Source organism: Eschscholzia californica, unplaced genomic scaffold, assembly GCF_041429995.1.
Source record: "Eschscholzia californica isolate CP2 unplaced genomic scaffold, dmEscCali1.0.p SCAF_6, whole genome shotgun sequence".
NCBI lineage: Eukaryota > Viridiplantae > Streptophyta > Magnoliopsida > Ranunculales > Papaveraceae > Eschscholzia > Eschscholzia californica.
In genome coordinates, this window is record NW_028238483.1 from 7,526,690 (window position 1) to 7,597,296 (window position 70,607).

At 37.9% G+C, this 70,607-nt stretch overlaps 5 protein-coding genes and 1 long non-coding RNA gene across 7 annotated transcripts; 5 read left to right on the top strand and 1 right to left on the bottom strand.

Moving 5' to 3' along the window:
• The first annotated feature begins 16,456 nt into the window (after nucleotides 1-16,456).
• Nucleotides 16,457-23,586, top strand: LOC147531522 (ubiquitin receptor RAD23b-like). 2 transcript variants are annotated; one of them, XM_086646037.1, is made up of 15 exons: nucleotides 16,457-16,618; nucleotides 16,684-16,929; nucleotides 17,030-17,113; nucleotides 17,664-17,825; nucleotides 18,059-18,097; nucleotides 18,196-18,257; nucleotides 18,346-18,393; nucleotides 19,420-19,597; nucleotides 19,675-19,818; nucleotides 19,903-19,968; nucleotides 21,639-21,686; nucleotides 21,781-21,890; nucleotides 22,543-22,621; nucleotides 22,711-22,830; nucleotides 23,256-23,586. In XM_086646037.1, the coding sequence occupies exons 3-14, from the start codon at nucleotides 17,048-17,050 to the stop codon at nucleotides 22,825-22,827; spliced, it is 1,119 nt and encodes a 372-aa protein (XP_086502163.1). In that variant the 5' UTR covers nucleotides 16,457-16,618; nucleotides 16,684-16,929; nucleotides 17,030-17,047; the 3' UTR covers nucleotides 22,828-22,830; nucleotides 23,256-23,586. The 2 variants fall into 2 exon arrangements, with proteins under 2 accessions (XP_086502163.1, XP_086502162.1); XM_086646036.1 differs by having other exon boundaries at nucleotides 16,457-17,113.
• A 1,802-nt stretch (nucleotides 23,587-25,388) lies between these two features.
• Nucleotides 25,389-28,077, top strand: LOC147531523 (uncharacterized). The gene is made up of 4 exons (XM_086649732.1): nucleotides 25,389-25,535; nucleotides 26,541-27,035; nucleotides 27,165-27,402; nucleotides 27,485-28,077. Exons 1-4 carry the CDS (start codon nucleotides 25,389-25,391, stop codon nucleotides 28,075-28,077), a joined length of 1,473 nt encoding a protein of 490 aa, XP_086505858.1.
• Nucleotides 28,078-35,992: 7,915 nt separating this feature from the next.
• On the top strand, nucleotides 35,993-38,371 carry LOC147531524 (uncharacterized). The gene is made up of 5 exons (XM_086649607.1): nucleotides 35,993-36,158; nucleotides 36,445-37,157; nucleotides 37,388-37,547; nucleotides 37,632-37,987; nucleotides 38,069-38,371. Exons 1-5 carry the CDS (start codon nucleotides 36,015-36,017, stop codon nucleotides 38,256-38,258), a joined length of 1,563 nt encoding a protein of 520 aa, XP_086505733.1. The 5' UTR covers nucleotides 35,993-36,014; the 3' UTR covers nucleotides 38,259-38,371.
• A 613-nt stretch (nucleotides 38,372-38,984) lies between these two features.
• LOC147531525 (uncharacterized) lies at nucleotides 38,985-41,641 on the bottom strand. The gene is made up of 3 exons (XM_086650322.1): nucleotides 41,356-41,641; nucleotides 40,235-41,015; nucleotides 38,985-40,145 (listed from the first exon to the last, which is right to left on the bottom strand). The coding sequence occupies exons 2-3, from the start codon at nucleotides 41,010-41,012 to the stop codon at nucleotides 39,097-39,099; spliced, it is 1,827 nt and encodes a 608-aa protein (XP_086506448.1). The 5' UTR covers nucleotides 41,013-41,015; nucleotides 41,356-41,641; the 3' UTR covers nucleotides 38,985-39,096.
• A 164-nt stretch (nucleotides 41,642-41,805) lies between these two features.
• Nucleotides 41,806-45,380, top strand: LOC147531526 (uncharacterized). The gene is made up of 3 exons (XR_015228263.1): nucleotides 41,806-41,912; nucleotides 42,822-42,891; nucleotides 44,772-45,380. It is a non-coding gene; the product is annotated as an uncharacterized LOC147531526 (long non-coding RNA).
• Nucleotides 45,381-54,887: 9,507 nt separating this feature from the next.
• Nucleotides 54,888-58,745, top strand: LOC147531527 (uncharacterized). The gene is made up of 6 exons (XM_086648382.1): nucleotides 54,888-55,256; nucleotides 55,469-55,753; nucleotides 55,860-56,033; nucleotides 56,119-56,225; nucleotides 57,117-57,451; nucleotides 57,880-58,745. The coding sequence occupies exons 1-6, from the start codon at nucleotides 55,104-55,106 to the stop codon at nucleotides 58,425-58,427; spliced, it is 1,602 nt and encodes a 533-aa protein (XP_086504508.1). The 5' UTR covers nucleotides 54,888-55,103; the 3' UTR covers nucleotides 58,428-58,745.
• The last annotated feature ends 11,862 nt before the right edge of the window (nucleotides 58,746-70,607 follow it).

The following is a 70,607-nucleotide window of genomic DNA, read 5'->3' on the forward strand; positions in this document are numbered from 1 at the left end:
GTGAGCTTCCCCATTCCATTTTAGTGGTTATTTCCATTCTTTAGAGATCATTTCGTTCTAAAACTTGTTATCCTCATTTGTTTTGTATGTGTTGAGTTTCTCTTTATTCCATGCTCACACATTAGAGTGAACCGTATTATCTATTTTTGAGTGATTTCATGTTTAAGAGTGTATAACCGTGAGGCTAAAGTCGAGGCGAAATGTACTAAGATAGGAATCGAGGTTTTGCAACTTTAGACTTAGATGATGCTCATTATGATTGGACGCTTACATTTTAGGATGAGATTACTAGTGAGGAGACTTTTAACATTTATATGCGTTTATCGATTTTGATTCGCTTGTTTAGCATGCTTGAGTGTGTCATTAATTGTCATTATCTTATTTACATCGATGTTGAACTCTTTTATGTCTTTGAAATCTTGAATTTTGTGGGTATATTCACTGGAAACCCTCACGAGACGACACTCGTCCACTAGGGGTAACCTAGGGGTTTAACGGCTTGTTGCATACGCTAAATGCAACCGGGATTCCTCCGAAAGTGAGTTAGGATTTTACTTTATTGTTTTGTTTTGTTTATTTGCTCGAGGACTAGCAAATTCTAAGTTTGGGGATGTTTGATGTGGCGTTAAAATGCCACATTTGGATCACTTAACTTCGATGAGTTAGTTCTTTTCGGGTTTCATTTCTAAATATTTATGTGTTTCTCTTGTTAGGTACCTTATTTGGAGTTTGGCATTACATTCGGAATAAAACGGAACAATTCGTCACATTTTCGTCTCATGTGGAAGAGATCGGAAGGAGAGGGAACCAGGGGTTTTTTTGTCATTTTGAGAAAATCAGAGGTTAGATGGAAAGTGAAGTCAATGGTGAATCCGACGGCGAAAACGGAAGTTGAATCGGAGTTCGGACGGAAAAGTTACGGAGGAAAGAAGTCGAAGGACATTTTTATCTTTTCTGAAAATTAGAAGAAGTAGAAACTTGAAGGCACCCCTTGGTTACATAATGGAGCACATATCCAAGGCCCAAGAGTTCAAATAAAATAGAGAAATGAAGAAACTTGTAGGCACCCCCATCTAATGACTTAATATTTTGGAGAGTTAGGCTTTGGCTGCTTTTAGAAAAGGAGAGGGGAAAAAGAGGTCATCTTCTACATTCAAGTTTTTAGGGTTTGGAGAGTTAAGAGGGGAGAGAGAAGGAAGCCGGCCAGCAGCTCGGCCGGCACGGCAGAGAGAGCACCATTAACACCAGCTCGGGTTCTCCATTGGAGTAGCTCGGGACAGCCATTGACGGCACGGGCCGAAGCTCGACAACAGCTGCAACTCGGGTCTAGGGGTTTTCACCATTGTAGCAGCTCGGGTTTCATTGTGGACAGCAGCAACAACTCGGTTACTTGAAGGACAACTCGGCACGGCAGCAGCAAGAGCTCGACAGGAACAGCAGCTTCACTCGCCATTCTTGGCTGCAATAAAGAACAACTCGGGACAGAACAGTAACTATTTGGCCGGGCTTTTGATCTCTTGGCCGAGATCTTCAAGGGTTATTCCGGCCATTCCTTTGGTCGGAAAACCTAGGGTTTTACTTGGGAATTTGTTGTCTCCATCTCTTTGTGTTTGCCTTGTGTTTGGTTGTGATTTATTTGAGATTTGATTGTTGAAATTCTAGAGAGAGAAAGCTTAAGTAAAGCTTTCATGGTGGATTTTTAGTTTGGAGGAAGAAGATGGTACTGTTACTAAGGGGAACCCTAGTTTTCACTGAGGGGACACCTAATCTGCTCTGTTAAGGGGAAATCAGGATATTGCTGGGGGGAGATTGGCAGCACATACATATTCATATTTTCCAACTATCCTAGCCTCGCGCCATCATCGAAAAAGGGGGATTTCAATCTTAATTTTGTCTTACTTTATCTTCTTACTTTTATTATTTGTATCGCCATGTCTAGCTAGCTTTTGTAGTCGGATACTCGTGAAACATGTTATGATGTGACACAAGAGTTTTATTGCTTTTAATGATAAAATCTTCCGGGTTTTTAGACCGTTCATGGACTGGAATCTGAGTTAAACCAAGAGTTCGTTGACCCATCCAAGTAAATGGGTGAAGTTAACTAACTTTTTATGCTTACAGATCATTAGTACTAGTCACTATCGACTTTGTGGATCGAAGTATCCCTCTCATTCGATTTTTGTTCGACTCTTCCCGAATCTCTCACCTTTAGTTTAGTTAGCCTTATTTGTTTATTTATTTGAAATCAATCCAAAATTATCTTTTCGTTTTTAGTCTGAGTTAGTGACTGACACTTAAACCGGTGGGTTAGACTCTTTCGGTATTCGTATTACCTTCCTATCTTCGTGGATCGATCCCGGTCTTACCGGGTTATTACTTGACGCCCGTATACTTGCGGGTGGAGACCTTTTAGGGTAACCTTTTAGGCCCATCAAGTTTTTGGCGCCGCTGCCGGGGATAGGTTTAGTAGTTTGGATATTGTTTGCTTGTTTTGTTCATTAGTTTAGTGTTATTTGTTAACTTAGACGTTTTTGTTTATTTTCGTAGTTTCTGACTCTCTCTTGTTTTCAGGAACTACTTTAAGAAAAAAAGCCAAAAAGAGAAATAGGAGCGAAGGAAAAGAAAGAAATCGAAGGAAAAACGAAACGAGAGGAGCATCTGCTAGTATCGTATTCTATCTCTTTCTTTCTTACTTGTGTGTGATTGGTTGGATAAGTTTTGATTTGCATTGATAGCTTGTTTGTTAGTTCATTGAGCATTGTAAGATCATGGCACGTTATTCTAACGGTTGGCCATTCCATGTTGATGATGATGATGACCTTGATCTGGTGAGTTCCATCACTACCCGAACTGGTATGACCTTCGGAGAATACCAGCAGATGAGTAGAAACGAGCCTGACCGACCTGGTATGATATTTGGGGATTATCAACGAATGTCTAGAAACGGTCCGATTAGTGAGTGGAGTAGACCGGAACCTGATCGATCTCGTATGACATTAAGAGAATACCGACAAATGTATAGAGATGGTCAAATTAGTGACGGATATGGTCTGACACCGAATATGTATGACAGACCTTATAGTCCACACTATTTAGAGACCAATGATTTTAGAAGCAAGTATTATCCTAATATGTACGATGAGAGTTATGATCAAGAGTCTTCATTGAACAACACTAGTGAGCCTTATTATGAGGAGACTCTTGAAGAGTCCACGAGTCGTCTTAGAGAGATGATGTTACAATTTGCGACTCAAACGACGCAGGAGATTGAGTCATTGACTCAACAGGTAAAGATGCTTAAGTCACAGTTATTCGTCGACGAGGAAGGGGTTTCACCACCCCAAACTCAAGAGGGTACTAGGTACGATGACGAGGGTAATACGTCTAACCCTAGTACTAAGTTAAATGTCGATGAATTTACTGATAGTACCTTAGAGCCTGAACAGTCTGATGACCTTGTTGTCTTGTTTCCTCCACCAGTGTCGTCTCACCATGATAGGACTCCACCAGACTTTGATGTTCAAGGTGATGGCTCTACGAGCAAGTTTGAGGATGACACGATTATGAACTATCCGATTTTTGACACTTGTAAGGAGTCAGTCTTAGATGCAATGCTAGGAAGGCCTGATATTATAACTGTCTGCGAGGCTCCAGATGCCTTTGAGGATGTTGATCACATAGTAGTTAGAGACATGTTGGATAGTTTGTCAGATTATTTACCTAAGGAAACCATGGACCTTGACTTGGTCCCCGAGCATACTGCCTTACCCTTAGAGTCTAGTTCGACTTTCCACATGATCTCAAACTCGGTTGTTGATCCCTTTTGGGACATTTCAGACGTCTTTCCAAAGACGTCTATGGACATAGTGGATATTCTGTCCACTAAGCTTCCAGATGATTTTTTGCCTTCGACTGATATTTTGACCCTTCACGTGTACGTCGATCCTTTTGATGATTTCTCTGTTGTCGTTCCTTCTATTTATGCCTACTTAGTGGACTGTGCACCCACTAAGTTTGGGGATGGCTTGTTTTCTTTTATCGTCTCATGTGCACTTTACATTTCTGATCTTTTTGTGAGACGATTAGCACCAGCATATAGCTTTCTTTGGGTTGACCCCCAAAATTTCCGTCTCTTATTGTATGATCTTTGACTGATTGAGATGGGTCTTGATGTTTGTGGGTATCATATCTGGAAACCCTCCACGACACAGAACTCGTGCTCTTGCGAAAGCAAGAGAATCAACGGCTAATTGCATAGCTCAATGCAATCGTGTTTACCCGCGTTAGTGGTCATTTTTATGGTCATGATCTTATGTGTTTCATTCTAATATTGCTTGTTGATCATAGGAGCATTTCTTACTTGTTTAGCTTCTGAGGCATAGTTTGTTCCAAGTTTGGGGATGGCGACGAGCTTGACATCAACTTGGAACCTGTTCATACACGAGTCTCGGTAGTAATATCTTTTATCTCCTCCGGCTATGGTAATATCTTTCCATTCTTCTCTTTAAATTAATATGTCTTATCTTTTGGTGAGTATACGGTTGAAACATTGAGGACAATGTTAGTTTTAAGTTTGGGGATGGGGTATGACTTTCAGCTATGACCATGGGGTTTCAAAAGACAAGAGGGTTCAATAATTCGACCAAATTTGAAATTTTTTGGGTAGATTTGATATGACTTTAGTGGTATGCTTAAGTATGTTGATGCATGTGTTTCAGTTTTGGTGAATGTTATGCATGTTCTTAGTCTTTTTCATAAATGTTAAGTCCTTTAGTGTTTGTTTTCTGATCATATGAGTAGCATCCTAAGGAAAAAGAAACATTTCTAAGGGACCTAGAAGAGTCATTAGTGGAGACTTAAACCCATGTGAGATATCTGAGCCTTTATATTGTTTTCGAGTGTACTCTTCTGCGTTAACTCTGAGTAGATTGAAGAGCTACTCAACCTCGCAACTTTTAAAAGAGCTTAGACGATCTCATGAGCTCAACTTTCTTAGCCACTAGGAGTGACATCAGGATAGCGACCTTACTCTTGTAGTCCATGAAACCCGATAATAGTGTCAACTTTAGGGAAACGGATACTCCACCACCTATTCATCATCTTACTCCCGAGAATGAAGGTATGATAGTTATGGAAAGAAGAATGTGAAAGCAAAGTGTGAATGAAGAAAAAAAGTTGTTTGTTGAGAATACTAGTGTTAGTATTTGTTTTGTTACGAAAAAAAAAAAAGTGAAAAAAAAAGAAATAAAGATTGAGTTTACTTGTTATTTTGTTTGTGTTGTGAATAATGAAGTGTTCAAAGCAAAAGCTAAATTTAGTAGTTGTTTGAGCGTTCTTTTTATTGAAGACGTCGACATTCTCGGGTTGTCATCACTTCCATTTCATTACTTGTATCCGTTGACCTTTAGGAAGCATTGTTAGAGGGTATAGTGGGTGAGAAGGGTGAGTGAGCTTCCCCATTCCATTTTAGTGGTTATTTCCATTCTTTAGAGATCATTTCGTTCTAAAACTTGTTATCCTCATTTGTTTTGTATGTGTTGAGTTTCTCTTTATTCCATGCTCACACATTAGAGTGAACCGTATTATCTATTTTTGAGTGATTTCATGTTTAAGAGTGTATAACCGTGAGGCTAAAGTCGAGGCGAAATGTACTAAGATAGGAATCGAGGTTTTGCAACTTTAGACTTAGATGATGCTCATTATGATTGGACGCTTACATTTTAGGATGAGATTACTAGTGAGGAGACTTTTAACATTTATATGCGTTTATCGATTTTGATTCGCTTGTTTAGCATGCTTGAGTGTGTCATTAATTGTCATTATCTTATTTACATCGATGTTGAACTCTTTTATGTCTTTGAAATCTTGAATTTTGTGGGTATATTCACTGGAAACCCTCACGAGACGACACTCGTCCACTAGGGGTAACCTAGGGGTTTAACGGCTTGTTGCATACGCTAAATGCAACCGGGATTCCTCCGAAAGTGAGTTAGGATTTTACTTTATTGTTTTGTTTTGTTTATTTGCTCGAGGATTAGCAAATTCTAAGTTTGGGGATGTTTGATGTGGCGTTAAAACGCCACATTTGGATCACTTAACTTCGATGAGTTAGTTCTTTTCGGGTTTCATTTCTAACTATTTATGTGTTTCTCTTGTTAGGTACCTTATTTGGAGTTTGGCATTACATTCGGAATAAAACGGAACAATTCGTCTCATGTGGAAGAGATCGGAAGGAGAGGGAACCAGGGGTTTTTTGTCATTTTGAGAAAATCAGAGGTTAGATGGAAAGTGAAGTCAATGGTGAATCCGACGGCGAAAACGGAAGTTGAATCGGAGTTCGGACGGAAAAGTTACGGAGGAAAGAAGTCGAAGGACATTTTTATCTTTTCTGAAAATTAGAAGAAGTAGAAACTTGAAGGCACCCCTTGGTTACATAATGGAGCACATATCCAAGGCCCAAGAGTTCAAATAAAATAGAGAAATGAAGAAACTTGTAGGCACCCCCATCTAATGACTTAATATTTTGGAGAGTTAGGCTTTGGCTGCTTTTAGAAAAGGAGAGGGGAAAAAGAGGTCATCTTCTACATTCAAGTTTTTAGGGTTTGGAGAGTTAAGAGGGGAGAGAGAAGGAAGCCGGCCAGCAGCTCGGCCGGCACGGCAGAGAGAGCACCATTAACACCAGCTCGGGTTCTCCATTGGAGTAGTTCGGGACAGCCATTGACGGCACGGGCCGAAGCTCGACAGCAGCTGCAACTCGGGTCTAGGGGTTTTCACCATTGAAGCAGCTCGGGTTTCATTGTGGACAGCAGCAACAACTCGGTTACTTGAAGGACAACTCGGCACGGCAGCAGCAAGAGCTCGACAGGAACAACAGCTTCACTCGCCATTCTTGGCTGCAATAAAGAACAACTCGGGGCAGAACAGTAACTATTTGGCCGGGCTTTTGATCTCTTGGCCGAGATCTTCAAGGGTTATTCCGGCCATTCCTTTGGTCGGAAAACCTAGGGTTTTACTTGGGAATTTGTTGTCTCCATCTCTTTGTGTTTGCCTTGTGTTTGGTTGTGATTTATTTGAGATTTGATTGTTGAAATTCTAGAGAGAGAAAGCTTAAGTAAAGCTTTCATGGTGGATTTTTAGTTTGGAGGAAGAAGAAGGTACTGTTACTAAGGGGAACCCTAGTTTTCACTGAGGGGACACCTAATCTGCTCTGTTAAGGGGAAATCAGGATATTGCTGGGGGGAGATTGGCAGCACATACATATTCATATTTTCCAACTATCCTAGCCTCGCGCCATCATCGAAAAAGGGGGATTTCAATCTTAATTTTGTCTTACTTTATCTTCTTACTTTTATTATTTGTATCGCCATGTCTAGCTAGCTTTTGTAGTCGGATACTCGTGAAACATGTTTTGATGTGACACAAGAGTTTTATTGCTTTTAATGATAAAATCTTCCGGGTTTTTAGACCGTTCATGGACTGGAATCTGAGTTAAACCAAGAGTTCGTTGACCCATCCAAGTAAATGGGTGAAGTTAACTAACTTTTTATGCTTACAGATCATTAGTACTAGTCACTATCGACTTTGTGGATCGAAGTATCCCTCTCATTCGATTTTTGTTCGACTCTTCCCGAATCTCTCACCTTTAGTTTAGTTAGCCTTATTTGTTTATTTATTTGAAATCAATCCAAAATTATCTTTTCGTTTTTAGTCTGAGTTAGTGACTGACACTTAAACCGGTGGGTTAGACTCTTTCGGTATTCGTATTACCTTCCTATCTTCGTGGATCGATCCCGGTCTTACCGGGTTATTACTTGACGCCCGTATACTTGCGGGTGGAGACCTTTTAGGGTAACCTTTTAGGCCCATCAAGTTTTTGGCGCCGCTGCCGGGGATAGGTTTAGTAGTTTGGATATTGTTTGCTTGTTTTGTTCATTAGGTTAGTGTTATTTGTTAACTTAGACGTTTTTGTTTATTTTCGTAGTTTCTGACTCTCTCTTGTTTTCAGGAACTACTTTAAGAAAAAAAGCCAAAAAGAGAAATAGGAGCGAAGGAAAAGAAAGAAATCGAAGGAAAAACGAAACGAGAGGAGCATCTGCTAGTATCGTATTCTATCTCTTTCTTTCTTACTTGTGTGTGATTGGTTGGATAAGTTTTGATTTGCATTGATAGCTTGTTTGTTAGTTCCTTGAGCATTGTAAGATCATGGCACGTTATTCTAACGGTTGGCCATTCCATGTTGATGATGATGATGACCTTGATCTGAGGAGTTCCATCACTACCCGAACTGGTATGACCTTCGGAGAATACCAGCAGATGAGTAGAAACGAGCCTGACCGACCTGGTATGATATTTGGGGATTATCAACGAATGTCTAGAAACGGTCCGATTAGTGAGTGGAGTAGACCGGAACCTGATCGATCTCGTATGACATTAGGAGAATACCGACAAATGTATAGAGATGGTCAAATTAGTGACGGATATGGTCTGACACCGAATATGTATGACAGACCTTATAGTCCACACTATTTAGAGACCAATGATTTTAGAAGCAAGTATTATCCTAATATGTACGATGAGAGTTATGATCAAGAGTCTTCATTGAACTACACTAGTGAGCCTTATTATGAGGAGACTCTTGAAGAGTCCACGAGTCGTCTTAGAGAGATGATGTTACAATTTGCGACTCAAACGACGCAGGAGATTGAGTCATTGACTCAACAGGTAAAGATGCTTAAGTCACAGTTATTCGTCGACGAGGAAGGGGTTTCACCACCCCAAACTCAAGAGGGTACTAGGTACGATGACGAGGGTAATACGTCTAACCCTAGTACTAAGTTAAATGTCGATGAATTTACTGATAGTACCTTAGAGCCTGAACAGTCTGATGACCTTGTTGTCTTGTTTCCTCCACCAGTGTCGTCTCACCATGATAGGACTCCACCAGACTTTGATGTTCAAGGTGATGGCTCTACGAGCAAGTTTGAGGATGACACGATTATGAACTATCCGATTTTTGACACTTGTAAGGAGTCAGTCTTAGATGCAATGCTAGGAAGGCCTGATATTATAACTGTCTGCGAGGCTCCAGATGCCTTTGAGGATGTTGATCACATAGTAGTTAGAGACATGTCGGATAGTTTGTCAGATTATTTACCTAAGGAAACCATGGACCTTGACTTGGTCCCCGAGCATACTGCCTTACCCTTAGAGTCTAGTTCGACTTTCCACATGATCTCAAACTCGGTTGTTGATCCCTTTTGGGACATTTCAGACGTCTTTCCAAAGACGTCTATGGACATAGTGGATATTCTGTCCACTAAGCTTCCAGATGATTTTTTGCCTTCGACTGATATTTTGACCCTTCACGTGTACGTCGATCCTTTTGATGATTTCTCTGTTGTCGTTCCTTCTATTTATGCCTACTTAGTGGACTGTGCACCCACTAAGTTTGGGGATGGCTTGTTTTCTTTTATCGTCTCATGTGCACTTTACATTTCTGATCTTTTTGTGAGACGATTAGCACCAGCATATAGCTTTCTTTGGGTTGACCCCCAAAATTTCCGTCTCTTATTGTATGATCTTTGACTGATTGAGATGGGTCTTGATGTTTGTGGGTATCATATCTGGAAACCCTCCACGACACAGAACTCGTGCTCTTGCGAAAGCAAGAGAATCAACGGCTAATTGCATAGCTCAATGCAATCGTGTTTACCCGCGTTAGTGGTCATTTTTATGGTCATGATCTTATGTGTTTCATTCTAATATTGCTTGTTGATCATAGGAGCATTTCTTACTTGTTTAGCTTCTGAGGCATAGTTTGTTCCAAGTTTGGGGATGGCGACGAGCTTGACATCAACTTGGAACCTGTTCATACACGAGTCTCGGTAGTAGTATCTTTTATCTCCTCCGGCTATGGTAATATCTTTCCATTCTTCTCTTTAAATTAATATGTCTTATCTTTTGGTGAGTATACGGTTGAAACATTGAGGACAATGTTAGTTTTAAGTTTGGGGATGGGGTATGACTTTCAGCTATGACCATGGGGTTTCAAAAGACAAGAGGGTTCAATAATTCGACCAAATTTGAAATTTTTTGGGTAGATTTGATATGACTTTAGTGGTATGCTTAAGTATGTTGATGCATGTGTTTCAGTTTTGGTGAATGTTATGCATGTTCTTAGTCTTTTTCATAAATGTTAAGTCCTTTAGTGTTTGTTTTCTGATCATATGAGTAGCATCCTAAGGAAAAAGAAACATTTCTAAGGGACCTAGAAGAGTCATTAGTGGAGACTTAAACCCATGTGAGATATCTGAGCCTTTATATTGTTTTCGAGTTTACTCTTCTGCGTTAACTCTGAGTAGAATGAAGAGCTACTCAACCTCGCAACTTTTAAAAGAGCTTAGACGATCTCATGAGCTCAACTTTCTTAGCCACTAGGAGTGACATCAGGATAGCGACCTTACTCTTGTAGTCCATGAAACCCGATAATAGTGTCAACTTTAGGGAAACGGATACTCCACCACCTATTCATCATCTTACTCCCGAGAATGAAGGTATGATAGTTATGGAAAGAAGAATGTGAAAGCAAAGTGTGCATGAAGAAAAAAAGTTGTTTGTTGAGAATACTAGTGTTAGTATTTGTTTTGTTACGAAAAAAAAAAAGTGAAAAAAAAAAGAAATAAAGATTGAGTTTACTTGTTATTTTGTTTGTGTTGTGAATAATAAAGTGTTCAAAGCAAAAGCTAAATTTAGTAGTTGTTTGAGCGTTCTTTTTATTGAAGACGTCGACATTCTCGGGTTGTCATCACTTCCATTTCATTACTTGTATCCGTTGACCTTTAGGAAGCATTGTTAGAGGGTATAGTGGGTGAGAAGGGTGAGTGAGCTTCCCCATTCCATTTTAGTGGTTATTTCCATTCTTTAGAGATCATTTCGTTCTAAAACTTGTTATCCTCATTTGTTTTGTATGTGTTGAGTTTCTCTTTATTCCATGCTCACACATTAGAGTGAACCGTATTATCTATTTTTGAGTGATTTCATGTTTAAGAGTGTATAACCGTGAGGCTAAAGTCGAGGCGAAATGTACTAAGATAGGAATCGAGGTTTTGCAACTTTAGACTTAGATGATGCTCATTATGATTGGACGCTTACATTTTAGGATGAGATTACTAGTGAGGAGACTTTTAACATTTATATGCGTTTATCGATTTTGATTCGCTTGTTTAGCATGCTTGAGTGTGTCATTAATTGTCATTATCTTATTTACATCGATGTTGAACTCTTTTATGTCTTTAAAATCTTGAATTTTGTGGGTATATTCACTGGAAACCCTCACGAGACGACACTCGTCCACTAGGGGTAACCTAGGGGTTTAACGGCTTGTTGCATACGCTAAATGCAACCGGGATTCCTCCGAAAGTGAGTTAGGATTTTACTTTATTGTTTTGTTTTGTTTATTTGCTCGAGGACTAGCAAATTCTAAGTTTGGGGATGTTTGATGTGGCGTTAAAACGCCACATTTGGATCACTTAACTTCGATGAGTTAGTTCTTTTCGGGTTTCATTTCTAAATATTTATGTGTTTCTCTTGTTAGGTACCTTATTTGGAGTTTGGCATTACATTCGGAATAAAACGGAACAATTCGTCACATTTTCGTCTCATGTGGAAGAGATCGGAAGGAGAGGGAACCAGGGGTTTTTTTGTCATTTTGAGAAAATCAGAGGTTAGATGGAAAGTGAAGTCAATGGTGAATCCGACGGCGAAAACGGAAGTTGAATCGGAGTTCGGACGGAAAAGTTACGGAGGAAAGAAGTCAAGGACATTTTTATCTTTTCTGAAAATTAGAAGAAGTAGAAACTTGAAGGCACCCCTTGGTTACATAATGGAGCACATATCCAAGACCCAAGAGTTCAAATAAAATAGAGAAATGAAGAAACTTGTAGGCACCCCCATCTAATGACTTAATATTTTGGAGAGTTAGGCTTTGGCTGCCTTTAGAAAAGGAGAGGGGAAAAAGAGGTCATCTTCTACATTCAAGTTTTTAGGGTTTGGAGAGTTAAGAGGGGAGAGAGAAGGAAGCCGGCCAGCAGCTCGGCCGGCACGGCAGAGAGAGCACCATTAACACCAGCTCGGGTTCTCCATTGGAGTAGCTCGGGACAGCCATTGACGGCACGGGCCGAAGCTCGACAGCAGCTGCAACTCGGGTCTAGGGGTTTTCACCATTGAAGCAGCTCGGGTTTCATTCTGGACAGCAGCAACAACTCGGTTACTTGAAGGACAACTCGGCACAGCAGCAGTAAGAGCTAGACAGGAACAGCAGCTTCACTCGCCATTCTTGGCTGCAATAAAGAACAACTCGGGACAGAACAGTAACTATTTGGCCCGGCTTTTGATCTCTTGGCCGAGATCTTCAAGGGTTATTCCGGCCATTCCTTTGGTCGGAAAACCTAGGGTTTTACTTGGGAATTTGTTGTCTCCATCTCTTTGTGTTTGCCTTGTGTTTGGTTGTGATTTATTTGAGATTTGATTGTTGAAATTCTAGAGAGAGAAAGCTTAAGTAAAGCTTTCATGGTGGATTTTTAGTTTGGAGGAAGAAGAAGGTACTGTTACTAAGGGGAACCCTAGTTTTCACTGAGGGGACACCTAATCTGCTCTGTTAAGGGGAATCAGGATATTGCTTGGGGGAGATTGGCAGCACATACATATTCATATTTTCCAACTATCCTAGCCTCGCGCCATCATCGAAAAAGGGGGATTTCAATCTTAATTTTGTCTTACTTTATCTTCTTACTTTTATTATTTGTATCGCCATGTCTAGCTAGCTTTTGTAGTCGGATACTCGTGAAACATGTTTTGATGTGACACAAGAGTTTTATTGCTTTTAATGATAAAATCTTCCGGGTTTTTAGACCGTTCATGGACTGGAATCTGAGTTAAACCAAGAGTTCGTTTACCCATCCAAGTAAATGGGTGAAGTTAACTAACTTTTTATGCTTACAGATCATTAGTACTAGTCACTATCGACTTTGTGGATCGAAGTATCCCTCTCATTCGATTTTTGTTCAACTCTTCCCGAATCTCTCACCTTTAGTTTAGTTAGCCTTATTTGTTTATTTATTTGAAATCAATCCAAAATTATCTTTTCGTTTTTAGTCTGAGTTAGTGACTGACACTTAAACCGGTGGGTTAGACTCTTTCGGTATTCGTATTACCTTCCTATCTTCGTGGATCGATCCCGGTCTTACCGGGTTATTACTTGACGCCCGTATACTTGCGGGTGGAGACCTTTTAGGGTAACCTTTTAGGCCCATCAGGCATGGACCTTCTCCTCAAGTCGTCTGGATGGAAGATATAGAGGTCTCCTGTTCTCCCTCAGATTCGAGCGTCTTGGTGGGTATGGGTCCATGTTGCCCCGGTATTCTGGCCTCCGATCAGGTCTCTTGGATCGTCGATCGCTAGGCTCACCGTCGTAGGAGTATCCTTTGCTTCGGTGGGTCTTGTCTTCTTCCCACCTTATCTCCAACCAAGCTCTGGATAGTACGTCATCAAGGGTCGTACAGTTGAACTTGGTCAGCTCTTTGTACAACTCTCTGTCATGTAGGAGCCCCTTCCTAAAGGCATCCACGGCAGTCTCGATGTTGCAGTATGAGATAGACACTTTTTCCCTGTTGAATCTTCCCACGTACTCTCTAAGAGGCTCGCCTCTCCTTTGTTGTATTCGGTATAGGTCGCCAGATAATTTTTCTATCTTCTTGCTACTGGCGAACTGCTCAACAAAGGTATCGGTTAGTTGTGCGAAAGACGAAATACAGTTGTTAGGGAGATTGGTGTACCACTGCAGGGCTGGGCCAACGAGGCTTAAGCCGAAGCTCTTACACATGAAGGTCTCTAGGTATTGCAGCGGTAAACATAAGTTATTTGTAAGAAGCAATGTGGTCAGCCGGGTCGGATGTACCATCATACATCTTCATATTCGGGAGACTAAACTTCCTGGGCATTTCAACAAGAGCGATAGCATCTACAAATGGTGAGTCGGCATAACTTTGGGGCAGACTCTTTTTAAATGGAGCCGGAACCCCAGGTATACGTGTAAGTAAAGCCTCTAGGTCTGCTAGCCTTTTTGCCAAGCTCTGCTCTAGAGAATTGTCTCTAGGGGAGTACGGGTTTGTAGGGATGTAAGTCCCATTAGCCTGTAACATAGGTACAATATATAAAGGAGGAAGAGCAGCCGTGGTCTGCGTTGTTGGATGTTGGTTGTCATCCAAGTGTTGTTGAGTGACTGGTCGGCTTGAGGTACCGCATACTTCCGTCCTGGTTGACTGCTCTAGAGCTGTCGAGTGAAGGATTGGTTGGTTCACCATGTCCCCTGCTGCTTCAGTGGTCCTTTCGGCCCGTTCTTCGGGATTCAGCTCTGTTTGCCTAAGGGCAACTGGCCTTCTACATACAACTCTGTAATTTTTTCCTGGAATAATTTATTCGCGGCTCTGACCAAGATGTTCTCCTCTTCCAAAGCTCTGTATCGTTGCGTCTTCTCTTGCATTTGAGCTGTTAGCACTACAAGTTAGGATGCTACGTCGAGTGGAGTGTTAGTCATCTCTTGTGCCATTGGGGTAAGCTCAGTAATTAGTAGTCGGCGCCCTCCTTCTAGCGCCAAACTGTGAGGGTAAGAAATCGCGGGTCAAGAAGTCAGTTGGACCGGGTCGTTGACCGGATGTCGAACCTCCACCTGTTAATATTTTTTGCGGGCACCGCGACGTCTTTGGGCTCAACCTGTGACAAAAGAGACAACAACACACGTGACCGTGAGGTCTTAGGGGACACCGGGATGGTGCCGGCCTAAGGGGGCTCCGACGGTCAAGTCAGTAAGTTTGCAAGAGAAATAATGTATTCGTGGATATTAACCTTGAAACGTTACAGTTGGTTGGGTAGTGGTCGGAGCTTAGGCACGACTCGTAGAGTGGCCGGAGCTCTCTCTCTACGGATGACTGACTTGGTTGAAGAATGGTTATGACAATCTATGAGGTACGTCCTTAAATAAGGCAGCCCAGGGGTGGTTTGCCCTGTCCAGGGGTGGTTTGCCTTGTCCAGGGGTATGTGTCGTAAATAAATGAGAATCTTTAAGGTCTGACCTTGTAAATATTCACGTGGGTGAGGTAAGGAAAGCCTGACCTTCAAGAGAGATAAAATACTTGCCTACGTTGATCGTTAGGTAGGTCGCCCTTCCTTGGTTGTCAGGTCGACTTCGGTTGTCAGGTCGCCCAAGTAAGAGAATCGTAGGTCGACCTTACTTGGTTGTCAGGTCGCCCAGGAGAGAGAAACGTAGGTAGAACCTTGAGGACGCCTTATACTTGGAAGGGTCTTGCACCTGACAGGGGTCCTCCACTTAGAAGGGTCCTGCACCTGACAGGGTCTGGCACCCGTATATTAGATCGCAATTGGTTTTAGGTGAGAGGAAGGAAACTCGATGGTTACCCAGATGCTCGCTATGTATGGGAGAGAAATTGAATGTTAGTATTGAATCTGTACTCAATGTGTTTGCCCGGAATCAGATGATCTATACCATCTTCTTCTTGGTCCTTTTATAGAGTCTTGGATCGACTGCTACTCGGTGATGAGTTGTCGTTTTAATGGCGGTAACGCATGGGCTGTCACCATTAATACGGATATCGAAACCCATTAACAGGTATATTCGGGATCTTCAATAATCGTAACGTCTCCCAACGAATATGTGAAGAGGGGTCTGCTGGTGAACCTCTTCTTTCAGGGCTAGAAGTGGTTAAGTATTTCAGCATGGTAAGGAGGCGAGGACGGACCTCTTCCTCCAGGGCTGGAAGTGCTTCTTTACTTTGGCGTTGCTTCGGGGTGCCCGAAGATAAATGGTGACGTATAGGCCCATTAATCATGGATTTATAGGGGCGATCCTGGTGACGTATTTTGTCCCATACACACATGCTCGCCTAATTAGTCGGGTGAGACAGGCATCAGGTAACACCAAATGTGCCAAGCCAACAACCCTTGGTTGGAGTGGTAAGATGTTTAGTCTTCCACCTTAGAGGTCAAGGGTTCGAGGCACGCTTACAATTCAAAAAGAAAAAAACCAAATGTGCCAACCCTCAGGCGGAACTACTAGAGGTGCCTTTAGAGTTATTACAATTTACTCAAGCACTTCTAATGGTAACATTAGGCAAAAAGTCCCTTTTATGAACTTCAAAGACTTTTTTTCAGTTTTAAAGGGTCAATATGGGATTATTTGTGTGGGGACTTGTAGAGAATTTGTCACCAAATCTTTTATAAACTTAGTATAGCCTCATTTTCTCCTAAACAAATGATGTGGGACTAACCAAATGATGGAGAGACTTCCAACTCTCTCGAGACTTTTTAGTCCCACATCAAGAAGCCTTCGAGAAAAACGCTGGGAACTTGGGTTATAAGTAGTTAAACTAACTCTTACTTGCACAAGTCTCATGTGCACTTGGTCAATATGAATTGAACCTTTAAAGACAACAAGGGTACTATATATAGAAAGTAACTCAAATCTTGTAGGTAGATGCAGCGGGTGCTCGTCGGGTGCTACCATGCGGGATCGGGTGTGGCGGGAGCACGAAACCTTTTCACCCGAGCCCGCCTACTACATTCCTTCGGGGGGATCGGGTGTGGCGGGAGCACGAAACCTTTTCACCTGAGCCCGCCTACTACATTCCTTCGGGCGGGGCGGATTGCTCCACAGACGAGCCTCAGACGCCCATGGTCAACAACGGGCTCGGGTGCCCGTGGACAGATTCGGGACCACAGGCAGAATTCCCAGCCTTAGCCCCGTGCACTTTGGAGATGCTCTAGGTGGAAACGTGTTTCACGAAGCTGCAGCGCCTCTATACATGCTATCAAACATACCCTTAAATCTCGATTAGAAATTACAGATTCGCGATCCCGGTAACAACTCTCTCTCTCTAGGGTTTCCTTATACATTCTCAATACTTCCTTTCCTTCTTTTCTTTTCATTTTCGTATCTAGAGTTCCGTTAATCGTATAGCTTCTACTAATCGGCGACATGAAGCTGACCGTTAAGACCTTGAAAGGCAGTCATTTTGAAATCCGGGTTCAGCCCGGCGACACGGTAGTCCTCTCCCTCTCTCTTTCTCTCTCTCTCTCTAGATTTTAACCATTTGCAATTTCGTTTAGTTGTTGCCATTTTGTGCCCTAACAATGATTATGAACTGCAATTTTGATTGATTTTGTGTTTTTTCAATTTAAGTCGTTTGAAGGGCATAAACATCTAAAAATCATTAAACAACCCCTTTCTGACTGGTAAAAGTTGTGAATTAGATATGGGTATGAACTATTTAGGTCTTTTTAGAGTGAGACGAAATCTTGTCAAGAGCTGTTTGAAGATTGTGTTCTGAGAAACTCGAACCCAATTACCAAGTGCTCTATTGTTTCTATCTTCTTAGAAAAATGGACTTAATCTTGTTTTGACTAGAAGATTGTGCTTATTGTAGTTCTTCGTTATAATGCATAAGAACGGCAAAATAATGTGTTATTCATTGTTTCACATTCATCTTTTTGGTAACCTTATAATTTTCGTTTAGGTTATTTGGGTGTTCAATTGAGAACTTTGAGACTATATTCTTACTTGTTTCTTGGATTTTAACTTCCTTCTGTACTAGATTATGGCTGTCAAAAAGAACATCGAAGATATTCAAGGGAAGGACAATTACCCATGTGGTCAACAATTACTGATTCATAACGGAAAGGTCTTGAAAGACGAAAGTACACTAGAAGAGAACAAAGTCACTGAAGATGGTTTCCTTGTTGTGATGCTTAGCAAGGTCAGTCATCTTTTTTTTCGGTCATGTACTTTTGACGAGGATTTAGATATATCTCCAATGCCTAGTTCTAAACGCAAATGGGTTGTCATAATGAATTCTGTTCATTGTTTCCTCATTATGAATGAGGATTTTTCTTTTCATATGTCTAACAGAAAATAATTTGTCAAATTAACCTCTTATCTACTTAATCTTTTCCATTTTATTTCTTATTTGTTCTTGTGGTGTACTTGCAGAGTAAGGCATTGTCTTCAGGTGGAACGTCATCTGCTCAGGTATATCACAATTCAAAAACTTCGTTACTGGTTTGCTCGTCTTTCTTTCCCCCTAACCTCCTTATATTTATACTAATGACACAAATATGGTCTAATAGCCTGCTCCACCTGCATCAACTACTGTTCCAACTCCCGCACCCGTTGTTGCGTCGCCGGCCCCGTGAGTTGACAATATCCACCATCTACCTCAAAATTATATTTATATCTATCAATATTAATTATTTTATCTTGGTGGTTGTTGTTAATAGGGCTCCAACTAGCGCCGTATCTGGTACTTCTGACAGAACAACAGCCGAGTATGTTTTTTATAATGATTTCACTCAATTTACAAATCAATCATTTCTCGCAGAAAATTATTCATTGATTTGTTTTCAAATGTAGCCACCTTTCTGGATGTGGTTTCATTATAGAGCTACAGTTCTCTTTCCGTTCTGTCCGGTGATAATTTGTTACCTTGTGACGGAGTGAACTATAAGCTTTAAGACATAAGTATTTGATGTATAATGCTGTTGAGTTAGCTGTAAACCTAGATAATTCTATAGTTTTCACATCTATATAAATATTGCCACAATAGGGTAGTCAGTCATGCAGACATGTAAAAAAATCCATCTTAAAACAAATACTTATATCATCATCTAGGTCCAACTTTTGTCCTTTGATTTCATGATGTAAGAGTTGTATCCCTCTACTTTCTCTTGCTTAAAAAGAAAAGAAAGATAGTATTTTTTTTTTTAACTTTCAATAAATATTTATTGAAAAGGAAATTATATATACAAACGGTAAAGGAAACTGACAAAAGGACTAATACATGATATGTTATTTTCACGTTATCCACCACTCCCAATTGTATACAAATTCATAATACGTAATTCGTATTATTCTTTTATGATGTCTTAGACCAAAGATACATTATTACATTAGCCCTTCATTATCTTCAATCGCCACTGAGGTAGTGAAGTTTTCCTCCCTGAAGAAATATAATGTTAGATTACAACTAAAACTCGACCTCAGTACTCTGGACAACCTTTTGTGATAGAGCTGAACTCATTTATGACCTAGTTCTGCAATTTGGCGAGTGAAATCCTTCTCCCCGAGTTGATTTTGTGTCCACCTGCTTATATGAAATCAATGGCTAATTCTTTCAGGCCCTATAACGCTAACCCTTGATTTCGGCATGTGTAATTGTTTGAACCATAATGGAGAGCACATTTTGGTGTTTACATATTGAATCGTTGAATGAGTGAAACAGCAATTCGTTATCGATGTTGAAAATATTGACAATCTCTGCTTGAAAAAAAGTATATTGACAATCTTAGTTGCAGGTTGCCTACTGATGTCTATGGACAGGCTGCTTCCAACTTGGTTGCTGGGAATACTCTTGAGCAGACTATTCAACAACTAATGGACATGGGTGGTGGAAACTGGGACAAGGAAACTGTAACACGTGCACTACGTGCAGCCTACAACAATCCAGAGAGAGCTGTTGACTACTTATACTCTGTATGCCCCAACTATGCTGTATTCAGTACTATGCTTATATTAGGGTTCTATATCTGATCCTTTTACTGTATCTTCAGGGTATTCCTGCATCAGCAGAAATTGCTGTTCCAGCCCACGAATCTGGCCGTCCAAACCCCACTACTGAAACAGGTCTATCAGGGGCAGCACCTGTATCTGTTTCTGGAGGACCTAATAGTTCCCCTCTCAACATGTTTCCACAGGTTATTTAGTTCTTTAGTCTAGTGACATCTCATTTTTTGCTAATAATTGTGTTTCTACGATCTCTGATATTAAAATTCTTCTAGGAATCACCAAACTCTGCTGCTGCTGCTGGAGATGGATCACTTGAGTTCTTAAGAAACAATCAACAGGTTCTTTTCGCATTATAGCCATAAACTACATAAATCTGTAATTTTTATTTTTGACAACACATTCGAAGTTGAAAATTTTTGGCTGGAAAGGTCGAAATTTTTTGGTTTCTAGAGCCATGGAAACAAATCGCGCTGACCTGATCTTTTTCTTCGCAGTATTTTGACCGACATTAACAAAATCTCGAAGTAGTTTTTGAGAACTGAAAAATCGATGAAACAGATGAGATGAGGAGTTAAAAACCCTAGAAGATGAAAAGTAGAGAGTCTGCAAATAGGACTCTCTAACTTCCAAAATCTAACCATTATAAAACCTTCTCTGTCATCTCCTTCCTCGTGTTCCTTTTTCAACTTGTAACTGCTAAATGAAGAGAGTTAGAGTTGAGAGATATTTGTCAAAAAGAACAAACTCTCTTTAAATCAGACTCCCCCCACAGGCCCACACCCCCTCATTTATTTGAGACAGTTCCCAAGTCATTGTTTTACGACTTTGAGCACGCCTGGGTCCTTCGATTAGATCTCGACGAAAATTCGATTTTTGCGAATAACGTATTAAAAAGCTGCCTTTAAAAAAGCCAAATCTCAGTCTCTTATTCTCAAGAATCCTAGCTGGATAAGGAATAAAGATGGTGTGTGACCATTGACTTTGCGCAAGATGTTTCAGCTCAGATGCGAAAGTGGTAAACTTCTGGGTGTAGATAATAATTTTCTTAACAAATTTATCTTCATTAATCATTTACTACTGTATCGAAGTATATATCTTTCAAATATTATTTCAATAATAAATAATTCAAACAATAGAGAAATAATTTATATTTATAAACACCTTATATCGTAAAAGAATCTTACTATATCAGCTCTTAACATTCTGTAATTGCGCTAACAAACTACTACTAATTTTATTACTATCCTTCATAAATTGTTGTAACTTGATATAGTGAAGTGATGTCTTTTATCCATCTTTATTATTCAATAATCTTACCCCAAATAATCGTATCATTATCGTATTTCCGCCATTTGCTAAACATTTCTATAGATTTGTAGTTATTTCAGCACTGACAAAAATATTTCCATTTCCAAGCCGACCAAAATATAGATCGAAACCGACATTTACTACCTTGGTTTTGGTGTCTTGATTATAAATCATATTGGGTTTGTTATGCGATGTTTATTGAATGGGATCTGTTGAATTTTCAAACTTACTGCTAGATTAGCAGTAAAATAAATGTTTAGGGTGACACCTTAGTCAAGTCAAGCAAGGAAACGAGGTCATAAAATCGATGTTTAAAGATAAAACTTGTATATATACCAGACTAGTAAATTAAAGGTGGAGAATATATAATGATAGATGAAACATCCAGCGGGACCGTGATAAATACCAGGTTAGTGGCATACATTTTAAAACAGGAGTATGTCGTAGTGTTGATAAAGAACTAAAAGAAATGGGTGTTATATCCTTTTTTTTGTAAAGAATAGGCTTTATGTCTTGTTCTCTATTTTTAACTAACAACCTAAAGCAAGGCAGGAATGCTAATTAATGCCAGTGACACACTATAATAGTGAAAAAGGGGAGGAAGCTTACTTGTTAGTACCAATGGCATGTACGGACCATTGCTGTTCTTATTCTTGTGATGGTAGTTGACTTTGACTTGCATTCTTTTGGTGATATGCAGTTCCAGACATTGCGGTCGATGGTACAGGCAAATCCACAGATTCTGCAGGTTGGTTTGTTTTCTTGAAAATCGTAGTTAATATTCTTTACTACTATCTGCATTTGCGCAACAGAGTTGGATACTTAAATTGCTTTTGTTTCAGCCAATGCTTCAGGAGCTTAGCAAGCAAAACCCTCAACTTCTTCGGCTAATTCAGGAGCACCATGCCGAATTTCTTCAGTTAATAAATGAACCTGTGGAAGGTGCTGAAGGGTGAGTTTTCCAGTCCTGGGTAGAAATTACCTAGTTGATTGTGGCATTGTCTGTCCATCTCCAATACGTTCTCTGTCGTCCCTCGACAACACAGAAAATATCCAATATATTCAAATTTTAGTCTATTGCATCGACCATATCTTAAAAGCTCCATGACTTTTAGGTTTGGATGTTACTTAGTCGTTGGGTTCTAAAACAACTAATTAGTTGATGGATAAGTTTTGCATTTTAGACAACTATTTTCGAGCCTTAATTATTTGTACTTTCTCCAATAGTCTTCTTAAGAATTTTCTGATACCTATTCTTTCTGTTAAACTTAGCTTACTCGTCTGCTTAATGGGTTGCTAGATGGGAGATTGATGTACTCATGTACAGTTTGAGCTCAATCTTGTTCTTATCTTTACCCAAATTTCATGTTAGTTAAAGTTTGTTTGTTCAAACTACCTGTTTGAAGAACAATGATGGTTTTAACCTAAAAAATAGCGGAGACCTTTTTGATTGGATAAAGGAAAGAATAAATTATGAAAGTTATTTCTTTTCGTTCTCCAGGAAAGCTTAGCTTATATACATTTAACATAGTATCGAGCAATTCCTATCTCTCCAAAAGTTGTCTACTACTAATGCATATAATTTTTTTGTTGTAACCTTCTAGAGATTTATTTGAGCAAGCTGACCAAGACATGCCCCACGCTATTAGTGTCACACCAGCTGAGCAGGAGGCACTTGAACGGGTATTGTTTCTACTTCATGGTGTTGGAAATATTTTTCGTTCAATATAAGTATATATCATCACCTTACTAGTACTTTTTCATTTCAAAAGCTTGAAGCTATGGGATTTGAGAGATCTCTTGTCATTGAGGCATTTTTAGCTTGTGATCGTAATGAGGAGTTGGCTGCCAACTACTTATTGGAGAACACTGGCGATTTTGAAGATTGAATGGTAACTCCTATTTCCACCTTTTGGTTTTGTACTTCGTATTTATATAATTACGGTTGATTTGTTAAGCGATTTTGTTTTCTTTATTATGGGAGTCTCCCCCTGCTTTTAGTTCCGAAGCTTGCCCTACAAAGAAAAGTTGCTGAATTTGTAGTCGGATAATAATTTTACGATGTGCTTTATGGTTGACAATCTAGCCCCTTTATCCCCATCAAATTAGTATATCATTAATATACGAATTCTGAAGGGGTTAAAAGTTCTAAAATGATGTGAATATGTTAGAAACTGCTCTTGTTAAGAATGTACTGTGTCAGAAGCAAAGATGGAGAAATCATGATTTTTTTCAAGACCTCGAAGTTCTTCAAAATGTTGTCTGTATATCATGTTCCTATTATTGACTGTTGATTTTTTTTCTGTATTCTTATTAGGTACGACAACCACTTCCCATTGACATGACAAATTTGAAGAGGAGTTTTTTATCCCTTTGAAACGGCTCAACTACAGTCGAAAAATATTCATAACCCCTTTGCACATTATGACGAGTTGTGAAGTCTGATTTATATGTTAAGTAGATACTCCTCAGCTGGTTTAAATGGGTATACGTTTTTCCCGAGCAGTCTATCTGGAAAATAAGTAAAAGATTAATGAGGGCTGCTTTAGAACTGTTTGCCACTTGACAAATTTTCTTGTTGTGCTATGTCATACTTATTCGATCTTCTCGGATAAATTTATACAGTTGTGGGTGTTTTTGCTGTCAAAGGCTTCGTTATTATTCTTGGTGAATCATTGTAGTTCCCATTGTGTGCAGGCACAAGTAATATCTGTTTCATATATGATATTTTGGGAAATTGCTAACTGAACTTGATTTTTTCAAACATCCCTCATTTACGTGCTAAAAATCAAAATTGTTTTCAGTTTCTGGTTAGCCTGATTCTGCGAGCAGTACATGTTCATCATGGGTTGATAGTAATACTTATTAACTGCATTATTTCGTAAAATGTTTTTGGTAAGTTTCAGTGATTTCTAAACATCATAGATTCACAAGTCAGCTTTGAGAAAAATCCCTACCATCTTTTTCCCTATGCAAGTTTTACATGAACTCAGTTTGAGGATGATTGAACGAGGATACATGATTGACTTTAGGTTCTCGTGGCAGGATAGAGGGATCAATCATTAATCGATTGTGTTTGTCGATTAATTCAGGATACGTCCTGATATTTTCTTGATTATATGTTTAGTACGAACAGGAAAATAAATGGTTAATATCTGAACGTCTAGATACTTGTGAAAAAATGAGGATGCCCTATAACATGTAACTTCTTTGCACCAAAATGAAAGAAGAGCATTAGATACCACCGGCTGGTGAATCAGCTGGAAGGGACTTCAGTAGAGGATGGCAGGATGCTATGTGGAAGCTGATGGTTGGATATAAATGTCTGTTTGCGAAATTTGATAAAGATAAAGTTATGTCAGGGAAAAAGCCAGTGAATTTTTAATGCCTATTCTAAAGGGGTACGTAAGTTTTGTTAAAAAGTCGAATTACTAGTTTTTTTGTGTTGCACGGTATTACCGTTAATCGCTCAAGACAAATATGGATAGATCTGCATGAGAATTACAGGAACACTTGAGAAACGTGATGGAACTGAAACATTGACGCTCTGACATTCTTTTAGATTTTTTTGATTGTCATTGTAAGTTTCTAAGTCTTCCTTGGAGATTTGTCATGAGATTATGATTGTCTCCCTCTATATTAGGTACTGAGTGTTGTGAAACAACCCAGTCTAGCTTTTGTAAGATTGCTTTTGATTCTCTTTCTTCACTCGTCTTAGCTTTAAGATTTGTAATTTTCGCCGCAGTAAAATAACCACTACAATCACGAAGAATAAGCCTAATCCCAATGTCTCCGGTGAGTAGAGTAAAAGGATGCGTCCAAATTCATCTTGACGTAGGGTTCTTTCGGCGGTTCCGACTATTACCTGTGTCGTGTTAGGGTCAGACAATCTAGGGACTCCGGTCTTGCATCAGATTTGGAAGCCAATATATTTTGGATAGTCTCCTGTGGACAAACTTTCATATGTTGGTAGCAGTCGAGTTTTCCAGATTTGCCATAATAAAACATTGTATTTTGTGCTATGGAGGTTATTTGGGTGATTTCTACCATATTATCCAATCCTGTAGAGAGTCAATATCAGATGACATAATAGTGAAGAAAACCACATATTTTTAACCAACCTACAATGAAGTTGAACATGCTCAGTAATTTCTAACCTACCGCACTTGGTGTAGTTCATGTCACTGCAAATATATTTTCCTATCCTGTTTTTGACAGGGAGGGCCAGTGTGCAACATTTGAAGAAGAAAAGCTTTATACGACGATGATTTCGACACCTCATATGTGGTTCTATTCAATATCAGTATGAGTATCATTAGTGCCTACCATAACCATAGAATTAAACAGAGACGATACAGAAAATTTTGCATGATTTGGTGAGAAACCATAGCATTTTGCCCGTTTCCACCCGAATGAGGTCTATTGTCTGTATTGTATTAACAATGTTAGGATGGGGCAGCAGGAGAACGGTAGAGGGGATCCATTGATCATTCCAAATAAGAATGCTAAATCCGTTGTGGATTTCCCAGGAGATAAAGGAGTTGATGAAATCCATATTTCTTCTGGTATTCTTTCAAATCCAAGAATCCTGGCTTTGGTGGGGCTCGGGATATTACATCTTTTGAAGCATGTAGCTCTCACGAATTGAGCCTAAGCATTAGAAGGTTCAGTCGCGAGTCTCCACGCCAACTTTCCTAAGAAGGCTAGGTTATCCCGGTGAGGATTATGGACGCCTAATCCTCCACTTTTCTCTGGTTTGCAAATGATTTTTAGGCCTTAGTATATAGCCCATTAACTTTTTCCCACTAGAAAGATTTTTGGTCTTTTCTATGTGTTTACAAATTCCTTTAGAGATTGTGAAACATTGCATTTGTTATCAGGAAATGGTCACCAATTTTGAGGTGATAATGATCGTGTGGCCAGCATGAAAATGTGACTTGTTCTTCCAACTAAAAGTCTTAGAATCAATCTCATTTAGGAGGTGAGTGAAGGTTCTTGACTTATAAGTACCAATAAGAAGTTGAGCCCCCAGTAATAGTCAAAAGGCGCAACATGACGAACTTTCGGAGCCTTTACGATCGTTCTCTTGAATTTTGAGGGAGAATTTATGGAGAAGAAGTTATTAGATTTGATATAGTTGATCATCTGCAGAAGAGCCAGAAAAGATATTTTGAAGATCTTTAAGATTGTGAACCTCTTCAAAACTGTTCCTGTTGAGAAGTGATTCAAAATCATATTTAGTTGTTAAGGTCAATTAAGTAATTCAGCTGTGAGTTGAAGAAGTCTTATTCTGTTTTAGTCTAGTCCTATTCTTTTGGTTAAGTACGTAGTTAGTGGATAAGTGGTAGTGTCTTGTGAGTAGTTGAGAGTGGGTGAGTGATTGAGAAGAAAGTGGAGTCTGTAAGCCTATAAAGGCAGTAGTTTTCAATGAAATGAAGTATTCAGATTTACAACAGTGTGGTAATCAGAGCAGGTTCTTTCAGTTGGGTTTGAAATCGTAAGTGTGAGAAAAATAAAACTAAGACAGAGAGTATTAAGCTATGGCATTTGCACAATCTGGATTTGGGTCCTCATCATCTCCACTTATTCCTATTTTCTCTAGGAAGAAGTATCAGTTGCGAAATATATCAAAATGAAAACCTTATTCAAGTCACAAGATTTATGGGATTTGGTTGAGTATGGGTTTCTTGATGTGGAAGATCCAGATCAAGAAGAAGATGAGAGATTGCGAGAAAATAAAAAGGACGCTAAAGCATTGTTTTTCATTCAACAGGCAGTGAATGACACGATCTTTTCTCTCATTGCCTCAGCAAACTCTTCGAAAGAGGCATGGGAGACATTAAAAAAGGAATTTCAAGGCAGTTCAAAGGTGATTATTGTGAAATTGCAAACTCTTCGAAGAGAGTTTGAGACGTTGCTAATGAAAAATAATGAATGGGTGCAAGAGTATCTTTCAAGAGTAACTGGAATTGTATGTCAGATGAAAGCATATGGAGAAGAAGTAAGTGACAAAATCATTGTCGAAAAAGTCTTAAGGAGTTTATCATCTAGGTTTGATTATGTGGTCGCAACAATCGAGGAATCAAAAGACTTATCTGTATTTTCTTTGATGAACTAACGGGCTCACTGCAAGCTCATGAATCAAGAATCAATAAGTCATTGGAGAAAAATGAAGATCAAGATTTTCAAGCGAAAGAAAACTTAACACAACAAGAGCAACCAGTAGAACAAGGAACACAAAGAAGTGGTAGAGAAGGCTTTAGAGGCAGAGGCCGAGGAGGTAGAGGTAAAGGTCGAACAGGTTGGAACAGGGAAGTGCAATGTTTCAAATGTTTACAATTTGGCCATTACGCTGCCAATTGTTGGCATAACAATCAATAAGCTCAGTATGCAGAGCAAGAAGAGGAAGAAGGCATGCTTTTTATGGCTTATTTTTCTTCAACTGAAGAAGAATCAAGTGTGTGGTTTGTGGATAGTGGATGCTCACATCATATGACTGGGAACAAGTCATCTTTTAAAGAGTTAGGTAAGACTAACAAAAAACAGATTTAGCTTGTGACAACAAACAAATACAAGTAGAAGGTAAAGGTAATGTTGTTGTTCACACTAGTCAAGGTAAAACAAAACTAATTCAAAATGTCTTGTTTGCTCCTAGTTTGGCTCATAACTTGTTAACTGTTGGTCAAATGATGGATAGTGGATTCTCTGTATTATTTGATGATGGAATGTTTGTCATTACTTGCAAAAAATATGGTCATGTTTTAGCCAATATTCACATGACAACAAATATGATGTTTCCTCTTAAAACTTCTGATATTAATCATGCTTTAATTGTTAGACAAACACATAAGGATGAATATAAGTTGTGGCATTTGCGATATGGGCAGTTAAACATGTCTGGGTTAAAGTTGTTGTGTCAAAATTTGATGGTTGTTGGTCTGCCAAAATTAGATACAGTTGACAATGTATATGAAGGTTGCATATATGGAAAACAACATAGACGTTCTTTTGTGCTAGGAAAGTCTTGGAGAACCTCTAGCTGTCTTGAACTCATTCATGCAGACTTGTGTGGACCTATGCATACAGAGTCCCTTAGTGGAAGTCGATATTACTATTTACTGATGATTACAGCCGCATGAGTTGGGTATATTTTTTGAAGTTCAAATCAGAAACATTTGAAAGTTTCAAAAAATGTAAGGCTTTGGTTGAAAATCAGAGTGGTAGCAAAATAAAGGTTATTCGTACAGATAGAGGGGGAGATTTCTATCTCAAGAATTTAATGTATTCTGTGAGACTCATGGTATTCAGAGGGAATTGACAACACTCTACACTTCATAACAGAACGAGACTGTGGAGAGGAAGAACCGAACAACAGTAGAGATGGCAAGAAGCATGTTGAAGAGTCAAAATCTTCCAAATCAATTTTTGGCTGAAGCGGTTAGTACTGCTGTCTACTTGCTGAATATTTCTCCTACTAGAGCAATTATGAATCAGACACCATTTCAGGCGTGGAAAGGTAGAAAACCATCGGCGAGTCATCTGAGAATTTTTGGTTCTATAGCTTATGCACTAGTGAATGCTCACTTACGTCATAAGATTGATCGAAAATCTGAAAAATGCATTTTTGTTTGTTATTGCTCGCAATTGAAAGCTTTTCGTTTGTATAATCCCACAACTTGCAAGCTCATTATTAGGAGAGATGTGCAGTTTGACGAAACCTCGTGTTGGTAATGGAAAAGTGACAATAGGTCAGCTGAATTCTTAGAAGAAGAAACTCAAAATGAAGCAGTGAATCAACCATCAATTGCTGCAACAGAGCACTCAAATAACAATAATACCAACGACAGTAGTAGCCCAATAGTACCCGACTCAGAGGATTCGGATGAGACTCCTCCACGAACGTTCAGGTCACTTGCAGAAATCTATGAAACTGGTACTTTTGCTGTATTTGGTGCAGATCCAACTTGCTTTCAGGAGGCAGTAGAGAAAAAGGAACGGAGAGATGCAATGAAAGAGGAGTTGGCAGCTATATAGAAGAATGAAACATGGAACATGGTGGATTTATCAAAAGGCAGGAACATTATTGGCTTGAAATGGGTATTCAAAACAAAGTATGATGCCAATGGTAATGTGCAAAAATATAAAGCCAGATTAGTAGTGAAAGGATACTCACAACAAGAAGGAATTGACTTTGAAGGAACTTTTTCACCGATTGTTCGTTTTGAAACAGTGAGAACTATATTGGCATTGGCTGCACAACTAAAATGGGAGGTGTTGATGTCAAAAATTGGCCTTCCGTTAGATCAGCATGAAAAAGGGAGTTGATGACATCCTCCGTTATGTATGATTCCTCCGTTATGTTGGGGGTTGTTCAGCTTAGTGTTCCTGCTTTCAGCTATGCTTCCTGCTATGTTTCCTACTCTACTTCCTGCTGTGCTTCCTGCTCTGCTTCTCTTTATTCTAGTTCCTCACTCCTAATCCTTACTCCTGCTCCTTGCTCCAGCTGCTTACTCTTACTCCTGTTCGTCTGTTCCCGAGGGGAAAAACCTGCAAAGGGTTCGAAACCGCTCCGACGCTCAAACCAGTCAGGGTATTCTTTGCAGTAAAAGAAAGAATATTGATTGATCCTTATGGGGGCGAGTTATGAGAACTCTGAGTTTCTTGTGATCTTTTTTGGGGTAAAGAGGCTGTGTCCTGTGAAGGACGATATGGGGGGCTTTTATATGCGATGTTAGGCCGACCGTGATTAGTGGCGGTGGTGAGGCGGTTGCCGTCAAACCGAAGAGAAAGTTTCATCTCTTGAGTATATAGGGTTTCTCTCAGAGTCTATCCCGGATCTTTGATGAGTGGAAGTTCCTAAGTTCAAGGATTCTCCGTAGATATCTTGTCGGTGTGATAGACTCTAGAGGAGAAGTTTCCTCATTTAGATACGTGGAGTCCAAACTTGCTTAAACACTTCGAGATGTATAGCCGACTGAGATCTTTCTAGAAGTTTCGGGATTAAGTCGGTAGGTTGCTTGGCGCTGCTGCCTCCCCAGTTCTGGACGTAAGACACTGGCCGAACCTGTGCGGACCCCCCTCACTCCTTTGAAGACCCCAGGGTTGATCCGTCCATGCCAAGGGCGTTTTGTAGGGTTGGTTTCTTCTGGCCGACCTCCCAGTTAAGGGAATATTTGGTGGACCATCAGGGTCTCAGTTGTCCTGCTACCTTAAGCCGGGCTGACCCAGTAGACTTCAGGTCTGATCTTGACTCTTTAGACGTGTGTCAACGTCTGGACATTTTGTGCATCATCGGGAGGTTTATCAGTTCGATGTAAAGTTAGCATTTCTCAATGGCGACTTGGAAGAAGAAGTGTACATAGACCATCCAGATAGTTTCATAGTAAAAGGAGCAAAAAACAAAGTCTATAAGCTAAACAAAGCACTTTATGCGCTCAAACAAGCTCCACGAGCATGGTACAGTAAAATCGACTCATATATAAGAGAAAGTTGGTATAAGAGAAGTAAGAATGAACCTACTTTATATGTGAAGAAACATCAATCTGATTTCTTGGTCGTTTGCCTATATGTTGATGATATGATATATATGGGTTCCTTTAATTCTCCTATAAGTGAGTTTAGATCTTGCATGATGCATAAGTTTGAAATGACAGACTTAGGCCTACTTCACTATTTTCTTGTAATTGAAGTGAAACAGAAAAAAATTGCATTTTCATTTCACAACCGAATTGATAGTTGCATCGTGTTTCTTAGGCTTGACCATGTTCCCATCTTTTCTCTGTTTGATCTGCGTCATGGCGTGTCGTGAAAGCATTAACCAGGGTTGAGAAGAGCTTTCTTAAAACCGAATTGATCTCCTCCTTAGCTTTATAGGGTTTTTCCGAGAGGCTTCGTGTGTTTTCGTCGTCGCGAAGCTTCTCTGGCTTAAGGCGCTCGACCTCGGCCATTAGCTCCTCCAAGTTAGAGCACCCGACTTCGTTGTCAGCATCCTCTTGTGAAGACATCTCTGAAGCAAAGTTTGCACAAAGTACTAAAAAGTAATTCTGTGAAGAACTGAGTAGAGATTCGGGTTATCAAATTGATGATTTTGCTAGAGTAAGCCCTCCTTCTAGCACGAATTGCTGATGTCAATAAACATCAATCTAGTTATCATCTTGGAATAAGAGACTTGATGCAGGATCACGTGTGAATGGATAATTCTGGTTCTTTCATTCCCGTTCCTACTCCTGGAAACATTAAGTGGAAAACCTGCAAAGAGTTCGGAAACCTCTCTGGCGCTCAAGACAATCAGATTGCCCTTTGCAGTTAAAGACTAAGTATTGAATGACCTTAGATTCAATGTAGTGAACTTACCTTCTTCGAGGTGATTTGGTACCGTTTAATAGGCTGCTTTGGACAGACTGTGATAGATCTTGTCATCTCTTGAATATGGGCTTAGGTGGCAGACCTTTTGGGGCTTAGCGGTCATGTTGCCTTGGTATTTTCTTTACTTATTGACGATAGTCAATTGGTGATCAATATCTACTTGAACTACCAAAAAAGTAGGAAAAAAAATTCATCAACATACTTCGGTGTTGTGATTCTCCTCAGTGCTACAACGTAAACAAATAATATTATCAAATCTCTCGTTTCTTGTGTTCCCTTAACAAACACAACATTTTTAAATCTCTTTCTGATTTGTTTTATTTATTTCGAAAAATAAATTTCAACAGTTCATTTTATAGACTTTGAGTCAAGTTATTAAAAAATGTATGTATTATCAATCAACTCTTGAAATACAGAGGAAGAGATACTGGAATTAATTATGTCATGAGACATAAATAGTGTGTGTTTTTTTAATCCAAACTGTTGAGAGAGCCACAAAACTTTAAATCACTTTGGCCACCAAAACCTCAGGACCTGCCCTGAAGAGATAGAATTGCTTAGTGAGAGATATTAGTAAGAACATATGCTTAGTGAGAGATATTAGTAAGAACATAAGAGCTATGATAGGTTAAAACTTGGTTGCCCAAATTGTTGATAGTGTTGACAGAAACCAGGTTCAATTCCCGTAAGAGGTAGAATCATTTGTTATTAGATTTGAGTTGTTAAAGGTAATGTCATGTAATGACTGACCTAGATCTTAGTCCATTTCCTATAAAAATCCATAATATAATTTCAAACTTTTGTTTCCACATCTTAATTTTATTTGGGTTATTTCCCAAGTGGCTCCTAGTTTATGACCAACTTTCGGCGTAACCCCCAGTTTATAAAAAATACCCAGATGACCCCCTTTTGTCGTTATCGTCACATGATCGTTAAAGTCATATTTTCTATTTCAAACTTACACTTCCATGTAAGAGCATGTCTTTTCAAAACATCTTCCCAACGCACAATTAATGATTCATCCTTTTAATACTAAAACCAAATTTAGAGAGAAAATAAATTATTTACCCATTTTTTATATAATCATCTTCTCTCTCACTTTCTGATGGTTTTCATTAAATCTCAAAATCATCTCCTTCTTCATCACCACATAAACCTTAATACAATCATCATGAATGAAGAACCAGATGAACTTTTATACTAAAACTATCTTCTTCTTCGTCAACATGATTAATTATTCATCCTCTTAATACTAAAAACCACAGTTAATCATCCATCCAATTAATATCTTCTTAATTTCTTGATTTATTTTCTCCAAATCTCTCTCTATTTCTCTCTCTAAAACTATAAAAAAAAGAAAATCAAATTTTGATATTGTTTTTCTATTTTGGTATAGAAATTATTAAATGTAAATTTTTTATGAACATCAAAAGACTCATCTCATATGTGCAAGAGAAATGAATAGTTAACCAACAAAGTAGATGGTTTCAGACACATCGCATAAATGTTTGAAAGTTTTCTACAAGAAATCCAAGTACATTAATTCAAAGAGGAAAATGTTGATGATGATGGTGAATGTTGATGATGAGGAAAAAGATTCAGCCACGTATCACACAAATGTTGTTGATGATGATTTTGGGATTCAGTTGCTAAATTTTGTTTGTTGTTGATGACAAATGGTGATGATGAATTTCTGATGATGAATATATGGGGTCCATTTTTTATGATGACGATGATGACTTTCTATGATTTAATCCCCAATGTTGATGATGAACATCTGGGTTCATCTCTGTCAATATTTTGTAGATCTATACCAAAATTGAAAAAATTATCAAAATCTATTTTATTTTATTTTTTGTAATTTTAGAGAGAGAATGCGAGAGATTTGGAGAAAAGAAATCAAGAAATTAACAAGATATTAAATGACTTTTTAGACAGAGAAAATCGTGTGAAAGAGATGATGGGAGAGAGAGAATTTTTAGAGAGTTAACTATGTGGTAATAAATAAAGGGCATTTTTGAAAAAGTTTAAAAGAAATTAACGGTCAGGGACGGTAACGGCAAAAAAAAAAACAATCTAAATATTTTCGATAAATTAAAGAACTACGCGAGATGCTGGTCATAAACTAGGGGTCATTTGAGAAATAACCCATTTTATTTTACCAAAGTGTGATAATGAAAAGTATAATTTGCCCGTACAAAGCTTCCAAGGGCCACTGCCCTCACAAAATTTGGCTGTTGAGAAATGTGAATTATGACTTATTAAGAGAAATTAGTTGTGAAACAGAATACGTGAAACTGTACACGACACGACAAAATTCTTGACCCACCCTTTCTTTTTAACACTAAACGACAAAAATCATCTGGTTAAGCTTTCTTTTATCGATTTGGATTGTGCCACGTGGCGACAACAAAGTAGTAAAGAAGCTTCTGTTTACAGCAAATCTGAACTGCCACAGAACACGCACTCCCACCGGATCCATCCCCTCTGTCTCTCTCTCTCTAAAATATATCACGAGTTTTTTTCTCTTCAGAACTTCTGCAAATGAACTTCTCTCGAGCCCTAAAAGAACCCCCAAGATAAACGGAGGTGACGCTCAAACAAGCGAAATTACACTTGGGATAATAACTATTTAGGTCAAAAAAAAATGAAAAATAGTTGAAAAGGTTTGAAACATTTGGAAATAATTAAAAAGGTCAAAAAAATCCCGCAGCAATCCCGAAACGTGGATTCTCCTTTCCACCCTCAACAAATTAAAAAATGACGCCCCGTATCCCCCTATATAAAGATTTCTCGGAAATAAAAAAATCAAAACTCTTATTTTCCCTCGCGAAATTGCAGAGACGCTGACTTCACGACGCTTCATCTTCTTCGACTTCTAGGGTTTCAAATCCATTCGATTTCACTAAAATATACTTGATCAATACTAAAGTAAGTATAAATTCACTAAATCTTCCATTTCTCAAGATTTTTTTCACTAAAAATATACTTCATCTTCTTCGACTTCTGGATTTTTTCGAAATTTTTGGGTTTGTAAATCAGTCAAAATTTACAGAAGCATTTAGTTTGTTAAACATATTTTTTTGTTGTTCGTGGTTGTTTAATGGATTCTCATAACATGATTTTCTCTCTTACTTGTTATGGTGTTAAATCGAATATGCAAACTCTAGTTTCAGTTATAGATCTGCAACTAGGGTTTACATACCAAACGTTATTTGATATTGGTTTTGGTATGTAGAGTGTGCAAACTCTAGTTGCACTGATAGATCTGCAACTGGGGTTTACATACCAAATGTTATTTGATATTAGTTTTGGTATGTAGGGTGTGCAAACCCTAGTTGCACTGATAGATCTGCAACTGGGGCTCACATACCAAATGTTATTTGATATTGGTTTTGGTATGTAGGGTGTGCAAACCCTAGTTGCACTGATAGATCTGCAACTGGGGCTTACATACCAAATGTTATTTGATATTGGTTTTGGTATGTAGGGTGTGCAAACTCTAGTTGCACTGGTAGATCTGCAACTGGGGCTTACATACCCAATGCTATTTGATATTGGTTTTGGTATGTAGGGTGTGCAAACTCTAGTTGCACTGGTAGATCTGCAACTGGGGCTTACATACCCAATGTTATTTGATATTGGTTTTGGTATGTAGGGTGTGCAAACCCTAGTTGCACTGATAGATCTGCAACTGGGGTTTACATACCCAATGTTATTTGATATTGGTTTGGTAGGTAGGGTATGCAAACTCTAGTTGCACTGGTAGATCTGCAACTGGGTATGCAAACACTATTTGCATTAGCTCATATGGAAATTCTACTTGTGCAAAATAGTATTTTCATTAATAGTTTCTCTTTATGTGTGCAGAAATGGCTAAAAAGGGTGAAGAAAAAAAGCAAATAGTCACCTTTAAAAAGGGTGAAGAAAAAAAGGGTGAAGAAAAAAAGGTGTTGAAGAAAAACTATGATACAACATGTTATAGAAGCACTATGAAAAATGGTGCAGTTTTCATGCAAAAAATATATGAGAAATTAAGTTTAAACCAAGTAAAAGCTTTAACAGAATCACCTTTCGGGGCATTATTCAAAGCTTTTTACAATGATGAAATAGAGAAAACAAATTACGAAAGACCAATCTCTATCATATATGAATTGGTCAGTAGATATTCAGTAGAGCGGGGAAAATTTGTTTTTGGAGATGTTGAAATGGAATTTAAAATAGATGATGTGGCTATCCTATTGGGTTTGCCAAAGGAAGGTGTTGCTGTTTCTCCCTTTGAAGGGATAAAAGAAGAAGAATTTGTTAGAACTTATTTTGGAGAAAAAGCTCATAAGGTTTCTACATCATTTATAGAAACTGTTGTTGAAAAGTTCATTGCAGAAAAAAATGAGCATACAGATGATCTTGTTAAATTGATGATAATGCATTTAGCTTCATCATTCCTTTTCGCGACACAAGCTGGAACAACAATTCAAATGTCGTTCACAAATTTAATCAGGTCAATTGAAACCATCAAATCTATTTCATGGCCTACTGTGATTCACAAATACATGATGAAATCAATTGAAGAAAATGTTGATAAACCATCAAAAGCATCAGGATGTCTTCTTCTACTTCCTGTAAGATCAATTATTTGTGTGATTTATTAACTTTGTGTAATTTGATTACTTAGTCTGAACTGTATAACAACTATTCTACTTTTAACTTTATGCAGTTTTGGTTTTGTGAGCATACGAACCTCTATAGAAGAATCCAGCAAAAGAAGGACAAATGTCCTCGAATTCTGAGATGGAGTCTGGATCACATGAAGCTTGATTTTCTTCAAACATTAGAAGAAATATCAGAGAACCAGGTATGTTATAATGTTATCCTAAATCTTTATTTGCATACTGTAATCATTTTATTTATGCAACCATATGTTTGCAAAACATGGCTTATGCAACCATATGTTTGCAAACATGGCTTATGCAACCATGTGATTGCAAACATGGCTTATGCAACCATGTATTTGCAAACATGTCTTATGCAAACAATTGTTTGTATAACACAGTGGTGCAAACAACATACTGTTAGTTGCATATGATGTTTTCATATGTTTAAAGCTTTCTGAAATTTGCAAACATACTGTTCAATTTCAGGTTTCAGATAATTTTATGTTTCCACTCTCTGAAAGTGAAGAAGAGATGATTGCTGGTGGAATATTAACTATTTCAAATGCTGATGATTTGTATTCAAAGCATCTTGAAGAAAAAGTAAAGAAACTTGAAGCTGATTGTGAAGAAAAGGATAGAGCTTTAAAGTTTAAAGATGAAGAAATGGATAAGTTGAAAGAAGAACTGTACTGCATAAGAGAATCAAATTTGATTCTTATCAAAGAAAATGAGCAATTGAAAGCTGCAAAACAAACAAAGTGCAGTGAAGAAGTTGATGAGAACATGTCAAAGATGAAGTCAGCTACAAAGTCAAAAAGTACTGAAAAAAAAGTAGCTTCAAAGTCAAAAAGTACCATCAACATGAAGGGTTTGAATGATGGAGATCAAGTAAGTTCAGAAAAACAAAATCAGGAGGTTGGTACAAAGACTAACCTAAAAAGGAAAGAAAAGGATGAAACTTCGGACTTTGATACATCTGAGAAGAAAGAATCCAAGTCAAAGAAGTTAAAAGTAAAATGCAACATAACAAGGGGTTCTGCAATTGAGAAGGTAGAACTAACTGAAGATACTTCGAAAACTCTAACTGTTGCAAGAGATAATGATGCATTTGCTAAGTGGGAAACTTCGGAAATTTGGAACCTTATCAACAAAGAAGAAATGAATATAGTTAAAGAATTTTATGCATTGGCAAACAAAAGGTAATGACAAATTTACTTCAAAATTTATTTTTAATTCTGTGAGTTGCAACACATTTATTTTATGCAAACATTGATTTGCAACATATGCCATGCAAACAGTTGTTGCATACACTGCCATGCAAACAGTTAGTTGCATACAATGGTCTGCAAACAATGAGTTACAATAAGTAAAATGCAAACAGTGGGTTGCAATCTATTTTTGAACTAATTACATTGTATATGTTTTGTAGTTCAATTGCATGGAACAGGAATACAAACATAATCATCCTTGGAGAATACATTGAAGCACTGCTTATGAATCAATTTGTTGACAGTCAAATAATAGATTGGTATATATTACATAAACTGAAATTCAACAAATTCACAACTGTTTTCAGTTCAACTATATGGGTAAGTTATTTAAATCATTACTAATTTGTATTTGTTTTAGTTTAGTTTTCATTACTAATTAGATGAACCGCATTATATTTGTAGACATTGATGAAATTTAATGCTTCCAAAGGCACAATTGAAGAGTTGGTAATCAAGAAGTTGAAAGAAGGTTATAGAAAGAGTAGTCCTTGGTTTTTATTTCCATTCAACACAAGTTCTGCAGATGGAAGTAATGAAGGGTTCCATTGGCACCTTGTTGCTTTCGACAGAATGCATCAAAAATGGTTTCATTATGATTCTATGAAGAACACACCAAAGACAACTGCACGATGTACAAAGGATGCAAAGTTATTCGTTAATGCTTTGGTGGACAAAATCAATGAACAAGAATTGACAGATAAACCCCTCAAAAAAAATGTAAAGATCACAAAAGTAAAATGCCCAAAACAGCAAAATTCGTAAGTATAAACTTATTGATTTTTATTTCATTATGTTTGCCATAAAAATTATGAATGCTAATTAATTTATCATGTATGTAGGGTTGATTGTGGAATGTATGTGCTTCTATATGTCGAAAGATTCAAAAGAAGTGAATTCCCAGAGTCTAATGTAGAATGGCCTGAAGATATGGATAAGCTGGCATCCAGAAAGAGAGCTGAAATTGCAGTTTCAATCTTGAGTGATTCTGCAAACAAACCTTGGGTTTCAGGAGCAATTAGTGAAGATTAGAACAGTTATGGGTTTCAATCTTGAGTGATTCTGCATGGTTATGGGTTCCAATGATGCTAACTTTGTTTGTTCAAAAATATTATTTTCTTAATTGGGTTAACTGAATATTGATATGGTATTTTCTTAATTTTGTTTAAAAGATGATGGGAGTGTTTGAACATCAGGTTTAATATAATTAGGTAATATGTTTGTTTAAATCTCAATGCAAATGAATGTTTTTCAAAAGCTAATGTTACACTCAGGTCAATCCCAGATTAGCATAGCATGAAGTTAAGTTATTCATCTATGAATAATGAATGTTTTTCAAAAAATCGGGGGCTTCGCCCCCGAACCCCCATAATGTTATTCATATATATTAAATGTATAATGAATGTTTTTCAAAAAATCGGGGGCTTCGCCCCCGAACCCCCATAATTTATCTTTTGTTTAATGACTGCTTCCAATAAACAAACAAAATGCAAACAACATTTTCAATAAATTTATTTGGAGAAAACTCTCTGAAGGCACTGGCTTGTATGGAAATATCGATGCAAACAAATGGTTGCATTTCAAACAGATGCAAACAAATGGTTGCATTTCACACAGATGCATACAAATGGTTGCATTTCAAACAGATGCAAACAAATGGTTGCATTTCACACAGATGCAAACAAATGGTTGCATATCAAATTGTTCCCATCAGGCCTGCAACACAGTAACCTAAAAAATGTATACCTAGAACAGTTACCTGCAACACAATACATTTTCATACATTTTACCAAAACAAACATATCATATTGAAATGTCAAATAATCCTTTACATAGAGTAACAATAAAGAAATGAATGTCAAAATAAATTTTAATTCAATATTGCTGCACACGTTCTTTTGTTGTGATGCGATAACTTGCCACAACGTCCACATTTTCTCTTCTTCTTAAACTTGGCTGCTCCAGCACTCTCAATTCTCACACTCCTTGGCCTACCAGGTGGTCTCTTATTTGATGGTGGATTGATTACCGTCTCATTTGTTGCAAACTCCTTGGGTTCATCAATGTTTGGAATGGGGATAATGGCGTGTTCATAAGTTTTCTTGAAGCTCTCAGTCGTAAAATATTGTTCAACAAATGTATCCATAGGTCGTCCATCATACTTGATAGCTATAATAGCATGCTCACATGGGAGGCATTCTACTTGCCATTTCAAACATGAACAGTAGAACGAACTCAAATCAACTAACTGGCTTGGTGTTGAAAAGATCTCATATACAAATTTCGATGATTTTACAACCTTCCATGTAGAGCCGAACTTACGCCTTTGTCTTATGATTTTATCTATCTCCGGACACAACAAACTAGTCCATTTTCCAGCTAGTTCAAGTCTTGTTTGCATCATTTCCATCATTCGTATACGAATGTTTTCTAACATTAGAACTATCGACATGCCCCTTTCCTCTCTAATCCAGGAATTATAACTCTCACATAAAGATGAACAAACCTCACCATACCTTTTACCAACAAAATAAGAGTTTGCCCATTTTTCAAATGGGCAATTCTTAAAGAAATCTGTCAAACGTCTACCACCTACTAACTCCATCTCTTTAAAATGAATGACAAATTCATCCTTAGTCAACGCACGAGCAGCCCGATATAACAAAGACTCAATGTAATCTGCTCTTTGAGCACCATAACCAATTGCATTAACTAAGTTGTTCCTAATATGCCACACGCAATAACTATGGTGGGCATCTGGAAAAATATCACTAACTCCTTTGATAATACTTGGGTGACGATCAGATAAGAAAGTATATGTACGACTTCTATCAACAACACGAGCCAAATTCTCCAAAAACCAATTCCAATTTGAATTGTTTTCAACACTAACAACAGCTAAAGCAATAGTAAAAAATCCTGAAAAAGAAAACGTAGTTAAATAAATAATTGCAACTAGAAGACTTGTTAAACAAAACTATACAAGTTCATTAACTTAGAAATCATACCTTCATTGCCATTCTTTGCACAAGCTGTTAGCAAAGTCCCCTTATATTTGGATTTAAGATGCGTCCCATCAATCCAAATAACAGGCCTGCAGTACTTAAAGCCATGAATACAAGCCTCGTATGCTATAAAAACCCTTTCAAACTGATAAGTGTCCATATCAAGTTGTAGCTGCACATAACTACCAGGATTCCACTTCATAATGGACTTCGTATACCAATCAAGTTTAGCATATCCAGATTCCTCATCACCAAATGCAGAATCAAGTGCTTTTCTCTTTGCATTATAAGCAATATAATACGGGATTTTAATACCATAATCTGATTGGAAAGTAGTAATAATAGCCTTGTTTTTCTTTTTCGGATCAACCTTTACTTCACTTTCTATCAAATTAGATACAACACGAGAATGAACTGCTGGCTTGTTTATATCAGTAAACCCCCCACCACAAGTGTGCTCAGGAACATATTTCTTCAAATAAAATAACGATGAAATACCAAACCTTGAACAACCATGAACCTTCCACCCACAACCCTCAACCGGACATACTGCTACTACCCGATGAGCATGGTTCCTCTTCATTCTATACCCAAAACCAAATTTGATGCAATATCTATTCAATGCAAACCTAAATTGATCAGCACCTCCTTCAAACTTCTGACCAACTTCAGTAAACACAGATCCCCAAGATTCAGACCGGAGAGGATGTTGGAACAACTTCGATGAAGAATCAGCTTGAGTAAAACAAGATGAAGCACTAGATGACTCAACTAATTCCATTTCCTGAACATCAAATCAAATCTGTTAACAATGCTGCAAATACAAAAGCAATGTTCTACTCAATTGTGCAAACACGAGTTGCAGTTCTACCCAAATTGTGCAAACACAATTTGCAGAACAAAAATCATTAGAAATTGATAATCGTCAGAACCAACAAACAAATGTATGAAAAAAATCAAAACACTAAACATAAAGCAATCTATAATACATAAACAAAACAAAACATATATAGGTTTGAAGAATCATCAAGTATAGGAATATAAACAGAGGAAACCAATCAAAAGATAAATAACAATCTATTATATAAATACAACTAGGTTAAAGATGAAGAAAACTAACTTACAGTGAAGAAGATGAAGACGATGAACTGAGGAAACGAAATCGAATAGTTGATGAACAAATCACGGGACGAATACTAAAACTTCCGCAAGATGAAAAACCCTAATTCTTTGTATAAAAAGAAAACCAAGATAAGAAGAAGAACTAGAACTAAATATGAATCAGTGATGGAAGCAACTTCAAATCATCTTCTTCTCTTCGTCTTCTCCCCAATCAAAATCGAAAATCTGTGCCCTATTTCTCCCGTCGAGTTGCAGTCATGAAGTAGAGAGAGAGAGCAAAATAGACCTAAGGGTATTAATGGAATATTAATAAAATTCTTTTAAACTTTTGACCTGAATAACAATTAACGAAATTATTTTAAACCTAACTTCTAATTAGCCTTAATATTTTGGTAGGAAAGCCCTAATAGTAAAAGATTAGGGCTTTTTTAGCTATTTTGAAATTATTTACTACCTAATGACTCATTTCCCAAATAGAAAAAGAAGACGAAAATAACAAACATTATAAAACCTTCTATCTCTCTCTCTAAATCGTAGCGTTTACCTCTTCTCTCTCTCTGTAAGTTCTTCTTTGTCCTACTTTGATAATTAGGGTTTTTTTCCTTCGTAATAGTCCGGATCTGAGCTATTTTCTTGTAAATTGTTTGATTCTTTTGAGTTATAGTTACTCTGGTTTGTTTCTGTGGATGGAATGGTAAAAATGTTCACATTGTGAGGTGCTTATTGTTTGAGTTTGAAACCTAATTAGATATGGAACTTGGTAAAATCTGGTTAATTTACATTGATGATTTCTGGATCGTTGTTGAAGTTCTGGTAGATCTGTTTGTTTGAACTTTTTGCATCTAATTTTGTAGATTTGATATTGAATTATGTTTAAAATGCTTGTTAATTTGTTAAAGATTATTTCTTTCTGGTTAGATTTGAAATTTGAGGAAAACTGTAGACATATTCATTGATTGAACATTGACAACTTCAATGCCCTAAATTCTATTCTTGGTAATTAAGTTATGTAAACTTGTAAAGCTACGTCTTTCTTTTTCCCAATCTAAGTACTTTCCAATTCCTTTTCCTAGTTGAACGAATAAACAAAAAAAGGAAGAAACCTGTCTGAATTCTGAACCCTAACATTGGTGCAAGAAATAGAAGATATATTAAAACAATAGCAATATAAACGCCTCTTGTAGTAATAGTGGCCGACCCTTAAAAGAATTTCCTACTAGTTCTAGCACATTTCATTCACTGGTCCAAGAACGACTGCTTGCAAAGTATATCCATTGAACTGATGGGAATATACAAATATCTAGCACATGAATCATGGATACCCTCTTTTCGTATTTTTTGATTCAAGGTATTACCTATTGGTATGCTCAAGTTGAATATAACATGTTCTTGTCGTGTACTGCTGTCAAGTTGAGTTTTATCCCGGTATTCGGCTTTTCTCACTTTCTCTATCCGATGCCTTGTACAGCTATTAGAGAGGGGTTTTCTACTTGTTCATGTGTCCATGATCCGTCATTATTGTTATCTTCCTAAACAAGGTATGATCTACTTAGCTGAAACACAAAAGCTAAAAATAAACCAACTGATGCCTGAAATTAGGTATCTATCAAACATCAGAGGGGTTTTTGTCCATGATCTACTTAGCTGAAACACAAACGCTAAAAATAAACCAACCAATGCCTGCAATTAGGTATCTATCATATATCATTTGATAGGGTAATCTGAGTATACGAAGGGAGATGTTAGAACTTCATGCGACATGTCTTCTTCCTCCTGATCCCTGGCGAAAAAACTTTTCACAGCTTGTATTTGAATTGAGAAGCTGCTTCTAACCCTGTGATTTCTCATTTGGATTTTAAATACAGTTGAAAACCCAAAGAGACTCAAAAGTCCTTGTACTTTCATGGTTCGTACTTTCATGGTTCCACCTAAGGTGGTGTTTGTTTTTTTATATGCTTCTGAATCTGAATTGGCTGAATCTGAATTGGCTGAACTGAATTGGCTGAATCTGAATTAGCTTAACCATTTTGTGAATTAGATGTTTGTTTTTTATGTCTGAATAGTTGGGGCTGAATTAAGAATTTGTCAATTATACCCCTCATTACATATAAGGCCAAACAAACCCTAAGGTTGGTTGGGAATAAAAATATTAGAAACCCTAGGTAGGTTTTCATTATACTCCTCTTCCACAAGTCTGCCTCTCCTCTTTTCAACAAAAAAAAAAAAAAGTCTGCCTCTCCTCTCTCTCTCCCCCCGCCGGAAACCTCTCGCCGGAACTCCAACCTCCAGCCTACTCTCTCACTTTCTGGATGCCTCTCGCCGACTCTCCTTCTCTCTCTCTTGAAACATGTCGCCATCTCTCTCTCTAACCGATTGTAAGTTGTCGGATCTCTTTCACCTTCTCTGGTTCTCTCTCTATCTTTCTCTCAACAATAAGCCAAACCACGGTGATGTTGTTTGTGGTGGTTGTGGCGTCCGACTGTTTGTGATGGTGGTGGTGGTCCGACTGTTTGTGATGGTGGTGAGATGGTGTGCTGGTTTGTGTTGATGGTGTGCCGGTGGTGCTTTGTTGTTGTTTGGTTTGGTGGTGTTGCCGGTGGTGGTTTTGGTGGTGTTTTTGGTGGTCGTTTTGGTGGTGGTTTTGGTGGTGTTGACGGTGGTGTTGACGGTGGTGTTGCCGGTGGTGGTTTTGGTGGTGGTTTTGGTGGTGTTGACAGTGGTGTTGCCGGTGGTGGTTTTGGTGGTGTTGCCGGCGGGAGAAAAAAATCTAAAATACAGGGGCAGAAACGTCATTTGTCGAATTTCAGATGTTGGACTTATTTTTCAGACTTGTTTTAAAGTCTGAAACATATGGACTCTTTTTCAGCCCATTCAGACCATCACCCAATTCAGCAAAAATTTCAGATTTCTTTAAATCCAAAAACAAACATCTGAAATCTGAATTGGTGTCCAATTCAGATTTCAGATCTGAAAAAAACAAAAAACAAACACAACCTTAGTTAAGAATGCATATATACTTTCCTGGGCCTGGAATCTCAATCATGTATTTTCAGGGAAAAAAAGAACACACTGCTTCGATAAATTACATCATTTCTTAAGAAAATATTAGTATCATTTAGCTTGATTTACTTCGCACATAAAAACCAGTGAAACTAGAGACCAGAAGAACCAATCCATATAAAGTCCTGAAGTCTGTAAATGCTCACAGTTTCTCTACTTCAATGGGACATGGGTTTTTTAATCACTATCATGAGTTTAATGAGTTTTTCAATCATTATCATGTTTAATGAATTTGTTTTTCAATCACTATCAAGTTTAATGAATTACGTTTCTCTACCTGAGGTTTCTAATTTGAGTAAAGGTATTCTCTACCTGAGGTTTTCCATATTCTATGTGCTAAAAGAATGTTGTGCTGCAGGTTTTTCATTAAGCAACAAACGGAGTGAGATTAAATTATGGTTCTCGAAAGTATAACTTCTCCTCATCGGAGATCCCAAACTCCATTTACTTCCTCTTCTGTCAAGAAAAGTTCCCCTGTTCGCGAGGAGTTGGGCAACTACTCTATTCTTTTTCAGCGGCACCGCTTCCTCCTAACAATGCTGGTTCTCTTGGGTTTCCTCTGTACCATTTATCTATATTTCGCGATTACTCTGGGAGCAGGTGGCGAGACGTGTTCGGGTTTGACTGGTGCAGAGAAGGCGTTATGTCGATTGGAGCAAGCTAAAGCGTCAATAGGAAAAGGCAAATTGAAGTTTTTCTAGCATAAGAGGAAAATGCCATCCTTGCATATATGGTGCACCCACCTTCCAAGTATTTGGACGCTTTCTTCGATTATTTATACATCAAAGATACTGACAGGGTTTTGTTCCTATATTTAACTTTCTAGTATTCTTTTTGAATTTGGATTGGAAAGCAAAAGAAAGGGAATGAAAGAACTGTCTTGGTCTGAACTGTGGGGAAGTTATATTTGTAATATTTTTGTTTCTCTTTCTATATTTGGCACTAAAGTTGGATTGATTTTTGTCAATCAGGTTTCTACGGTTCTTTTTGCCAACTCTAACTTATTACATCCATGATTAGGAAATTACAGACCAAAACAACTTGTTTTAGTTGAGGTTAAATTTTTCTTGAAAAATTAAGTTTTTGTGTTTAGGCACTACATAACTTTTCCAGGTACACTTCCAGCCCAATTTTTTATTTAGCATAGTTGTCAATGATGATAATGCTTTTTTTTTTAAATTCGTTAAGAGTTTTCAACTTGTTTTCGTCTAAACAATTTTTTTTATGGGCAAGTGTTTCCAACCTTTTGCAAGAAGTTTGAATCACTTTGCAAACAATTTGCAAGCCTTTACAAGCACTTTCAAAAAAAAAACCTTTACAAGCAATTTGAAGAATTTATTGAATCACTTTGCAAATAGTTTGCAAGGTTTTCCAAACGATTCGCTAGCCTTTTGCCAACGATTCCCAAGCCTTTGCAAGAACTAGCAAGCTTTTTGCACACCTCCGCAGGAACTTGCAAACTATTTGCAGGAACTTGCAAGCTGTTTGTAAGCCTTTGCAAGAACTTACAAGAGCTTATCAAGAGTTTGCGAAGGCCTGCAGCAAATGCTTTGCAAGCTTTTGCAAGAGCTTGATCCGAGATTGCAAACAACTTGAATCAAATCACTGGTATTAAACATAGAATAATCTTATGAGTTATTTCCTATTTGACCCCTTACTTTGTGATCAGCTTCCATTTTTGGCTTCCTATTTTCATGTAAATGACGTAACTATCCTTCTTAATTTCAAAATAAAAATATATAAAAAAAATTATTTCCACCTCACCTCTCTCTCTCCACCTCACCTTTGTCTTTTCCGACGAAGGTCACCCGGCTGGAAAAATTTCCGACCGACGACCTTCAAAAAAGAAAAACAAAAAAAATGTCTCCCTTCGCCGGAGATCTGGTTCAACAAATCTGAAGGTTTGTTCCGGGCAAACCTTCGAAGCTCTGTTCGGAACAGACCTTGAGAGCAGACCTTTGAAGGGTCTGCTCGGAACAGATCTGAAGGTCTGTTCGGAACAGACCTCCGGCAAAGGGAAACCCCTTTGCCGGAGTATTTGGAGAGAGAGATGAGAATTTTTTTTAATTTTTTATGTTTGAAGGTCGCCGGCCAGAAAATTTTCCGGCCGGCGACCTTCGTCGGAGAAGACAGAGGTGAGGTGGAGAGAGAGAGAGATGTGAGGTGAAAATAATTTTTTTTTTAATATTTATATTTTGAAATTAAAAAGGGTAGTTACGTCATTTACATGAAAATAGGGGGGTCAAATTTGAATTTATGAAAAATAGGGGGCAAAAATGGAAGCTGGTCACAAAGTAGGGGCCAAATAGGAAATAACTCTAATCTTATATTTTCACTTGCTATAGTGGCAAGATCAACCTCTTAACAGAAATAACAGTGGGGAAAACTATTTTACCTATAACAAGAGAAACTGAAAGACAAGCTTACGATAAGAACATGTTATATCCAACTTCAGTTATACCAATAGGCAATACCTTGAATATTCCCATCAATTCTTGATGAAGACTCAACAGTTTTATTTGGGTTTAAAGACTTTTTTATTTTGAAATGATGAAGACCTATTGAAGCATTTATTTTGAAATTTCTTGACAAAGAAAGACTCATTGACATCATCAATAGGTTCTTGTTCTTTCAACCAATGCTCATGATGGGTTAGCCACTTAGCCTACTTCTAAGCTCTGCAAAACTCGGAAACCCATCTCCAATCCTTGTAAAGTTATTCTTGATAGTTCAGAATCACTGGCTCTATCATTGACTGCTATAAGAGAATTAACCAAAACTTTTATCTTACTCAAATATTCTGATATAAAAGATGTACCTTTTTTTAATGTTTTGAAGTTTATTTCTTAAGGAAGACTTCTTTGCCTCAAATTCTTGAAGATATATCAATTCAAGATATTCCAGATGTCTCTAGCTGTCTTTAGAGCTAATATATCAGAAGCTATTGAGTGATTTATTGTTGCTTTTATGCAAAATTTGACAAAACTATCAGTCTTTCGCCATTGAAGATAGGTTGGGTTTACCATATCTCTTCCTTCAACCATAATAAGTTGTGGTGGTTCAGTATAGGTAGGGGTGGGGATTTTGCCCATGAGCCCGAATCCGCATACGGCACCCGAGCCGAACGAGGACCATGGACGCCTGCGGTCATCTCGGGCACAATCCGCCAAGTTTTGGTGGACGGGCATGGGTTAAAACTTCTACCTGCACACCCGCCCATGTCGCACCCACTTAACGTCACCTAATGATAGCCAACCAAATTACATCAACTTTTTGAGTTTATGAAGCCCAACAGTCCATGTTGTTGGGCCTAGTAGAGATGGTAAACAATATGTTTAAGGGCAATCACACGAACCTAATGCATTGCTTTGCAATGGCTAAGAGAATTCCTAGTAGGTTACTGAAATAGTGTTTGGCTTAGAGGGAGCAAGGAGTGGGATAAGTTTATATTATATCTCATGAGAATTCTTCATTAGTTTTCAATGTGAAATTAAATTCTTATAAGGAATAACACAAATAACGTCTAGTTTTAATTTCACGTTGTCTCTTTAAAATTACGAAAGGTGTTTAGAGACTTTATAAAAGGAAAAGAAGAAGTGAGTTTTTTCAAGTCATGCGCCTACCCGCTACCCGCTCGCCCATACCCGAATTACCTGAGCTTCTTAATGGGCTTGGGCATGTAATGGGCAAGGCGTATTTCAAAATTGCCCGCCCGATTAACCCGCTTACCCTAATACCCATTGAAGTTTGGTGCTCGACCCAATGCTTCAAGTGCCCATGGACGCCCATACCCGTCCAGTTCCCACCCCTAATTATAGGTACCATCAACATAGCAAATTAGGTAATTTCCTACCAAGGCATTTTCAACCTAGTCTTTCCAAACAAGAAAATTCGAACCATCTAGTCTAGCAGAAATTAGACTTGTAATTTTAGCATTATAAGAGATCTGGCCTGAATTAGGGTTCGTATTCTGTGGTAGAGTAACAGTGGCTGCTGAATTCGCCATTTAATCGATGAAATTGGTTATCTGATTAGCTGATGACAGAAGACTCAATTCACCATTAGTTCTTGATTCTGACTCAAGATTGGGGGTTTTGTTTTTAGGTCTCATAGAACTTTGATTCGTTCTGTTACCATGTAAAACTTGGAAGCTTTAGTAACCTCTTACTTCACTATGTATAAAATACAATCATCTCTCTTTTTATATAGAGCTATAAGTGATTCAACTCAAAGAGAGAAGGAGAGTGCAATAGCTAGAGAGATAAATAGTTAGTTAGTTACAAAACAGATTAACTAACTAAAATTTTGACTAACACTCGAGTATAACAGAAATGTAAAGGAGTGCCCCACAGATCAAGTCTTTTGGCTCATATACCTAAGCCCAACAGTTGTAGCAGTAGTGCCCATAAAGTAGTTAAGTTAGGTAAATCAGTTATCTCCATCATCTGATTCAGTTAACCTGGTCCTGAACCTTCTCTCTTCATTACTCTTACAGGAATGAACCTGAACCTTCTCTCTTCATTACTCTTACAGGAATGAACCTTGTCTTCTTCTCTTCACACATAACAAGGGATGTTGGTTTTAGAGAGAGAGAGAGCTGATTTTATTTCCTTTCTTTCGCTCTATTATTTTGAATTTCAGAGAATAGAAAGAGATAAAATATAGAGAGAGGACTGGTTCAGATTCTTCTGCTCTATATATAAAAATAGAGCCTGGTTGGGATGATCTTATCTTCTCTAAGAAGAAAAGAAACAAACAGAAGGCTCCATCGGAATTGGATTGGGTCTTCTGTTCTTCTTCTTCTCAAGAGCTTCAAGAATATTTTAGAGAGAGAAGAAGAACAGAGATAAAAAGAGGAAAGATCGGCAACTAGAGAGAGAGAGATGGATCTTGAACTGCGAAGAGGTAAAAACCTTGTTGGATATCTCTCTCAGAAGCCGAGAGAGAGAGAGATGAAGTGATGAACTCGGTGAAACCGAATGAGAGGCTTATGAGCTCGAGTGAAGCCGAGTGAGTGATTGATGCACTTGGTGAAGTCGAGTGAGTGAGAGAGAGAGGTGTAAGCTTCGGGTTGGAACTGAGAGAGAGAGAGAGAGAGAGAGAGGGGGCGATCAAGATCGAGTGAGAGGAAGAGAGACAAGAGATTGGTAAAATACCTTCTTTATTATTTTCTACAACTTGTGTTTGTACATTATGTATGGGTTCCTATATATAGGTTTACAGTATAGGAATTGGAGAAGAATAAAACTCTATGATGTTTATCTATAATACAATAATCCTAGTATTCTAGGAATCCTTGTTGTAGTGATATTCCTATGGGACCAAGTCCGAGTAGAGTGGACCTTCCAACATGAACAAAGTTTTTTTCTTCCTTTTCTTTTTTGATTTTGTAGAGAGTGTTTTAGAGAGAGAGTTGAAATTTGAGTATCTTTTTAGTTCTTTTTTCTGAGAATTATAGACATAGATAGAGGATTGTAAAGAGTAAAAGATAGAGAATTGTAGAGAAGAAGAAACAGTGAGTAACTCCATTAATGTTCATCATATTTGTCATCACCGGCAACAATAAATATAACATTTTGGTGACTCCTCTCTTGTTCTTTTTCTTTTGATATTAATTTTTGTAATGAAACTCTTTATGATTTGTTTAACAATTATGTGTAGCTAATCTTCTCTAATCTAGGGTTTTGATGAAGTTATGATTTTGTATGGCTATTGACTCATTATCTTAATAATTTGATAAATAACTCATATGCATTAATTTTCGATAGATATTCATAGTTTCTTCGTCGATTATAATTCCGAGTTGATTCGTCATATTCAAGTAGCATCTTTAATGACCAATACTTCTTAGTTAATAGTCGAATGTTGAAACACGCCTAATCTTTCATTGCTTATGCTTCACAAATCTTGATCCATCATGTTTAGGCTAGGTTCTTTAATGATGAATATCTGATAGTTGATAGGTAATACTTAAAGTCGTTAACAATTGCACATATTGAGTCATAAAAGATACTCCATCCGTCCCAAATTGTATGACCTAATTTCTATTTTGGGTTGTTCCATTTTAGTGTCCTATTTCTAAAAATAAAAAGAAAATAACTTTTCTCTCTTTCCAATAATAACCATTTTATATAACTTTATTTAAAAGTAAGTTCAACTTTTTCATTGTAAATTAAAAAAATTAATGAGGATACAACTGGAAAAACATGTTATTTTTGAAAGTCCAACTCTAATTAATGATGTACCCTTAAAAAGTTGGGTTTTCAAAATAGTTCGTTCATTTTGGGGCTGAGGGAGTATGAGATTTAAGTCGATGTTTATGCATGATTAGAATGGATTCGAAACCCTAGCCTTTTCCCTCATTGATTCGTTTATCATTACTATTTTTTTCTCCGTTATTTTCATTTGAATACTTTATTATTTCATCACCAAAGCCCTTGTTGAAGAAAACCATGCTAGTTCTAAGATTTACGAACAAAGTTTGACTTAGTCTATACTGATCAACCATAGTCTTACCGGGTTTTATTACTTGACGCCCGTATACTTGCGGGTGGGGACCTTTAGGGTGACCTTTTAGTCCCATCATCTTTACTCCTGCATGTTAGTTTCAACGACCTCTTTTGTTTTTTCACTAAGAACTTTGCAGCTTTGCGTTTGAATCAAGTAGCAACTTCGAGCCAGTTCATCCCACCACAAGTGTGCCCAGTAACATATTTCTTCAGATAAAATAATGATGAAATACCAAAACTTTGAACAACCATGAACCTTCCACCCACAATCGTCAACGATCATATTGCTATTACCCGATGAGCATGGTTCCTTTTCATTCGATAACAAAAACAAAATTTAATGGAATACATATTCAATGCAAACTTGAATTGATCAACACCTCCTTCAAACTTCTGATCAACACCAGTAAAAACAAATCCCCAAGCATTAGACCGAAGAGGATGTTGGAATAACTTAGATGAAGTCTTAGTAAAACATGATGAAGCAGTAGATGACTTGACTAAATCCATTTTCTACAAACATTAAAAAATATGTTAACTTTTAAAATGGTACAAATGCAAACACTATATGCAGACACACTTTACAAACACAATTTGCAAAACACATCACATTAATCACATCAGAACTAAATTAATAACTAAACTATGTTTGAAGATTCATCAAAATATAACATAAAGTTAGGTTAAGAGTAATTAAGAAATCTAGGTTTCGGTTTGCAGATTCATCAATTAGATTTACAAAAAATAAAGTGAACTTAAACATCAAGATGTATAGTAATCGATTAAAGGAAGAAACCTAGGTTAAAGGTGAAGAAAATAAACGACTTGCTAGGCAATCTGACTGTCTTGCCCGTCGGAGAGGTTTCCGTGTTCCCTGCAGATTTCGTCCCCCAAATTGGGAGAAGCAAAGTGGGATTCAATTTTCTAATTTATTATTCTTGACTGATTTCTAACAAGACAAATTTCGACATCAACAGTGATTGCATTTGAGTGATTAGGTTCTCATTTAAAGCCCGCATACAAAGTCACAACTTGTACAAATGGTGTTTTAATTCCTAAAGTGAAATAAATTTATTAAACTCTTTTTTACGATATGTTTTGAGGTCTAAAAATACTACATCGTCGTTCAATGAGGATGGATTATTATCGTTGTTTTGAGTAAATAACATCCATGAACAACATTAACTCCAACTAGTCTATAAGTTTGTTTAGAGTGGGAAGACCCTATATGTACAATATATGGTTTAGTATATGTACTAAGTGATGGATGCAACAACTACATAATGAACCAAAGTTTGTTTGAGCAGTTCATTTTTAGTTCTTGCATGTGATTCTGAAAATTAGTGTTAGACGTATTGAACGTCTGAGGTTCCTCTTAGAACACTAGGTGACACCAAAACCCTACAGTGACGTCAGAGCCTCTTGCACGAGCTAATTTTGGCTAGACGGACTAGATCCGAACTTGTTTAGATAGATGAGTCTGAATTAGATTTCGGGCATAAATTTAATTGTTTTGAATTAGATTCAAGTTTAATCAAATTGAATTCAAATCGCAATATTGAAAAGAGTTTTTAATAGATTTGGCCTTAAATTTTCGATTTTTGAAAATAGTTTAAGGAAAGAAAATTGAACGATTTACAATGTTCTTTGAAAAAAGTTCTCAAATTTGGATTTAGGATTATGGATCTTTAAAATCCAATAGCTGGAACAACAATAATTTTTTTAAGGAGAAGGTGTTCTGGCCGCCCCGGACGCGTCTGGGCCAGCTCCGCTCGCTTCGGACTAGAAGTCCGAGACGTGCACTGGTCGGACTTCGTCTCCTGAAGTGGTCCTGAGATACTATTCCTAATTTACTTAGGAGGACATAATCCAATCTTATACTCCCACATTGCTTCATGTCTATCATGCCTCACCCGATTTCGGCCTTTATAACCTCCTTTTACAGCGCGACGTTTGACGGGACCAGAGTTCGCTTCCTTAAAGAAGCAGAATGTGAAGACGAAGGTGAATATGAAGGTTAGACGAAGAAAACAAACGACTTACTAAACAAAGAAATCTGAACTGCAAAAGTCTAAATTCTTGATTTCTCCGTATCAAATGGACAATCACAAAAGATAAAGACCGGGAATAACATAACTATCAGTGGAGGAAGATATCACGATGAAAAACCTCAATCTCAGATGTCGATCTTCAGCTGCTATATTTTCTCCTGTAGGGTATTGTCGAAATCGCACAAGGGAGAGAGAGGAAAACCCCACAGGTATTCTTGAAATTTAGAAAAATCTTTTTATATTTTTGACCTGATAACCCAAATTATTTTAAACTTAACCTGTTATTAACCCTAGTATTTGATAACTTTTGCTAAAGCGGTGGCCTTTGTGAGGATTTTTATGTTATAGATGATTCGATCCAAGTACTCTGTATCAGTCAACACTTGGTTGTTTAAGTGGTTAAAAGTGTTGACATAAACTCCAATTCAAAAAAGGGTTTGACTTTTGAAAAGAAAAAAACTATAAGTTTGTAAGAGGTCTTCCACCTAGAGGTCAAGGGTTCGAGGCACACGCTTAACAATTCAAAAAAAAAATTCCAAAAACTTGGATGTCCTAAGTTCGATTGCCAGAGAAGGTGGAACGATAGTTATTGAACTTGGATTATTAAACGTATAAATAATACTATAAGTTTGTTGGGGTTTTAGGCCTATATATTAAGTTGTTGCGCTTCAGACCTATTTCATTTGTAGTTTAACTTCGACGGTTATCGTGCTTATCACATATTTATGATGTATGAATGCGGCGTAATAAGTCTACGTAGTCTATTTAAAAAGGGTTATTTTCCAAATAGCCCCTAACTTTGTGACCAGCTTCCTGCCTAGCCCCTAACTTTATCTTTTTTTTTTTTTTTTTTTTGGAAGTCGACTACGATCTACGTATGTCGTTACATTTGGCACTTGATACATTATAGATGAGATAAGCTCGATAACCGCCCACTCAAACACTAACAGAATCGGGCCTAAAGCCCAACATTATTTAGACCCAAAGATTCCACCTTCTCTGGGATTCGAACCTCCGACCTCCAAGGATTTCTGGAGTTTATGTCAACACCTTGGAACCACTTGGGCTACCAACTGTTGACAGCCCCTAACTTTATCAAATATTCCAATATGACCGCTTTTTTCAGTTACCGTTAGCACACCGTTAACTAGTCATCACCTTCTCTACTCCATCTCATCTTCTCTTTCTGCCACCTCATCGTCTTCACTGACGAGGGTCGCCGACCGACAAATTTTTTGGCCGGCGACCTTCAAACATTAATTTTTTTTCTCTCTTCTCTCTCTCTCTCTAATCAGATCTAGAGAGAGAGAGAGGAGGTCTGTTATTGAACATACCATTGAAGGTCTGTTCAGGAACAGATCGTGGTCTGTTCTTGAACAAGCCACTTCTCTCTAGATCTAATTAGAGAGAGAGGAAATTTTTTTATTTTTTTAGAGAGAGAGAGAGAGAGAAAAAGTAATTAATGTTTGAAAGTCGCTAGCCGGAAAATTTGTCGGTCGGCGACCCTCGCCCGTGAAGACGATGAGGTGGCGAGAAGATGATGTGGCAAAGAGAGAAGATGAGATGGAGGAGAGAAGGTGATGACTAGTTAACAATGTACTAACGGTAACTGAAAAAATGGGTCATATGAGAATATTTGATAAAGTTAGGGGCTAAGCAGGAAGCTAGTCATAAAGTTAGGGGCTATTTGGAAAATAACCCATTTAAAAAAGGGAAATGCTTAACGTACAAAGAATCTTTGACAAGATTGTTGACAAAATGTCTTTAAACGGTCCCGACCAAATTCAAACTTTAAAAAATTTTGATCAATTTTTGTCTTTTAGTGACAAAATTTATTAAGTCACAAATTTTGTTAAGGATCTTGTACACATAGCAATGGCGAGGAAAAAGAAAATACTCATTTCATGAAATGTCGCACGTGCATTAACGAACTCGTGTCAAAAGTAGCTTACGTGCCTTCAAATCTTTCTCTCCTTGAGTTGACAAATTTCCGTTTGTCAAGAGGGGAAGCTAGGGTTTCATTTTCTGGTTCAAGCGTATTTTGGTTAATTTGGTGGTGTTTTTGGGTTTTAAAAAGATAACTAGGGTTTTGTTAAAATCTGAGTTGGGAGAAGTTTTGAAGATTAATTAATGGTTCAGTTAATGAATTCGGTTAATTTTCGATCAGAAACTGACAAATCGTATCAGAATAAGTACGGGGTGAAGTTGGAGATTGAAGATTCGTTGGAGGAAGAACATGGCTCTCTTCATAAGAGATCTAAGTTTAATCCGCGTTTTCAGCAGGTTTGATTTCAATTTGACGTTTCCTTTTTCAAAATATTTCATCTTTGTTGTCTCCTTTTTTAGGGTTAATTTGATGTTCTCTAAAAGCTAGGTTAAATTTGATTGCGTCTTTTTAAGTCTTACACTATTGTGTTTTAGAAAGTGAGTCCAATTTAGAAAGGATTAATCTAGGGTTTGTTGATGGAGTTCTTGAATGTATATTTTTAATACAGAAATGGAGTATTGAAACTAGCAGTTCTGTGATTCCACCGGCACAATACAATCCACTTGATGAGCCAAGTCCATTAGGTTTGCAGCTGAGGAAGAGCCCATCCTTAGTAGATTTAATTCAATTGAGGCTCTCACAAGGAGGTACTCTTTCTAAACTAGGGCCTGGCCATGGAGAAAAGCTTGACTTGAAAAAGGACGTCAAGGGCGGAACTACCACCGGCGGCAATACTGATAAACTGAAAGCTTCGAACTTCCCAGCTTCACTATTAAAGATAGGGACATGGGAGGTAATGATATGGGCTATATTTCAATCTTATGTTACTTTTAGTATTCATAAATGTGATTTTAGGTTATGGTTACATCAAATTAACTATTGTGTATAATGGGTAACAGTGTGTATCAAGATATGAGGGTGACTTAGTGGCGAAATGTTACTTTGCCAAGCATAAACTTGTGTGGGAAGTTCTTGATGGTGGTCTAAAGAGCAAGATGGAAATACAATGGTCCGATATCATGGGTCTGAAAGCGAATTGCCCTGAGAATGGCCCCGGGTCTTTGGATATAGTGGTAAGTTGCTGCACTTACATTATGTCTGGCCTTGGCGTATGAGTTTAGTTTTTAGTCTTTGAATGATCGTTGCTTCTTCATACAGCTGGTCAGACAACCACTTTTCTTTAAAGAGACCAATCCGCAGCCTAGGAAGCATACACTATGGCAAGCAACTTCAGATTTTACTGGAGGTCAGGCTAGCATCAATAGGTAATTGTAGGACTAAACTTGCTTCCTCCTTTACAGCTTCTAGTCATCTGAAGTTAGAGAATAGTTTCTTATAGTTAAAAAGATTGTGCTCTGCTGTGAAATCAAACATGGCTTTTAATTGCGGTGTGAAAACTCTGTTGCAAAGAATACCCAGAGAACCTCAATATGACATAGATATAGTGGATTGAATGTTCAGAATCTTGGTTTCTCTCTGATGTGTTTGGAACATTCAACTGTTCTTGTGTTGTTTTTCGCGCCTTAGTTAGAGAATTGAATGTGATCTCAATGTTGTTAGACATACTTTCATGCCAGCAACAACATTCAACTTTCATGCGCCTTGTTGTTAAATTCAAATAACCTAAATAGCTGATAAATTGATCCCAATTAATAACACAAACTAGCACCCCTTGTGATATGTAATTATGACGTATTTTGAGGTCGAGCTCACAAGGATTCGTTTGGGAGTTTGTGTTAATATAAAGATATAACTCATAAGTACTAAAGTGCGCAGTTAAAATTTCAGAATATTAATTTGAAGTAACAAAAAATTAATATAGCATATATATGCGGAAGAAGATATTTGAAAAATTCGATGGAGAAAAACCTAAGATATTGGTTCAAAACTAACTATGTCATGGATCTCTCTTTATTGGTCAAAATTTGTAGAATATTCTCCAACTTATAAGCTTGTTTTGCTTTCCTATTGCATCTAGTAGAATATAACATACTGGATCATCTAATTGGTGACTGTAGAGCAACTTAATGTTCTAGATTGATGATTTGAGATTGGCTACATATGAAATAGCAATTATGCGATTAAATTTCTAATTGGTTTTGTAATCTCATCTCAAATCTCCGATCTAATGAATTCTGCATTTCATTTTGTTGTAGGCGACATTTCCTGCAGTGCCCGCCAGGGCTGCTGAGCAAGCATTTTGAAAAGCTTATCCAGTGTGATCCTCGACTGAACTGGCTGAGTCAGCAGCCAGAAGTGGCACTGGAATCTCCTTATTTTGAGCCTAAGTGTTCCATATTTGAAGACCCTGATGAACCGAAATGTCGTGGCATTGATCAACCTAAAACTGAATATATATCAACCTTATCTGGTTTGAGGGATGCACAATCGCCATCTTGTGGCCAGTCTTCCTCTTCTAAAAGTGATTTTCGGGAAACGATCGGTATATCACAAGAAGTTTTATCCCGCAGGACTCTTTCCCCCAGCTCAGGTACATCCATGAACTTGTCACCCTCGTGACTTCGGTCCTGTGAGAGTTCTGATAAATTTTGCCCTGCCACATGTCATACTTTAGGACTTTGATCCTCTATGTTGCTTTTACATACTCTTAACTCATCTATCTCTAACAAGTACTTACTATTTTAGTTAGCCTTTGAACGGGAAGATGAATCCGACAGTTCTCACAAATTTGATTAGTGTTTGAGCTACCTATTATTTCGTTTTTAGGCACCAAGCGTGCTTGACTGTGCCTTCTATATATTTCTGAAACCGTGTTAGATGCAGTATTTTGGGAAGAACACGATATAATCCTAGGTCCTAATTAGATAACTTCATTAATTTACTGGTTTGATTAATTAGTCGAGATTTTCCATCAACTTTTCTTGTTCACTTATATCTTAACTTCTTTCCTCTTGTCAGTTATGGATCCTCATGCAATCGAAGAAAACAGGTACAATGAAGCAGAATCAAGAGGATTCCCGAGCCGCTGGGATCAAATAAAAGTTCCTGGAATTCACCCGTCCATGTCTATGAGTGATTTGGTTAGTCACATTGGAAATTGCATCTCTGCACAAATGACTTCTGGCAACCCCCTTTTTTCGGACGATTCACAGAACAGAGACACGTTGGATGAGATCACTCAGTATTTACTCAGTGATACTCAAAATCCTTCAGCTTCTGATGAGAAATCACTCATGTCGAGAGTCAATTCACTCTGCTGCTTGTTACAGAAGGATCCACCCACAATTCAAAGTTTCCAGGTTAATTTAGAAGACCCAAAGTCAAGTGCTGAAACATCACGTGACAATAAGACGATGGATCTATTTCCAAAATCTGAAGAGGAACTTAAGCCAGGAATGTCCAGGAAGGACTCGTTTGGTGATCTGTTACTTCATCTTCCTCGTATCACATCTCTCCCGCAGTTCTTGTTCAACATCTCTGAAGATGATGAAAACCAAACCAGATAATTTTATGTTCAATTTGTCTGAATGTAAGTGTTATCGATGTATCGGCTTCTGTCTTTCCGTCACTGTGTTTTTATATGTATTTTTTGTGTAAATGAAACCATCAAAGGTTTGGTTGAAGCTTCAGGTGTCCGGATTCAGAAATTAGTTTTGATGAAGAATCCCTTCTGAAGCTGACTAGGGTCAACTGGCATTTCTTCACTTGGGATGTCTCTGTAAATTAGTATCTTAACTCCAGCCATGAACCTTTGAACAATGTATTAACGTATTGGTGTATCGACTTTCTCTAAAATATGGATGTTTGGGTTTCATAAACATAAACACATTTTCTGTTTTGTCCAGAGGGAATGCAACTCCTAAAGGGAATCCCAAATATGGGTGACTTAGGGTTCACAATTCTTTTTCTTTTGGAATCGTCCATTAGTTTGGGTTGAACTAGGTTTTCTCTCATTCATTTTTATGTGAAATAAGTTTCTTACCGATCTAAAGGGCATCTCTATTTTGGGTCTAGTGGTGCTTATCGGGCCGGTCCGAAACAAAACGGTCCAGCCTGGGTTGCGGGCCAGGCCCAAGCAACCCGGGCCGGAATTGTCTTGGGCCGGGCCCGGGTTGGCAAAACCCATGGCTTGACTCGAGATCGGGACTTGACCCAGGTCGGTCTATCCGGGCACGGCCAAACCCAGGTCTGGTCGGATCAATCTATTTTTTCTTTTAGAATATGAGGTTCAAATAAAAGATACCTAACCCTAAAAGTAAATTATATTTCAAAACTATTTGTAATATAACTTATTGTATGGACCAAAATACGTCATCAGGAGCGCCCTAGAAATCCATGACTAACGGGCTTACACGGTGACCAAGCCCATGAATTAATGGCTAATGAGCCCGACCCATTTATCTTCGGGCACCCCGAAGCAATGCCAAGATACGCAAACATTTCCAGCCCTGGCTAAGGAGGTCAGCCCTCACCTCCTCGACGGACCTCTCACCATGTATCCGTTGAAACGTTACTCTCATTCAAGATGACAATATCCCAGATATACCCGCTAAAGGGAGTTACGATACTCACATTTATGTTGACAGCTCTATGCGTTGCCGCATTAAAGAGACATCTCATTATCAGGTAACAGTGAACCCAAGACACTATAAAATGAGCAAGCAGATGAAGATACGGATCATGCAATCCCGACAAAAACACTCGATCATCTGGTTTTTGGCAAACACATCGAGAACTGGCTTAAACACCATCACCTACTATCTAAACAACCCACTTTCTCTCTCATTGAGTTTGACTCTTTGATAGAATCTCATTCTATCACATAATCCTGCTTCCCTTCCCTTCCCTCATATAAGTACTGTTACGGTTTTACACTCGAGGACAAGACCTTATCAAGTATCGCTCACAGAGGGAGCATGACCTCATTTATCAAGGTACAGGGTCTTACCAAGTACAGGACCTTTGAGGAAACAAACGTGTACTTTCTCGTGAAAGTACTGTTGGGTTATGGTGGTGTCTACTAGTCGTATAAGTGGAATCTCAGACATCTCATGTCTTGACATTAGTACGTCCCAAGATCATCATGCATAAACTAATAGTTAAACTAATAGAAAAGTAGAGATTACCTTAATCGCTATTTTCCCTCGAACCTTTCCTATCGATTAAGAAGACCAAGAGCTCTAATTGTCGCTCCTCTACTTGGGACACCGAACGGTGTATTTAATCTCCTTCCTTGAAAGCTCGCTAGCGCTCCAATGGTGGTTTGATAATAAGAAGACCTTCTTCTTGCTTGGCTAGTTGATAGCTTGGGAATTAGCTCACTTTCTCCTCTCGACTTGATGTGGTAGAGTAAGAAAGCTTAGAGAGAAATTTCACACCTTATTCTCTGCCCTAAGAGTCTTTATATTAGAACCCTAATAAGAATCCACCTCCAATTAGGTTTCCTAAAAGACCATTTAGAATAAGATTTAAGGAAATTGCCGAAAACAACAACTAGTTGATATTTTCTCAATTCCTTAAGGAGGTGACGTCCAAACCCAGCCAAAATTGGCATATTTTATGTTCCTAACATAAGGAACCGACCCTCCAAAAATCAGCCCAATCCGAGCCCTAAAAGTGCTCCAATCGGTTTGGACCCAAAACCCTGTTTTAGGGCCTTTTTGCTATCTTTTGCCTAATTTCTCTTTAGGCATGTGGGATATGTTTATGGGATACTCCCATAGTTATATCACACTCCCACTAGTCATATCATCTGATTAAATACCATTCTTTTGTGTAACTCGTTGTAGGATCCGATCGAAGTTAGCCGCGAATTACTTCGTAATTCGACGATCGTAGTTGGTTTCTAGCTAAACACTACGACCCCTAAATCAATCGGACTTGATGATCTTCTTCATCAATTGTCCTGGCCGACAAATTGCTCGCATTGCAATCTTGGTCGAAGGACATCTCCTTCAGACTCCCACTTGGACTTAAAACAAGTGCAATGCTCGATTCCCGTGTCAATTAGTATCTCATCTGATACGTCACGTCATTCAGACTTTCTTGATATCCAAGTACAACTGTAAAAGACAAACGATTAATTCCTAATCCGTTTGAGCGCGACCACGCATTTTTCAGTTGTCACTCATCAAGTGGCATTGAGACACTTTTTACCTAATATGATTAGGTTGACACAATCCATTCTTGCGCTCCCACTTAACTTCATGTCTATCCTGTCCTTCCCAGTATCCGCCTTTATAACCTTCTTTTACGGCGCGCCGTTTAACGGAACCAAAGTTGGATATTCCTTACATAAGATGAGTGGAGCACTCATGTTTTGAGGAATCTCTCTAATCTTGTCTTTTGAGAAGTATTTGACGTTCATTGATGTGGCGTTAAAATGCCACATTTGGATCGCTTAACTTCGATGAGTTAGTTCTTTTCGTGTTTTATTTCTAACTATTTATAAGTTTTTCTTGGTAGGTACCTTATTTGGAGTTTGACGCTTCATTCGGAATAAAACAGAGCATTTATCACTTTTTTATCTCATGTGGAAGAGACCGGAAGGAAAGAGAGACCAGGGGTATTTTGGTAATTTTGGCAGAGATCAGAGGTTAAGTGGCAAGTGGAGTCGATGGTGAATCCGGCGGCGAAAACGGAAGTCGAATCGGAGTTCGGACGAAAAAGTTATGGAAGAAGGAAGTTGAGGGTCATTTTTGTCTTTTCTGAAAATTAAATGAAGTAGAGACAATTATGAAGGCACCCCTTGATTTCTAAATGGAACTCAAAACCCAAAGTCCAAGGGTCCAAGGAAGAAGACCAAAGAGACATTTTATGAGCACCTCAATTCAAGTCAAAGATTAATTAAGTAGTCAAAGTCCAGTCAAGTCAAGGGTTTCAATTTAGTAGAGAAAGACTAAATAAAAAAGAAAAGAATAAGGCTGATTTGGGGGGTCTTCATCTTCTCAATTAGAAATTACGGTTTAAAGAAGAAAGTAGAGAGAGAGAGAGAGAAACCGAGAGCTTATAATTCGAATTGTTTTTAACTTTGATTTTTGTTTTTCTTTGAAAACTCTGTTTCTTAGTAAGAAAGAGAGAGAGATTACAGAGGAAGAGATAAAGTTAGAGAGAGAGACAGAGAGATATTGTAGAGAGAGACTCGGTTTTGAACATCAATTAAATCTCAGTTTTATTCTTTTTTCTTTCTTTTTTTGTTCTTGTTTCTTAGTGAGAGAGAAGTAGATAACATAGAGAGAGAGAGAGATTAGAGTAAGAGATAAAGAGAGAAACAGGAGGTTAGAGAGAGAAAGAAGGTTGAAGAAGATGAGAAAATAAATTTCCCAGAGGGAAACCATTTCCGGGAAGACGAGAAAATCGTTTTCCCAGAGGGTGCGTTTGGCAGATTTCCAGGAAAAACAGACGGAAATCAACTCCTTAAGGCTCTGTTTGGTGAGAAAATCGCAGAAAAGTAAGTTTCTTTCTTCTTTTTCTTATATTAATTCAAATATTTATCGTTTCTAGCATGAGTAGCTAAATCTTTTATATCTAGGGTTTTAGATGAAGTCATAATAATTATTTTCTCGATAATTTATTAAAGTTTTTACCATTTTAACGATAAAATCTTCCGGGTTTTTAGACCGTTCATGGACTAAAACCTGAGTTATATAAAGAACTCTCTAATTAGATCAAAATTAAATTGTCGTTAGAATTATTAGGAAGACGGATTCGAAAACCCTAGGTTCCCTTTTTCTGAATACCGATTTATTTCTTTATTTATTTTTCAGTTTTATATTTTATTTTTACTTTACCACCATCAAACCAATTTTAAATCTCAATAGTTTTAAGGTTAGAATTTAGTTTAACTTAGTCTCTGAGGAACGAACCGGTTTTACCGGAACTATCACTTGACGCCCGTATACTTGCGGGTGGTGACCTTTTAGGGTAACCTTTTAGGCCCATCATTCATCAAGAGTGATGTACTTCTCATTAGAGGGTTATCCAAACCGTTTTACACACTCACGTAGTCGACTTGAATCAATAGCCCATGAATCTGCGTTATATTGCCAACCTCACGTGCTAGTCTTCCTTGGTCGTTGTTGTCCAAGCAACGCCCTGGACTAGGGAGATGATAATAAATATTCCAAGTTCACTTAATATGGTTTCATTCATCAGATCACGTATCTGACAAACCTATTCGGAATGTTTTATTATCTGTGGACTGTCGTTTAAATACTAAACCAAATTTAGACGACTGTGGAATAATTAACTTGTTTCCGATAACGAGAGTTTGTAAATCTGAGCCTCTTCCGTAAAACTCCTTTTACCCACTCAGTTTACTTGTCTAGGTTTATTATAAATATACCTCATGCCTTAGACTTGTGTATGAGTCTCATACTTTGTCTTAGGTGATAGTTTAGTTTGACTACGGATGTAGTCCGTTTTAAACTTTGTTAATCATCAATTAATTTAAAGACTGCTTTCTTCAACCTTGATAATTTCTAGTAACCTTCACTAGAGTTAAAGCTTTTAGTTCTTATGTAGTATTTGCAACAGTTCCCGGCTTAAACACTTTTAGCCTACTTTCCTTCCATGTCTGGAAGTTTGCTATGATGACTTGTTTCAACTTTTTTACTACTTCATCTTTTAGCCTTCTAGGATGTTCTCAAGTAGTGTTTCGGTTTTCCAATCCGAATTTGGATGTTTAAATGCTAATCATGTCCAACATGATTGACATTATGTTTTCGAACATAGATGTCTCTCTCATACGTGCTTGCTCATCGGTGTCTCTTAGACTCCGAGTCTTGCAACGCTCTCTGTCATGAGTTTTTGGGTCAAAATTCTTTTAGACTTTTCTGAGTCATAGATTTTCGGTTTTGGATCTCAAGAGTCTCAGTGTACTGAGTCTTTCTAATCCCATCATCTTATTGATCTATCCTTATAAATTTTAGATGTCCAAAATAGCATTTTATCCTTGTGTGTGGTCCTTTTATTGAGTCAATTCGTTACTATTATGCAACATCTTGTGCCGTACTCAATCTTTTGTATGTACTCTCCATACGGACCAGGAAGGTTTGTTACTGAAGGAGTTGAAGGAGATGTCCTTCGACCATGGTGACAATGCGAACAATTTGTCGGATAGGACAATTGATGTGGAGGATCATCAAGTCCGATTGATTTAGGGATCGTAGAGTTGTAGCTAGAGACCAACTACGATCGTCGAATTACGAAGTAATTCGCGGCTAACTTCGATCGGATCCTACAACGGGTTACACATAAGAGTGACAAATTGATCTAGGATATGACTAGTGGGAGTGAGATATAATCATGGGAGTGTCCCATAAACATATCTCACAGGCCTAAAAAGGAATTAGGCAAAGATAGTACACAAAAGGCCAAAAACAGGGTTTTGGGCCTAGACCGGTTCGGGTACTTCTAGGACTCGGATTGGGATGAATTTTGGAGGGTTAGTTGCTGATATAATAAACATTATATCTGCCAATTTTCGTGGTGTTTGGACACCTCCTCCTTAGGGAATTGAGAAAATACCAATAGTTGCTATTTTCGATTATTTCCCTAAATCTTATTCTAAAGGGTGTTTTAGGAAACCTAAAAGGAGGTGGATTCTTATTAGGGTTCTATATAAACACTCTTAGGGCAGAGAATAAGGTGTGGAATTTCTCTCTAAGCTTTCTTACTCTACCACATCAAGTAGAGAGGAGAAAGTGAGCTAATTCCCATTAACTATCTATCTAGTCAAAGAAGAAGGTGTTCTTCTTTCCAACCACCATTGGTGTGCTAGCTATACAACAAGGTGGGAGATCAAATTGATTGCTCGTGTCCCAAGTAGAGGAGCTACACTTGAAGCTCTTGGTCTTCTTTAATCAATTCAACTAGTTCGAGGGAAAAGCGATTAAGGTAATCTACTATCTCCATTAGTTTAATTACTAGTTTTGCATGTGATCCTGGGAATACTAGTATAGACATTAGATGTCTTATTTCCGCTATAAACACTAGTATAAGGGTTTAAATCCCTACAGTGGCGTCAGAGCCTCGTGCAAAGAACTAGTTTTTGCTAAGAATCGAACTAGTTCATATTGGATATGATTGATAGTTTAATAAATTGAGTTTATAAAAGTATTTTAAAAGTGTTTTAAAATTATTTAAACTTACAATTTGATATTATTGAACGGGATTCAATGAATTTCAAATTGAGAATCAAATTGATGATTGAAAGTGTTTTAAAAACTCAATTTGATTGAATTTCGGACTAATCCATGCTTGATTAAGTTGATAGTTATGTTTAAAAGAGTTTTAAACATAAGAATTTGATTGATTTTGAATTGGATTCAAAGATTTTTCAAATTGATTTCAAAATTGTTATTTGAAAAGTTTCAAAAACCTAGATTTTGATCCAAAATTGGTTTGATTAAGAGTTGTTTTTAAGTTTTGGAAACTTTTGAAAAACAAAATTTGGAATTTCAAAGTGTTCTAAAAGGAGTTGTTTTGAGTTTAGGAAACTCCCAAAACAAATTTGGAAAATTTTAAAAGTTTCTAAAAGTTTTGAAAAAATTTTAGAAGTGTTCTAAAAGGAATTTCAAAATTTTAGAAAAGTTTTAAATTTGGAAAATAGCAACTTAGAGTTGCATAAGAGAAAAAAAAAAAAAAAGTGGAAACTTGAAGTTTTAGAAACTTCAAGGTTGCTGTCCTGGTCAGGCCAGGACGCGTCCAAACGCGACCAGTAGCTATACCAGGACGCGTCTGGGACGCGTCCAGTAGCTACCACCAGACGCGTCTGAGGTTCTGGGTGTCTCGGACTAGTCCGAGACACCTAGTGCTGGTCCGGTCCAGCACCAGACACGTCTAGGACGCGTCTGGTACATGGACTAGCGTCCTGGCTCCGGCCAGGACGAGACCAGGCCTTGATAGGCCTCGGCCAGGACATACCGGCCCTATGGGCCGTGCTATGTCCGGACCTTGTCCGAGCCCTTTTGTGGACTTGGGCCGGGACTTGTCTAGGACTTGTCCCGGGCTTTTTCGAGGCTTTTCGGACCACGAAAAGGGACCATCATTCGAGTGGGAGTTTTTGCCAAAATTTCTTCCGATTCCAACCAAATAATTCCAAAATCGATCCGGGCCATCCAGAAGGCCAAAACGGATTTCTCTTTAAATTGATTTATGAAATCATTAAGAATCGAACCAATATTTTTTCCGAAATTGACCCGGGCTTTCTCGAGCCCAAAACGGAGTTTTTCTTAAAGTTGATTTTAGAAATCATAAGAGATAAAACGAGAACGCACCATTAGTCGAATTCTTTGAATTTAGACTTAAGGTTCGTCATGTGACATGTGATGTCAACAAAAGTATCTCCCAAGATAATCATGCATATATAATTCTTAGCCTTGATATATTATATGATTGCATGTGATGTGAATGCGGGAAACTAGTATGGCATAGATTTATATCTTTATTCTTGTTTTAAGCACGGATGGGTGCATGCTTTGTAATTAATTTTAATTTCAAGTTTATACGATCTGCGAATCGTTAGAGTCTTGTAATTAGAGTTTAGGGTCTATGAGTCCATTGAAGAAACTCGAGGATGAAATCCAAAGGCGAGTGGGAGAAATCAATGGAGGTTCAAAGATGGCGATCTAAGACGAACCGAAAGGCGAAACAAGAAGAAAACCAAAGGAGATTAGATCTTCTAGGTTAGGGGCCATACTAGGATCCATGTCTGCTTGATTTACTTTCTCGTACGCATTTACTTACTTATTTACGCTTTATGTTGGGACGTTAGTTAGGCTAAATAGTTCACTATAACAAACGCCAGACTAACGTAAAAGTCCCCAAAACGTAATCTTGAGTAATCGCCTATCCAGATTAAGACACTCGTTGCGCCCTTGTTCGAGGATGGTGGGTCAGCCTTCGCAGAGTACCTCCTCTACCTTGGGACAATGCGGGTAGGTCTATAGAAGAGGCCTACACGTCTAAATGGTTCTACTCAACGAGATCAGCAAGAGAGTCTTGGATACTCGAGGCAAAAGGATAGATTAGTCATTCATTAATGAAATCTATCAACCAAGAGTCATAAGGTATGATCAGTGAAGTAGTTCACTCACCCGGAACGACGGAGTCAAAGGGTAGGGCCTTCGTCCGCTTTACTCCGAAGAACTGGGGTCTTGGAATCACTTATTCAATCGGGGACGATTTTTATTGAATAATGTGGGAAAACTAAGTTTTTCAAAAACGATAACGAGTTTTAAAACTTTGCCATTTCTTTTATGTAGTTCAAAGATGACAAAAGATATTTTCAACTTCCGCTCACTTCTCGACAAGGAGAAGCTAAATGAGCACAACTTCCTTGACTGGGAGAGGAACCTGGGAATAGTTCTCAGGATGGAAGGAAAGCAACATGTACTAGAAACTCCAATTCCTGTATTGGATGATAATTCGACTAAAGAAGAGATAGATGAAGAAAGGAGTGTGCGGAAAAAGGCAGAGCCTGTAACTTGCTTAATGCTAGCAACCATGGAACCGACTCTGCAAGAGCAGTTCATAGACATGGATGCTTACTCCATGATCCGACAACTTCGGGAAATGTTCCAGAAACAGTCGAGATTGGAGAGGTTTGAAACCTCTAAAGCAATTATGGACATGCGCCTTGAAAAGGGAAAACCAGTTGGGCCTCATGTTCGTCAAATGATCAGGCTCATGGGCAAGCTGGCTAAACTAGGTTTCCCTTATAGCCAACAGACGGCTACCGACACTATCCTTCACTCCCTCCATAGTGGTTTTAATCAGTTTAAGATGAACTACAACATGAATGGATGGGATAAAACGTTGGAGGAACTTCATTCTATGCTTCTAACAGCCGAAAAGGACGTCGCTATAGTGGAGACTAAGAAGGACGTTTTTATGGTACAAAAGGACAAAGGGTTCAAGAAAGGTGGAAAACAGAAGAAGAAAAGCGCGTCAAAAGGTAAAGGCAAACGAGTTGCCAAACCTAAAGACAAAGGTCCTCCTCCTGACACCAAATGTTTCTACTGTGATGGCAAGGGCCACTGGAAAAGAAACTGCCCTAAGTTCTTGGAGGACAAGAAGAATGGAACAGTGGCTTCCAATTCAGGTATAAACAGTTAACTTATCAAATGCTGTAAAATTCCCAAACCTTGGTATATGATACCTAAAATTGTCCTATCATTGTGAATGTACAGGCGCAGCTGGGAACTGAGTATTTGGCTAAGGAAGACAAGATCCAAGAGGGAGCAGAAGCCTCGACTGCTAAGGATGCTGAAAGGGATCGAAGTCTACTTTAGGCACTATTCTAGATTAATAGTTTTTCTAGTTTTTAACATCATCTCTGTACTAAGTATTACGGAGAAGCAATAAAGAACTTTATTTCTAAATTGAGATGTTAATAAGTGCTAAATTTAACAAATTATACCAAAAGAAGATTCTAAAATTGGTCAAAAACCTATGAGATAGGTTCATCCCAATTCGAAAGGGATAAGGACAACAAGTCCACTATAACCAAAACATGAATCAAACTGACAAGAAAGAAAGTCTTGAGTCAGAAACAGAGATTGATCTTCAAACGTATTTCTAACCTATCCATATTTGGAGTGTCCAAAAGGATTAAGATGAAGAACACGAATCAAACTCTATCCTCCAAAATCCATTAGTCTAGACATAGCTTCTCACAAAACTACCAAAATTCCGTCTAAAGCTAAATTTGTAAAAGCGTTATAAAACTAGCTAATATCTGACGCAATTTCTTTTTGAAAGAAATTTGGGCTTCTTCCATAACCAATCAAGAGAACAAAGTGTTTGTTGCTCATGGTAGTATTCTTCTAATAATTAGCGCACCTAGTAGTCTGGGAGAAAAACACTAATTATTACAAGAATAAGTGCGAGAAAAGTACAAGTCGATTTAATTCGATCATGAGAAAAATCATGGAGGGTCATGAAGAACAATCATGAAACTTGTACAAGACGATTAAATTCGACCAAGAGCAACAAACTGCGACTCCTCGGAAAAGGAAAGGTTAAACATATGATCTTGTAAACCCACCGCACAAAAGCGAATGTCATTCGCAGGAGAACTCTCAAAGCGAGTGAAAGTGTCTCTAAAGGAATATCTCAAAGTAGTTGAGATAACTCCAAATTGTTGTTCAAAAGCCCTGAAAGGTCAAAATAAAATCTTAAAGACTCAGAAAATAAAGGTTATTTCTGAAGAGATAAAAGACCTGCGCAGAAACGGAAACTGACTCTAGATTTTGGCTAGAAGACCAAAATCACCGTGGAATCCATATCTCGTCAAGACATGAAGCTTGATAATTTAAGTCAACAGAAGACCTAAATTGGTTTTCCAAAGTAGAAAACTGAGAAAGATGGAAACATTCATGTTTTCCGAAACTAGACAAGAAGAATAAGATTCTTCTAATCAAGTTATGTCCATAGGCATGCTTCAGAAATCTATCGACGGATTAAAAGCACGCAAGAGTTAGAATCTTCGATTCAAAAGGCAATCAAAGAAGTTTGATTCCTGAAGAATGAAGATAATCTTGAATCACGAGTTTCAAGAAGGTAAGTGGGAGAAACAAACCTTCCGGGTTCGTATGCTGAGTACATACAAAAGATTGAGTACGACATAAGATGTTGTGTAACAGTGAACACACTGACTCAATAAAAGGACCACACACAAGGATGAAATGCCATTTTGGGCATCTGAAGATCTATAAGCATAGATTAAAAGGATGATAGGATTAGAGAGACTCAGTACGCTGAGATGCTTGAGATCCGAAACAGAAAATCTAAGACTCGGAAAGTCTAAAAGAATTTCGACCCAAAACTCATGACTAAGAGCGTTGCTAAATCGGAGTTTGAAAAGACACCGATGTAGCAAACAAGCATGAGAGAGAGATTTTTGTTCAAATACATAAAGTCAATCATATTGGATATGATTAGCATTTGAATATCCAAATTCGGATTTGAAAATCGAAACACTACTTAGAAACATCCTAGAAGGCTAAAGGATGAAGTAGTACAAAACTTGAACATGTCATCGTAGCAAACTTCCAGACATGGAAGGAAAGTAGGCTAAAAGTGTTTTAAGCCGGGAACTGTTGCAAATACTACATAAAGAATTAAAAGCCTTAACTCTAGTAAAAGTTACTAGAAATTATCAAGGTTGAAGTAAGCAATCTTCAAATTAATTGATAATTAGCAAAGTTTAAAATGGACTACATACGTAGTCAAACTAAACTGTCACCTAAGACATAGTATGAGACTCATACACAGTCTAAGGCATGAGGTAAATTTGGAATAAACCTCGACGGGTAAAACTGAGTGGGTAAAAAGAGTTTTACGGAAGAGGCTCAGATTTACAACTCTCGTTATCAGAAATAATAGAGTTATTTCACAAGTCGTCTAAATTTGGTTTAGTATTTAAACGACAGTCCATCGATAATAAAACATTCTGAATAGGTTTGTCAGATACGTGATCTGATGAATGAAACCCTATTAAGTGAACTTGGAATATTTATTATCAAAAACCCTGGTCCAGGTCATTGCATGGACAACAACGACTCATGAAGACTAGCACGGGAGTCGATGGGATAGCGCAGTTTCATGGGCTATAGGAATAGTATATTCTATTCGACTACGTGGGTGTGTAAAAGGTTTACACACTGGATAACCCTCAAATG

Bases quoted from the DNA above. Each gene is read 5' to 3' on its own strand.
- LOC147531522 (XM_086646036.1), top strand. From the start codon at position 17,048: ATGAAGCTGACCGTTAAGACCTTGAAAGGCAGTCATTTTGAAATCCGG. The intron at 19,598-19,674 runs GTATGCCCCAAC...CTGTATCTTCAG, and splicing joins CTGTTGACTACTTATACTCT to GGTATTCCTGCATCAGCAGA. The intron at 21,891-22,542 runs GTGAGTTTTCCA...GTAACCTTCTAG, and splicing joins CCTGTGGAAGGTGCTGAAGG to AGATTTATTTGAGCAAGCTG.
- LOC147531523 (XM_086649732.1), top strand. From the start codon at position 25,389: ATGGGGCAGCAGGAGAACGGTAGAGGGGATCCATTGATCATTCCAAAT. The intron at 25,536-26,540 runs GTGGGGCTCGGG...TATTTTCTCTAG, and splicing joins ATCCAAGAATCCTGGCTTTG to GAAGAAGTATCAGTTGCGAA. The intron at 27,036-27,164 runs GTATTTTCTTTG...AGCAACCAGTAG, and splicing joins AGGAATCAAAAGACTTATCT to AACAAGGAACACAAAGAAGT.
- LOC147531524 (XM_086649607.1), top strand. From the start codon at position 36,015: ATGCAGTTTTGGTTTTGTGAGCATACGAACCTCTATAGAAGAATCCAG. The intron at 37,548-37,631 runs GTAAGTTATTTA...TTATATTTGTAG, and splicing joins TTTTCAGTTCAACTATATGG to ACATTGATGAAATTTAATGC. The intron at 37,988-38,068 runs GTAAGTATAAAC...TCATGTATGTAG, and splicing joins TGCCCAAAACAGCAAAATTC to GGTTGATTGTGGAATGTATG.
- LOC147531525 (XM_086650322.1), bottom strand. From the start codon at position 41,012: ATGGAATTAGTTGAGTCATCTAGTGCTTCATCTTGTTTTACTCAAGCT. The intron at 40,146-40,234 runs GTATGATTTCTA...TTTCTTTTTCAG, and splicing joins TGCAAAGAATGGCAATGAAG to GATTTTTTACTATTGCTTTA.
- LOC147531527 (XM_086648382.1), top strand. From the start codon at position 55,104: ATGGTTCAGTTAATGAATTCGGTTAATTTTCGATCAGAAACTGACAAA. The intron at 55,754-55,859 runs GTAATGATATGG...AATGGGTAACAG, and splicing joins TAAAGATAGGGACATGGGAG to TGTGTATCAAGATATGAGGG. The intron at 56,226-57,116 runs GTAATTGTAGGA...ATTTTGTTGTAG, and splicing joins GGTCAGGCTAGCATCAATAG to GCGACATTTCCTGCAGTGCC.